We start from the raw sequence: 72,089 nt of genomic DNA, 5'->3' as shown, positions 1-72,089 counted from the left end.
TAAATTCAAAGTCTTTTCGTTTATGGACAGATTTTCCGGTTATAATCAGATCAAGATGACACCCAAAGATATGGAGAAGACTGCATTCATTACACCCTGGGGAACATTCTGTTATAGAGTGATGCCTTTCAGTTTAAATAATGTTGGTGCAACATACCAGAGAGCTATTACCACTCTTTTTCATGATATGATGCATAAAGAGATTGAAGTCTATGTTGATGATATGATTGCTAAATCCAGTGATGAGGAAGAGCATGTTAAGCATTTGTTGAAGTTATTCCAGCGTTTGAGGAAGTACAAACTCCGTTTGAATCCTAATATGTGTACATTTGGTGTTCGTTCCGGTAAGTTGTTGGGATTTATTATCAGCGAGAAGGGTATTGAAGTTGATCCTACCAATGTCAAAGCAATAGAAGAAATGGTTGCGCCCAAAACTAAGAAGCAAGTTAGAGGTTTTCACGGTCGTTTGAATTATATCTCAAGATTCATTTCGTATATGATTGCCACATGTGCGTCTATATTCAAGCTTCTCCGGAAAGATCAGTCTTGTGATTGGACCGAAGATTGCCAGAAAGCTTTTGACAATATCAAAGAGTATCTGCTTGAGCCTCCTATTCCATCTCCGCATGTTGAAGGAAGACCTTTGATTATGTATTTGACTGTGCTCGATGAAAGTATGGGTTGTGTTCTTGGTCAGCAAGATGAGTCTGGAAAGAAAGAATATACTATTTACTACCTTAGTAAGAAGTTCACTGACTGTGAGACTCGATATTCTATGCTAGAAAAGACTTGTTGCACATTGGCTTGGACTGCTAAGCGTCTACGTTAGTATATGTTGAATCATACTACTTGGTTGATATCCAAAATGGATCCAATCAAGTACAATTTTGAGAAACCTGCTTTAACTGGGAGGATTTCCCGTTGGCAGATGTTATTATCCGAGTATGATTTTGAATACTGATCTCAAAAAGCAATTAAAGGTAGTGTCTTGGCTGACAATTTGGCCCACCAACCGATTAAAGATTATCAATCAGTACAATATGATTTTCCCGATGAAGAGATCTTGTACCTGAAAATGAAAGATTATGATGAACTATTGCTTGAAGAAGGGCCAGAACCTGGTTCTCATTGGGTCATGGTATTTGATGGAGTTGTTAATCAGTATGGTAATGGCATTGGGGCAGTGATTATTACTCCTCAAGGCAGTCATTTTCCTTTTACGGATAGATTGACTTTCAAGTGTACAAATAATATGGCTGAGTGTGAAGCTTGCATTATGGGGCTTGAAGAGGCCATTGATCTCAGAATCAAGTATTTGGACGTCTATGGAGATTCAACTTTGGTTGTGAATCAGATCAAAGGTGAATGGGAGATGAATCAACCCGGTTTGGTACCATATAGAGATTATGCGAGGAGGATTTCAACTTTCTTTACAAAGGTTGAATTTCATCATATCCCTAAAGATGAAAACCGGATGGCAGATGCTCTTGCAACTTTGGCTTCAATGATTTTGGTGAAGTTCTGGAATGAAGTTCCTAATTTGACTGTGATGTGTCTTGATAGGCCTGAAGGAGAATTGCGACCCAAAGCGCAGCGGAAATTAAAAATTTCTCCTTTAGAGATCCTTACGAATGGTCATGATCAGTGATAGAATATTTACCTCTTGTGACGGTTGAAACCTTTGGTGCAGATCTCTTGTGACAATCAAAACCTTTGATGCAAATCCACGAAGCGATCACGAACGTTGAACGATGACAACGTCTCTACTCAGTCCACACGAACGGCTTCCTTCAGTCTCAGTGCTAGCTGGTACGAATGAAGGCTTTGAGTGAGAGAGAGAGAGAAAGAAAACGAAAAATGCAACCGCAAATTTTTGCTTCTGCACAAGGGTTCTATTTATAGAACCACTTGTGTGGGCTTCAAGCTAAAAGCCCACTTAAGTGTATTTTGGCCCATATCTTATAATATGCCCAAAATCACTTAAGCCCATGGTACCTTACCATATTTCGTATTCTACTCAAGTACACCGTACCTTACGATGTTCTATAATTCACTTAAGGGCACCGTACCTTACGGTATTCCTTAGTTACTCTATCTCTTATCAATCCGTCCTTTGTGTGTGACCCTATAGGTTTTCGCGACGTTGGCAATTACATTAAATCACACATTTAATATAATAAACAGTGAGCGGTATCTAGCAACACATCACTGCTACCCAAGACACGAAAATGTCATGTGATCTGACAATTCCTTCTGTGATAATACTTATGTGTATAATTACTCTTTTGCCCTTATGTCTATATTGAACACAAGGTATAGACCGTGTCATCCTTGTCTAGTTCAATATTGGGCCCATAGACATTTATCCTGTTACGCAGGATGGGCAAATTCCATCTAGGACACTCATGTCCCTCAGCATGCTTTGTGGAGTACCCATTAACTGTCTTTATGGTTATCCAGTTACGGACAACGTTGGATCAGCAATAAAGCACTCGACTCTACATCTAGGATCCATAGTGGTTTCAGGTCGAAGAGTGGAATACACTATTATCACCATGAGAATAACTTATGACACTTTGCATAACTTTCTATATAGTATCCTCATAGTGGGTCAATCCGGTATAAATATTACTCCTAATATTCATACCTATGTTTAAGACTTGATAACTCTTTATCCATGATCCATGAGATGTGATCATCAGTCTACAAACATAATAGTCTTAATCCTTTAATGTTATCCCACTTCACACTAAAGCTCGACTACGGATACTTTAAGAATAATGTCCTTATGTTTAATGTGACCTCATGATTAAGTCATACTTGATACATTAAACAGACTAACTATTCTAGGGACTTTATTAAACAAACGTAATAAAGAAAAAGCCTTTTATTATTAATAAATAATTCGATACAAGTACCAAAAGTATTGGCCTCTAGGGCTTACACCAACAATCTCCCACTAGCACTAGAGCCAATCAGGCATACCCTTAATACCCATAGATCTAGTATGGCCATCATGCTTCTGCTGCGCAAGAGGCTTTGTCAGTGGGTCAGCAATATTGTCAAGTGTAGGTACTCTGCATATTTTCACATCTCCTCTATCTATTATCTCTCGAATGAGATGATAACGCCTAAGTATGTGTTTGGATCGTTGGTGAGATCTAGGCTCCTTGGCTTGTGCGATAGCACCATTGTTATCACAGTAGAGATCAATGGGATCCACAATGCTAGGGACTATGCCAAGTTCATTAATGAACTTTTTGATCCAAACAGCTTCCTTCGCTGCACTTGAGGCAGCAATATACTCGGCCTCGGTTGTAGAATCAGCAACTGTATCTTGCTTTGAACTTTTCCAGCTCACAGCGCCACCGTTTAAGCAAAACACATAACCAGATTGCGATCTAAAGTCATCCTTATCTGTCTGGAAGCTAGCATCGGTGTATCCAATTACAGCCAACTCTCCCTGACCTCCATATATCAAGAATGAGTCCTTAGTCCTTCTTAAATACTTAAGGATATTCTTGACAGCTACCCAGTGAGCATCACCGGGATCAGATTGGTACCTACTCGTTGCACTTAAAGCATACGAGACATCTGGTCGAGTACATAACATGGCATACATGATAGATCCTATTGCAGATGCATATGGAATCTTATTCATGCGATCCCTTTCTTCCTCAGTTAAAGGGGATTGTGTTTTTGATAGACACAGGCCATGTTGCATAGGTATGAATCCTTTCTTGGAATCATGCATATTAAAGCGTCTCAACACTTTGTCTATGTATGTACTCTGACTTAGGCCAAGCAGTTTTTGTGATCTATCTCTATAGATTCTGATTCCTAATATATAGGCTGCTTCACCTAGGTCCTTCATAGAAAAGCATTTCCCTAACCAAGACTTTACTTGTTGTAGGGTAGGGATATCGTTTCCAACGAGTAATATGTCATCTACATATAATACTAGGAAAACGATCATGCTCCCACTAACCTTCTTGTAGACACAAGGCTCATCTTCGTTCTTGATGAATCCATATTGTTTTACTGTTTCATCAAAACGAAGATTCCAGCTTCTGGAAGCTTGCTTCAATCCATAGATTGATCTTTGTAACTTACATATCTTTTGGGCTTCCTCTGGTATGTCAAATCCTTCAGGCTGTGTCATGTACACATCCTCAAGAAGATTTCCATTAAGGAAAGCAGTTTTGACATCCATCTGCCATATTTCATAATCATGATATGCAGCGATAGCAAGTAAAATCCGAACAGATTTAAGCATTGCAACTGGTGAAAAGGTTTCATCATAGTCAATCCCATGAATTTGTTTATATCCTTTTGCAACCAGTCTTGCCTTATAGGTATGTACCTTACCATCCATGTCAGTCTTCTTTTTGAAGACCCATTTGCATCCTATAGGGTTAATTCCTACAGGAGGCTCTACCAAGGTCCAAACTTGGTTTGTGTACATGGAATCCATTTCAGATTTCATGGCTTCTAGCCACTTCTCAGACTCGGGACCAGTTATGGCCTCTTGGTAGGTCACAGGATCATCTTGATCCATGAGTAATACATCACCTTGTTCAGTTATGAGATATCCATATCTCTCAGGTAGTTGACGTATCCTGCTTGACCTACGCTGGTTTTGTTCTACTTGAGCAGGTTGCTCTTCCACAACTTCTTGTGTTTCCTGCTCTAATTCCTCCATAGGTGTATCTATGCTTTGTGATTCTTGAATTTCTTCAAGCTCTACTTTCCTCCCACTGGTTCCTTTGGAAATAAAATCCTTTTCTAGGAAAACTCCAGTTCGAGCGACAAACACTTTGCCCTCAGAAGGATTGTAGAAGTAATACCCCTTTGTTTCTTTAGGATACCCCACAAATAAGCATTTGTCAGATTTGGGCTCAAGCTTAGTTGAAATTTGTCGTTTCACATAAACTTCGCAACCCCAAATCTTCATGTAAGACATATGTGGTTTCTTACCACTCCATATTTCATATGGTGTCTTGTCAACCTTCTTGGATGGAACACGGTTAAGTGTGTAAGCTACTGTCAATAGTGCATGTCCCCAAAAGGAGTTTGGAAGATCGGCGTGACTCATCATGGATCGGACCATGTCTAACAGGGTTCGATTTCTTCTCTCAGATACACCATTCCATTGGGGTGTTCCAGGAGGAGTAAGTTGGGATAGGATCCCACACTCTTTCAGATGGTCATCAAACTCTAGGCTTAAATACTCACCACCTCGATCTGATCGAAGAGTTTTAATATTCTTACCTAGTTGGTTTTGTACTTCATTCTTGAATTCCTTGAACTTTTCAAAGGACTCTGATTTGTGTTTCATTAAATACACATAACCATATCTACTGAAATCATCAGTGAATGTGATGAAGTACTGAAAACCTCCTCTGGCTGGTATGTTCAGTGGTCCACATACATCAGTATGTATGAGGGCCAAAAGATCATTAGCTCTTTCACCTTTTCCTGTGAATGGAGATTTTGTCATCTTTCCAATTAAACAAGATCTGCATGTCTCATATGATTCATAATCAAAAGAGTCCAAGAGTCCATCTTTATGGAGTTTGGAAATGCGTTTCTCATTTATGTGGCCTAATCGACAATGCCAAAGGTAAGTTGGATTTAACTCGTTAGGTTTCATCCTTTTAGTATTAATGTTATATATAGGCAGTTCGAGATCAAGGACATACAGTCCATTGCTCATTTGTGCAGTAGCATAGAATATATCATTCAAATAAATTGAGCAACAATTGTTCTTTATTATAAATGAAAAACCAAACTTGTCCAAACAAGAAATGGAAATAATATTCCTGCTAATTGCAGGTACATAATAGCAGTTCTCTAACTGAATTATTAAACCACTAGGTAAAGTTAATACATAAGTTCCTACGGCTAAAGCAGCAACCTTTGCTCCATTGCCAACTCGTAGGTCAACTTCACCTTTTGCCAAATCTCTACTTCTTTTTAGCCCCTGCACATTTGTACAAATGTGAGAACCGCATCCAGTATCTAATATCCATGATGCAGAAGTAGATAAATTTATTTCAATAACAAAAATACCTGAAGTTGAAGTCTCTACTCCATTCTTCGTATCTTCCAGGTACTTTGGGCAGTTTCTCTTCCAGTGTCCGGTCTTACCGCAATGGAAGCAGGTGCCTGCCTTTGCTATGCCTCCAGTAGGCTTCAAAGCAGCAACAGTGGGTCTGGGTTTGGCAACTTCCTTGCCTTTCCCTTTATCACCCTGCTTGGTGGGCCTTTTGTTCTGTCTCTTTCCATTTCTGATCATCAGAATGGACTTCCCTTTTGTCTTCAGATTCTGTTCAGCTGTTCTTAACATGCCTAGCAGTCCAGGAAGAGATTTATCCATATCATTCATATTGAAATTTAGGACAAATTGACTGAATCTGTCTGGCAACGATTGCAAGATCAAATCAGTCGCAAGTTCCTTTCCGAGGGGAAAACCCAACCTTTCAAGGTTTTCCACATACCCAATCATCTTGAGCACATGGGGACTTACAGGGGCTCCCTCAGCTAACTTGCTTTGGAAAAGGGCTTTTGAAACTTCAAACCTCTCATGCCTTGCTTGCTCTTGATAGAGCAACTTCAGGTGTTCGATCATATCGAACGCTGACATGTTCTCATGTTGCTTTTGCAATTCTGAGTTCATGGTAGCTAGCATGAGACAAGCAGTTTCATTGGCATCATCGACATGCTTCTTATAAGCATCTCTTTCTGCCTTAGGTGCAGAACTAGGAGGTTCCTCTTCAGGAACAGGAGTCTCCAAGACATACAGCTTTTTATCATGTTTGAGGACAATCCTCAGGTTTCGGTGCCAATCCAGAAAATTTGTCCCAGACAATTTTTCCTTGTCAAGGATTGATCGCAAGATGTTGTTAGAGGTGTTTGTTGTCATGGTTATCTACATAAGGATTAAGAAAATATTAGTATCATTGACATATTTAATTAGGCCTTTAATCAAATATGCTCCCACTATTTTACTCAAAACAAATGACCCTCATCATTTGATTCGGAAAATCCCGTTGGAAGATTTTCTAGTGGGTCGAGATCCATATTTCACTTCGTTCTAAGTCCGCGTAGGCGGATTACACAAAACTAGGTTATTTAGGTAGGAACTCCTTCCAGTTGTATCTCATACAACTCTCGAAAATTTCAGTTGGGTGAATAACTCCTTATTCCAATCCATCATATGGATTATTCCCAACTCTTGCTTCTAAAACATATATGATATTATTATAATTAAGTTTAACCCATTGTCTTAGCAGTTGGATATTACAATTATCCCATCGCACCTTACTAATATAGAACATGCACCTCGCTTTGGCGAAACCTACATTATCCGATACTAGTCTTGATGAGTGCTAAAACTTGGAAAGCAAACACATATAATATCATCATAATTTGTTTAGTTAAGTTTGACCCATTGTTTTAGCAGTTGGATATTACAATTATCCCATCGCACCTTACCAATATAGAACATGCACCTCGCTTTGGCGAAACCTACATTATTCGATACTAGTCTTGATGAGTGCTAAAACTTGGAAAGCATAAACTTAATATTTTAGTTTGAGGGAATTGCAATTGTTATGATCTCACCGGCTTGTTTATCATATAAATCGTCTCTCACATGCATCAACATACATTCACATGCATCAACATACATACACAATGAAACAGTTATGGCCCCTAGCGCAATTTTTCTCCCAAGCCAATGAGAGAACCTAAGCTAACCTAATAACGATCTAAGCTTCTCCAAGCAAGATCTTCAAGGTTGTCCTCCTTTAATCTTGAATTCTTCTCTTTCTTCATATCATTATTCTCCTTTGATATTGAATTCTTCTCTTTCTTCATATCATTATTCTCCTTTGATATTGAATTCTTCTCTTTCTTCATATCATTACATTACAGAAGAAACTCGTTTTACATACGAGGGATTGAGATGAGAAAAGAATTTACATTAAGAGATCAAAAGGAGAGGCACGACACGCAGGTCGTATTTAAAACCCAAAACAAAATAAAGGAAGACTAAGGCCATAACTGATCATAACAAGGCAACAATAATAAACACATTATTATTATTATTAATCTTAATTCCTTTAATTAATTAAAACCAAATTAAATTTCGGCGACCGATCATACTACGCAGAGTTAGCCGGGGGTTCCGCTGCCCGGTCAGCGGACGGGGTCAAGGGGCAGCGCCCTTGCGGGGTTGGAGGGGCAGCGCCCCTGTCCAATATTTTAATGAACAATTCATTTGAAATGGACATTGTTTTGCATGAACACAACCCTTGCGTAGTCACAAAACAGGAACCCCAAAATTATTGACTCTGGGAGTGTGACGACCGTCACAGGAGTGTGACGACCGTCACAGGAAATGTGAGTGTAACGACCGTCATGGGTGTGTTACGACCGTCACACACCTAGTTTGTTACGCTCGTCATACGAGCTTCACGCAGCCAAAGTAACAAACTTTGAAACAGTCAACACGCTCGTCACACGAGCTTCACGCAGCCAAAGTAACAAACTTTGAAACAGTCAACACGCTTTCCAAAAGCCCTAATTCACAACTCTTTGACGGCACAACCCTTGCGCCGTCACCAACCCTAATGCGCCAATTTCAGACCGTCAAACACACCTCGATTGTTGATTCAGTATGATTGATCAACAGGTCATTGCTTCACCATACTAATGTCGGATTCCGAAGCAAATGACCATTGATCGCTCAAAGGAAAACAATCATTTAGTGTTCGAATGAATGAAACAGAAACAGTATATCACATATACCGTACTTTGCATTAGGATTACTTATATCATATATAAGTTGATCGGTCTCAATTGTGTAACCTATGGACGATCGACGTATCGCTGCTTCACCATACTAATGTCGGATTCCGAAGCATAGTCAACATCAACCATCCAACTCGTACACTCATGATGCCAAATTTAATTGCCCGTTTAATTAATTGATCCATTCTGTCTTTTAATCATATTAATACAGAAATTAAACACCTATCCGATTCATGGTTTCGTAAGTGGCTCTGATACCACTGAAGGAGAATTGCGACCCAAAGCGCAGCGGAAATTAAAAATTTCTCCTTTAGAGATCCTTACGAATGGTCATGATCAGTGATAGAATATTTACCTCTTGTGACGGTTGAAACCTTTGGTGCAGATCTCTTGTGACAATCAAAACCTTTGATGCAAATCCACGAAGCGATCACGAACGTTGAACGATGACAACGTCTCTACTCAGTCCACACGAACGGCTTCCTTCAGTCTCAGTGCTAGCTGGTACGAATGAAGGCTTTGAGTGAGAGAGAGAGAGAAAGAAAACGAAAAATGCAACCGCAAATTTTTGCTTCTGCACAAGGGTTCTATTTATAGAACCACTTGTGTGGGCTTCAAGCTAAAAGCCCACTTAAGTGTATTTTGGCCCATATCTTATAATATGCCCAAAATCACTTAAGCCCATGGTACCTTACCATATTTCGTATTCTACTCAAGTACACCGTACCTTACGATGTTCTATAATTCACTTAAGGGCACCGTACCTTACGGTATTCCTTAGTTACTCTATCTCTTATCAATCCGTCCTTTGTGTGTGACCCTATAGGTTTTCGCGACGTTGGCAATTACATTAAATCACACATTTAATATAATAAACAGTGAGCGGTATCTAGCAACACATCACTGCTACCCAAGACACGAAAATGTCATGTGATCTGACAATTCCTTCTGTGATAATACTTATGTGTATAATTACTCTTTTGCCCTTATGTCTATATTGAACACAAGGTATAGACCGTGTCATCCTTGTCTAGTTCAATATTGGGCCCATAGACATTTATCCTGTTACGCAGGATGGGCAAATTCCATCTAGGACACTCATGTCCCTCAGCATGCTTTGTGGAGTACCCATTAACTGTCTTTATGGTTATCCAGTTACGGACAACGTTGGATCAGCAATAAAGCACTCGACTCTACATCTAGGATCCATAGTGGTTTCAGGTCGAAGAGTGGAATACACTATTATCACCATGAGAATAACTTATGACACTTTGCATAACTTTCTATATAGTATCCTCATAGTGGGTCAATCCGGTATAAATATTACTCCTAATATTCATACCTATGTTTAAGACTTGATAACTCTTTATCCATGATCCATGAGATGTGATCATCAGTCTACAAACATAATAGTCTTAATCCTTTAATGTTATCCCACTTCACACTAAAGCTCGACTACGGATACTTTAAGAATAATGTCCTTATGTTTAATGTGACCTCATGATTAAGTCATACTTGATACATTAAACAGACTAACTATTCTAGGGACTTTATTAAACAAACGTAATAAAGAAAAAGCCTTTTATTATTAATAAATAATTCGATACAAGTACCAAAAGTATTGGCCTCTAGGGCTTACACCAACAAGGCCAACTCATGTGTTTGTTGTTGAAGAGATCAAGGATGAAAAACCATGGTATTTTGATATCAAGTGTTTTTTCCAAAGTCAGATTTACCCGTCTCGGGCGTCTTTGAAAGTTTAGAAGACTTCGAGGAGATTATCCGGTAACTTCTACCTGAACGGTGATGTGCTGTATAAGAGAAACTTCGATATGGTTCTGCTCAGATACGTGGATTGACACGAAGTAGACCTGTTAATGACTGAAGTCCATGAAGGTTCCTTTGGTACTCATTGCAATGGGCATGCTATGGCTAAGAAGATGTTGAGAGCAGGATACTATTGACTGACAATGGAATCTGACTGTTGTAAGTTTATGAAGAAATGCCACAAGTGTCAAATTTATGCAGATAAGATTCATGTTCCTCCAACACTGTTGAATGTCATTTACTCTCCATGGCCCTTCTCCATGTGGGGAATTGATATGATTGGTATGATTAAGCCCAAAGCTTCGAACGGACATCGTTTCATTCTGGTGGCTATTGACTACTTCATAAAGTGGGTTGAAGCGGCATCGTATGCAAATGTAACTAAGCAAGTTGTTGTGAGGTTTATCAAGAATCGTATTATATGCTGGTATGGTGTGTCAAGTAAGATCATTACTGATAATGGATCTAACTTGAATAATAATATGGTGGAAGCTCTTTGCAAAGACTTCAAGATTACATATCATAATTCTTCTCCCTACAGACCCAAGATGAATGGGGTTGTTGAAGCTTCAAATAAGAACATCAAGAAGATCATTCAGAAGATGGTTGTGACGTACAAGGATTGGCATGAGATGCTCCTTTTTGCTTTGCATGGGTACCGTACATCCGTCTGCACTTCAACAAAGGCAACCCCTTTATCACTTGTTTATGGCATGGAAGTTGTGCTCCTAGTAGAGGTTGAGATCCCATCATTGCGTGTCTTGATGGAAGCCAAGTTAACAGAAGTTGAATGGTGCCAGACTAGATATGACCAGCAGAATTTAATTAAAGAGAATAGGTTGATTTCCATGTGCCATGGTCAGTTGTACCAGCAGAGAATGAAGAAATATTTTGATAAGAAGGCCAGGCCTCATGTGTTTAGAGAAGGTGACCTTGTTCTCAAGAAGATTTTATCTTTCAAACCAGATTCTATGGGCAAATGGGCTCCTAATTATGAAGGCCCATATGTTGTCAAGAAAGCCTTTTCATGTGGTGCTATGATTCTTACAACTATTGATGGTGAAGAGTTCACTCGTCCTATGAATGTCGATGCAGTCAAGAAATATTTCTCCTAAAAAGAAAAGAACAGCTCGTTAAGTTGAAAACCTGAAAGGGCGGCTTAGGCAAAAATGAGCGTCTCGGTGGATTGAAAACCCGAAAGGGAGTTCCAGGCAAAAATTAGACACATAAAAATAGAAAATTTATCCCGATAAATTAAGTACCCCACATTGGGGAAATTTATGCAAAAATTTGGGATTATGGCAAGTAACTGCATCCAGCTGATCTTCATTCTTGAAGACATTCTTGAGCATGTCATTTGGTTTTGATTCGTCACTCTCAACCGAAGCCAAGAGCACAGTGGAGATTGAAGTTGGTAGAAGGATTAGTGATCATTGTGTTCGATGTAGCCCTTTTCCATGTAAATTACCATTTTTCAACTTTTGTAAAGATCTATAGAGTCTTGTCCTTTACAGACTACCATTCTATTAAATAAAGTTGAGCTTTTTTATCCAATTGTTTCTACTCTTCCTTATCTTTCAGCCAAATAGAATTAAATTTTATGATGATCATTTTTGAAATTGAATTTAAAATTAAAATCATTTTTCTTAAAATAAAAGCAATTAATTTTAATCAATCGATTTCAGTAAGGAATATCAACAGCAGTCTGAGAATAGGTGGGTCCCAAGCAGTAGGTTCAGCGAGTTTGTTTCCCCAACTGAGTTTGAGATCGTTTCCCTAGCTGATTTGTAAGCACTTATTCTCAACAGTTTTCATAGTTCCAGCGTAAGATTTCATCTCCCCTCAGTTCTCCAGCGGATTTCACTCCTGATCCCCCGTCAGCACTGATTCTTGAGCAGTTTTGGTAGTATCCCCTACGAGGTTGTCTCCCATTTGACATGGTGTTAACCTAAAATTCCCCGCAGAGTTGATGGTTCAAATCTGTAAGACCCTAATTTTGACCCTAAGATCCCTCATGGCATCATATCATTGCTCAGTGCATCGCCTCAAGGATCATAGCATGTGTGGCTCCTTAACCCTAGGGTTGGGACTTCTGTGAGTGGTTGGAGACCAGCAAGCATGCTTGTATTATATATTATTTCTTTTCTTACTTGTTTACTAACCAAAAGAACAAAAATATGTCACTAACTCTTTTTGTTTTGAAGCTCAAGTGATCATGTGCTCCCATGCTCCTAGGAGGCTCCTAAGCTCAATGAAGTGGCTAGATGAAGATGAAAGCAAGCATGACAATGATCCACAAAGCTCTTAATCATCATATATGTCTCCCAAGTGTCTCAATTTACCAATTTGATCAATATAATCCAAAGGGGCTTGAGGATTGTTTCCCAAGGAAACCCTAATTCAACTGTGCATTGATTGTGCCTTGCTCATGAAGCAACCTCAACCTATGATCAAATTTAATCAAGGGAAGTTCTTTCATTCACTATTTTATGCATATATGAGCCTATGTGAGGATCCTCAATCATTCATTCATCAAGATTTGAAGTTTGGCCTTGAGAAGTTGACCAGTCAAGTCATCTGACTAAACTGAGGATCACTGAGATATAACTTTAGATGTGTTTGTCAAATGAAGATGACCCCAAGATAAAACTTATTCTTCAGAACCATATAAACAACTTTCATGTTCATCCAAAATTCATTTGAAACTTGTAAGGTCATCATTAATTTCAAAACATTATAGGTCATTTTGACTGAAACCCTAATTTTGGGTCAACTTCCCAAGGACCTAACTTCCTTAATGTTTATTATTTTGATGTGAGACCAATTGCATTGGAAAGCTTAAGATGTCTACTTAAAATGTTATGTTGGACAAAATTTCATAATCCTAAAATAAATACATGTGATAATACAAAACATTATAGGTCACTTTGGACCTAAGTCATTGAATTTGAAAAATGCCCAATTTCAAGTGCACATAACTTTATCATGAAAAATCCAAATGATGCAAAATTTAAGTCTAAATTGATCATCTTGAAAAGATTTACAACTTTAGTGTTGAAGCGTTTTCCATTTGAGGCTTGAAACATTGAAACAGAAGGGCTTGAAGAGGCTTGGTTTTGGTAAATGTTTTTCAAAGGGGAACCTAGACATGTTTTGTACCCAAACCTTCACAGCCAGTTTTCATAAATTTCCAATTGCCAAATGAATTTTTTCCTAACATGACTTTTGTTCCTTATTCCAAGGGCTTTCCAACCATTACTCACATTAATTTTTTGGACTTTCCATGAGTGAGTTTCAAAGAGCTTTATGTTTATGTTCATTTTTGCATTTCACTTTGTAACTTCATGTGCAAGCAAATGCCAAGCCAATTGCACGTCCAACTCACTTCTATTTGATCTCAGCCTGGATTTCCATTCATTCTTAGGCCTCACATGCGCCTGTACAGGTCCATGCAAGGAGATTTCAAACTTCATGCACACGAGCCAAGCATTGCCTTGCATCACATTTCAGCTATAAATAGAAGTGCATTCTCATTCAAATGGTAACCAAGTGGAGATCTGAAGTGCTGCTGAATTGAAAACCAAACCCTCACTAAAGGAATTTCCAGTTTTCTCTTTCACTTTCAAGCTTGAATTTCAACATCATTAGTTGATCTTCAAAGCTCAATTCCTTAACCTTGCATCACCATCACACTTCTAGATCAAAAGTAGATCAAGAGCTTGGACAATTCGTGTTGTTTGAAGCTCCATTTCAGAGGTAGAATCTCAATTTTCTTTGATTCAGATCTTGCAATATGATGTGAATTTCTTTGGTTTATGCTGTTTTCTGAAGTCCCCATGCATGAGGCAGGCCAGTGGTGGTCTTAATTTTGCAAATCGTGCCATTTCAGTTCATGCACCATGATCTTCAAGCTCATGTTTCTCTTTAAATAGGAACTATGAGGATGATCCATGGTTACAGGGGTGATGTACATCACCTTAGCTTCATTTTGATACCTTCATTTTTCATTTTTATTAACATTTGATTTCCTACGCGTGGTGGCCGGATCTGGTTAGATCGCCGGAGAAGATGGTGGTTTCCACCACCATCCCCACGTGGTAGCCTCCCATCCATTGGATCTTGCTGAAACGTTTTAATCATGGCCTTTCATTATGTTGACTTGTTTTAATGCAAAGTGTAGCGCGTTTGACTCAAGTGTTTCGTGTATTCGCATCTCTGAGCCACATGATCATTGCCACGTCAATTAATGAAACCATCTGAGGGCGCTGGATTTTCCCGATTTTCTTATTTTTGTTTTAATTTCATTTAATTCCTTTTATTTTCAAAAATTCATAAATATTTTATTTGAAGTCACAAAAATATGAGACCTATGCCAAAAAAATTCTTGAAAAATCTAGTTTCATGTTTTGATTTTTAATTATTTTTGTGACTTCATTTAATATTTTTTGTGAATTATTTGGTTTTTAATAGTTTTAATTCATTTTAAAATACTTTTTGATATCTGAAAAATCCAAAAATATTTTCTTAACACATATGGATCATGATAAGTCAATGAAAAATAGTCTCATCAATTTCTTAATTGATTTGAGATTTATTTGAGATTTTAATTCATATTGTGTTATTTTTCATTGTTTTTAATTGTTTTAAAACAGTTTTTGATTTCAAAATTATTGAGAAAATTTTGTCAAAATTTGTTTGACCATGTTAGACCTATGAGAATTTAATTGGACTTGTTGAAGTTGATTTGAATTGAATTTGAGGTTTGACCATATTTTGTTTATTTTATTTTGCATTTATTTTTAATTCAAAAGTTACCAAAAAAATATGTTTGACTTGTTGACTTGTAATCTTCATTTCTCTTCTGTTTAGCATTAGTTGATGATGACTTGATTCACATTTGATCAATTGAGTTTGATGCTTTATTTCTTTGTCCATCCATTTCATATCCATCTCATTTCTTTTTATTTTTGGCCAATGAGTTAATGTCTTATGGTTAGTCTTGACAAATGAGAGGTTTAACCTTCTTTGATCCAAATCAAACTCAACTTGATCCAAGATCAAGTGAGTTGCTTTGTGTCCAAGATAGGGTGCTTCTTGGTCAAGCAAAAAACCTAAAGTCCATACAAGGCCTTTCTCTTTTCTTTTGGCATGGCAAGTTTTTGGAGCTTGGCTTACTAGTCATGATCTCTAACTTGTGTTATTTGCCTATAGTTTTATTGATCGACCTTAGATAGGTGTGACTACTACATTAGTCAACTTATGATTGTTTAACATAGCGTTACATTGTCTTATGACAAACTAACATAACTTCACTAATTACTAACTTTAATTTGAGCATTTAATTTCTTGCAATTTAGTTTAATGCACTTTATTTCTTGCTCATTTATTCATATTGCTTTTCATTTTGCTCACTTGAGCACATATTTTATGTTCATGTCATTTTCCTTTTGCTCATTTGAGCTCATTATTGTATATAAATATATTGTTGTCTTGTGGTTGTTTTGTCTTTGTTTTGTGTGAACCCAATGCAAAAAGGAGAAAGGACTTAGAATTAGGACATACCTATTCTTAAAGGAGTTCAAGAGCAACTAGGCCTCATGCCTTTAGAATTCTAAATGTGTTGAAGAGCAACTAGGCCTCATGCCTTTAGAATGCTAAATCTCAAAGATGACTTCAAAGGAATTCATTTCCAAAACCTATTCTTTGTCCATACCTCTTATTATGTTATGAACCTTTTTATGTTTGCTCTTGTGTGATATGGATTCCATCTTGAGATAGTAAAGATGACCATTGTCATGAGTAGCCAAGTTAAGAGAGACAAGCCAAAAGGAGATCCTAGGAGCTTGAATTCAATTGTGTGATTGCTTGTTTTTTTGCTAAGTCCAAAGGAAATGAGCATCTTGAATCATCTATATGATTTCAAGAAAAGGAACTCCAAGGGTTTTATCTTCTCTCTTATCTTTGTATGCTTTAGGACTAGCCCTTCTCTTCTTCTCCTCACTCTAACCCAAGCCAAAAATCTTTTATTTCACACTTTGACATTGTTTTTCACACTAGAAACCTAGGCATTATGCCTTTGACTTTTCAAAACTTTTCATTAATACTCATTGTGAATGAATCTTAATCCTACTTTGACTTCATTTTGTAAATAAACCTAATTTGTAAATATAACTCACTTCAAGTTGTTTTTGTGGTTCCAATGACCACCTTTGTTAAAACCTTTTCATAAACATTAGTCATAGGTTTGAGTTATCATAGTGGTTGATATAAATCTCACCTCATCCTTAGTGATTGGACTATAAGTCTTCCATACTTATTATAGGGTTAACCCCTCATTAGTATGTTGAAGTTCTCCTCACATGGTGGATTGTTGGTTTAGGTTGAGTTTTCTCCCTTTGATAACAAAAGACCTTAAGGCTTTTGATCAAATCAATTCACCAATTTTTTTTTGAGATTTTTACCCCGAACTACGAGGTTTTGATCCTACCTTTGTGACGGTACGTAGGCAATGGGTTCATTCATTCAAACAACAAAATTTGTAAATATAATTTATTCTTTTCTCATCCCCCCCAATCTTGTGCACATATTTTCACAAATACCAACCTACAACACATATTTTCAAAAAGAGGTTCCCTTAGAGTACTAAGGATGTTTTGGGTGCGTAAAACCTTTCCATTTCATAACCAACCCCCTTACCTAGATCTCTGACATTTTTATTAGTTTTCGATTCGATAAAACTTCTTACTTGGCTTTTGTTCGCTTTTTAGCCTTTCCTTTAGACAAATAAAAGTGCGGTGGCGACTCGAATTGTATGTTTACTTTTGGTTTAGTCAATAAACCTAAAGGTGACGAAAACCCCGCTACAAAATCCTCAGCGGATCTATTCCCTTTCCCCAACCAGGGTCGAACCTTTGAGATGGATGGTTTATATCCATCCCCAACTCTTTTCTCTAGCTAATGCCTTCATCCTGTCGAGATTAGTCGAGTGTTGTAGCGATGATTTAGATCAGTGACATTTGTATCCTTTGTAATTGCTTTGTCAACATAATCATCATATACATATACATATATATATATATATATATATATATATATATATATATATATATATATATATATATATATATACATTCATAGATTTCATTATTTCATTATTATTTCACTTTGTGATTCATTATTTTTTCTAATCCTCTGCTATGGTGGTATCCTTTCCCCCACGCAAATTTGGTGTGTCTGTCCTCCCTCAATTGTAGACTGTCAACCCCTAAAGCAGAAAGAATTTAACCTTTCTCATTCCCCACTGAGTTATTTCCTCATGGATGATTATTATTTTAGCTTCCTCCCTAATCGATTATCTGGATAGAACCATTCCCCTTGAGTTATATCCTCACCAGGTCGAGTCTTTGATTGACCATTTCTTTCTAGCTCTTACCTAGATAGATGCTTTTGGTCCACTGAGAGTCTATTACCCGGTAACTGGTAATGCTCTTCTCGGTTTGTGAGTACATTACTCTTACCCAATACCCGGTAATAGTAATCTATTTCCTCTTGTTTTACCCAGCGGTTTTGTTTTACGTTTCCCCAGGTAGTCTATCCTTGATATGTTCATCTTAACCGATGACAAATATTCTTTTCTTTTGAGTTTATCCTTGATATGTTCATCCTAACCGATGAAGGATATTCTCTTTGTTGTTTTCTACCCACTAAAAAGGTAGTTTTAATCCCTATTTTCCATTCCCTAGAGGGTCAATCCTTGATATGTTCATCTTAATTGATGACGGGTTTCCTCCTGTGATAGATGATATACTTCCCATTCCCCAGAGGGTCAATCCTTGATATGTTCATCTTAACTGATGACGGGTCTCCCAGTAACCGGTAATAGATGATATATTTCTGTCACTCCTGTGTTGAAGTTCATTTCTTCCCCGGTTGAGTTTGAGTGTGTATTTCCTTGGTGAAATCATTGTCCCCTGTTTGGATCAAGTATTTTAGTTTTGTCCTGATTCACTCGTTTCCCCTGCAAATTTTCCCCTTTATCCCTGGCTGAGTCTTTCCATTGATTTATTTTCATGGAATTTCTCTCGTGTCTCCAGTAGTTTTAAGTCGTAGTCTGGCCTACGCATAACTTTTTATCCCCCAGAGTCTATGTCTCCCCAGTGAGTTTTCCTTATGGAATGCATTATGCTCCTGCAGACTTTCAGTCTCTCCGGATTCTTTTCCTTTGTGGCAACATTTTCCCCACAGAGATTATTTTTAACGTTTCATATCATATGCATCATGAGGTCTCTTAGGGACCAAAATTTGTTTCTATTGTTGTTATGTAAATTCCATTCTACTGAGTCGATACAAGATTTTAACCTTCATCTCCTCAGCTAGAACATCCTTAAATAGGGGCAGCTGTAAGACCCCAATTTTGACCCTAAGATCCCTCATGCTATCTCATCATATACATTGGCATTGGGATCACACCTTGGCATCATCCTCACCCCTCATACATTGGGTTTGCATTGTAGAGATCACCAAGCACATTTGATTGTATCATACTTCATTTTTCTTTGTCTACTAACCAAAATACCAAAAATATGTCAATGTATAGTTTGTTGCTTTTGTAGGTAGTGTGTATGCTCACCCATGCTTTATCAAGCTCATATCTAGGGTTTAAGAACCTCAATGCAAGGAGTGCAACCAAGAAATGGTTCACATTGACTCTAATTATCATGCATGTATCCCCATGATCTTCATATGTTATTTTAATCAAGAAGTCATCAAGAGTTTGGAGTTTGTTTGCCTTGGAAACCCTAATTTATCTGGGTATCTGGTGTGACTTCTTCAACAAGTTTCTTCAACAATTTATAAAATATTTCAAGGGATACTTCATATTTCATCATCTTATACATATTTTATCCTCCATGAGTCCCAAAATTCAAGAGAATGTCAAGCTAGCAAGATGGTTCATGGTGGTTGACCAGAGAAAGTCAGCTGGTCAAAATTGGGGTTCCCTAGACCCTATATCCTACAATTTTTGTCATATGAAAATGATTCCAAGAGAAACGTTACTCAAAATGACATTTCAAACAACTTTCACGTTGAAGTCAAGATCTAGTTTGGCTTGGAAAGTCATTTTTTATGGTGAAAGATTATAGGTTATTTTCTCTGAACCCTAGTTTGGAGGTCAACATCCCAAGACCATAACTTTTTCAATTTTTATAAGATTAAAGCCATTAAAATTCTATGATCACATTTAAGATGTCTACTTTAACTTTTATATTTGGAGGAAGTTCAAATTCAACTTGCAAATGCATGTGCCAAGAGGAAACATTATAGGTCATTTTGGGCCAATACCATTGAACAAGTGATTTTCCTCAACTTCTAAAATGCATAACTCCTTCATGCAAAATCCAAATGAGGTCAAATTTATGACCAAATTGAAGATATTTTAGAGATATACAACTTTTATTAAGAAATTTTCTCATTTGAACTCCGTAGAAAAAGTTATTCAAGGTGGAAGAAGTGAAGATTTGACTTGGGACTTAGAAAATTTTCAAATATGTTTGATTTCCCTAACTTCCACCTCAAAATTCATCATGATCCAAGCTTCAAATGAAAATATATTCAACATTAAAGTTGTTCCCCTTGATCTCACCTTCCTAAAAAGTCCAATATCATCTCATTTGGCCAAATAATGAAGGACTTGCGCATGGGTGTAAGTTAAAGGACCATTTGGATGTTTTCCAATTCCATTTTTTATACACATTTGCATGGACTTCTAACATGAATTCAGCATGATGCACACTCATTTTTGGATCAAAACACATCATTTCATGGGCCTAGCACACGCTCATGCAACCATGCAAAGGGAATTTTGAAATTTTGCCAAAATTGGAACTGTGTGGAAATCAATATCCTTGGCTATAAATAAGACCCTTATTGCTCAGAATTAAGGAGCTCATGCCCAAGCTTTGAACCTGGAACCCCAAACCCTCACCATTGAAGGATAAACTTAAGGATTTTGTTTGAAAATCGAGTTTCAATTCTCCATCTGTTTTGAGATTGAAACTCCAAGAGTACATATTTCTCCTTGATCCATTTCACCTCCATTAAGCATCTGAAGCAAGGACAAGCATAATTGAAAGCAAGATCGTGCCAATCTGAAGCTCCATTGAAGGTGAATTTTCAGAATTTTCATCTCTTTGATTCTCCCTCAATTCTTCATCATTCTTGTTGATTTTTGGTTGTCTGAAGTCCTATCAATGTAAGCAAGAAGATTGAGTTGCTTTGAGGTCAAATCGAAGCAACTCAGTTCATGATCCTCAAAATTCAAATCCCTGTATCGTTTTATATACTTGGAATTTGACAAAATTGAGGCCAGATTCGTGCTCCTGAGCATTTTCCCTTCAAATTAGTGTATTCACTTTTCATTTTTCATAAGGTTTTGGTTGGACCGGTCCGGTGGCTCTCACCGGAGAAGATGACCGAAACTAGAGCTCCGGTGGTGCGCTGGATCAATCCAGGCCATCTGATCCATTTGAATTGTTTTAATCTCATGCGTCCAAACTGATTACCATGCCTGCAGGGTGTTTGACTCGTGTGCATATGGAACGCGTGTTTCTAGCCATCTGATCTGCCACCTCAGTTAATGAGGGAGATTAGATGGCTCTCATTTTTTTTATTTTCTGTTTATTTCATTTAATCCCTTATTTTTTATTAATACATATTAATTTCATTTTTAATCCAAAAAATATGGGTCTTTCCCCAAAAAAAATTGAATATTTTCCTCTTTCATTTTCTGACTTAAAATTATTTTTTGGATTAATTTTGATATTTTTCATGATTTAATTGTTTTTGTGCATATTTTTAATTGTTTAAAAATACTTCTGACTTTTCAAAAATTATGAAATTTTTTGTCTAAGGTCCTTTGACTTTGTTTGACCTAGGATAAATCTCTTGGATATTTATTTGGTGTTTTGAAGAGGTTTTATGTTTTTGATCAAACATTATTTAATTTAAATGCATTTTAATTTGATTTTTAATTGATTAATTATGTAGAAATTATGTTGAGCCATTTTTATTGACTTGTGAAGTTTGACTATGTGTTTGGGCCTTGGTTAAGATTGATTTGACTTTTGCTGGATTAAAATCATTGGATTTAGGGGATTGATGAAATATACATTTCATCTCCCAAAATGAATGAATGATTTTAATTTGATAAAATTCCTCCCATGACCAATTTGTGTTGATCTCATCTCCCATCCCTCTTCATCTTCAATCCATTTCTATCCCATCCCTTTCATTGACCAATGAAGTCTCAATATCCTAAGGCTAATTGGTTCATCAATAACTTTAAGTTAGATGAACCAATACAGGTATGGATGAGATTAGGTCCATCCTTTGTTCATTTTCTTTTTGTGTGTGGTATGTTTTAGGAGTATGGTTCATTATACCATATCATTAACATGCATTAACACCAAAATTTCTATTGCCCGACCTCAGATAGTTGTGACTTCTACATAAGTCCAATTATGATTGCTTAACATGACGCTAAACTTTGACCCAAAGGCATAGCATTCTAGTAAGTGAGATTGTAAGTCTCCCCCTTTCATGGTATTGCGTGGAAATGTGGCCTTTTTTCCTTCCTTTGGAAGATGTCTTGGTTCAATGATTCACGCTTTTGAATAGAGGGTTGAGTGTTATCCAAAGAATGACTTAATCAATTGAGAAGCAAAACATCACTAACATCTAATCAACTAACATTTGACTAACTTTTATTATTCTTGCTTTTAATTTCAAGTCATTTAATTTATGCAATTTGAATTCAAGCCATTTACCATTTCATTTGTCATTTACATATCATTTAACTTGTTTATGTTTATGTCATTTTTTCACTTTGCTCACTTGAGCCATATATATTGTGATTGTATATATTTGTCTGTGTATCTTGTTTGTGTTTATGGTCTTAGGACCTTAAAATACTTAATAAACAACAAAAACCCTAAAAAATGTTTATGTGGACTGTTGGATTTGATCCGAGCTTTGGACTTAGAATTAGGCAACATTCCCTATGCAAAAGGACTTGGGCAATGCCAACTTTTCTGAGACCAAGTTATTGTGAGTTGAGCTTCCATCTGATGCAAGTATTGGGATCCACATGAATTCATCTGCTACATGGTCTTGATGCAAATGTTACTTTGAACATGTGTCTAATGCCTTATTCTGAGCCAATCAATGAGTATTTCATCTGATACATGGGAAGATTAAGAAGAAGACTGTGAAGTTGCTTGCTTGGATGTGGCTATCTTTATTTGATGCCTTGCTCTTCATATTGCTACTTTCTTATTGATATTACTTGATTTAAAGTCCAAAGGAAAAATGGGTTTCTATATGACATTCTTGTCTATTGGATTGCATCCCATTGGTCAGATCTTTTCAACTCTTAACTTTTAAATTTTTGCTTAGGATTAGTCTCTCCATCTCCTCCCATTCTCTTAAATTTCAAAATCTCTCCCCCTTTTCAAAATCTTCTTTGCTTGTGATTTCTAAACTTAGACTTTATTGCAAATTAGAAACTTTGGCCTTATGTCATTGCATTTTTAAACTCTTTTCCTAAATCAAGCTTGTAAATGAATCTAATCATATTGACTTAAAATTTCAAAATACAAAAAGAACTAACGCTCATTCAAATTCTTTTAGGACCTTTGTGCCTATTTTAAACTTAAACTTTTACTAAAAGCAATCAACTCATTTTGAAATTGTTACCACGAACTACAAGGTTTTGATCCCTCATTTTCATGTTGGTACGTAGGCACAAGTCCGAAGGTCTTGTCAGACATAAAAATATAATTAATGAATTCTTTTCTCATCCCCACACTCTATTTATTGCAAACATTTTTTATACCAAAACACATACACACATAAAAAGGGCTTCATAGGAGTACCTAGGACACTTTGGGTGCTAACACCACCAACCCCCTTACCTGTAATCTCTGGCATTTTATTAGTTTTGATTTGAAAACTTCTTATTTTTGGGTTTTGTTCGTACTTTTCCCTTTTTCTTTGGAAACAATAAAACCGCGGTGGCGACTCTGGTTTTATTGACGTTAAGTTTATCCATAGCTTAATGGTCATGAATTTACCTCTACAAATTATACATATTGTGTGCTTGTGGTTTTATTTTGTTTGTGGTCTTTGGACCTTAAAATACCTAATAACAACAAAAACCCTAAAAAAAATCTTGGTGGATTGTTGGACTTGATATGAACTTTTGGACTTAGAATAGGAAACTTCTCTATGCTCAGAGGACTTGGCCAATGCTACTATTGGAGACTGAGTTATCCTTGACTATGCTTATCATCTGATGTAAACCTTGAGTGCCCTAGTTCATCTGTTATGTTGTCTTTTTGTTTAATCAGTTATTTTGACTTTGTAATTGATGTCTGATGATTGTTTTTCTCAGAATTTGCCAAGGAATATTTTCATCTGATACATTGGAGGAAATTGAAGATTGATAGCTATTGGAGTGCTTGATTGTATGTTATGGCTATATTTATTTGATTCCTTGATCTTCGTATGATGTGCTTGGATGTTTGCTTATGCTTGTTGCTTGCTCAAAATTCCAAAGGAAACATGTTTCTATCTGACATTCTTGTCTTGTGGGTTGCATCCCATTGGTCAGATCTTTTCAACTCTTAACTTTTAATTTTTGTCTAGGGTGGTCTTTTTATCTCCTCCCATTACTTTAATTTCAAACCTCCCCCTCTTTTCAAAACCTTTTTTTCTTGTGTTTTCAAACTTAGACATGTTTTAATTATTAGAAACTTTGGCCTTATGCCAATGAATTTTCAAACATTTTCTTAAATCAAACTTGTAAATAAACTTAACCATATTGACTTTAATTTCAAAAGACAAAATGAACTAACAACCTCTTTCAAGTCTTTGGCCATTTTGTGCCTTTTCCAATTAAACCTTTGATAAAATCAATTCACCAACTCCTTTGAAATTTTTACCACGAACTATGGGGTTTTGATCCCTCATTTTTATGTTGGTACGTAGCCATAAGACCAAAGGTCTTGTCAAACACAAAGATATAATTAATGAATTCCTTTCTCATCCCCTCACTCTATATTTTTTATCAAACATCATTTTTACCAAAACACTTGCACACAAAAAGGTCTCCCTAGGAGTACCTAGGACACTTTGGGTGTTAATACCTTCCCTCTGTGTAACCAACCCCCTTACCTGTAATCTCTGACATTTTATTAGTTTTTATTTGAAAACTTCTTATCTTTGGGTTTTGTTCATACTTTTCCCTTTTCCTTTGGAAACAATAAAAGTATGGTGGCGACTATGGTTTTATTGATGTCAAGTTTATCCATAACTTAATGGTCATGAATCTACCTCTACACAATGTGACTTTGTGTAAATAAATATAAGAAATATATTATGTTTTGGAAACTGCAAAGAAAAGTTACATAGAAATCACTATTTATAGCCGAGATTAGTTGGCATCACGACGCGATCTATTCCTTATCATGCCATGATGATCAACAGATTTTTGTACCTCACTTGTCAATGGTTGAGAACAAGTGGCATTGTGCCATGATCCATCCTCATACCACCACGATGTGGCTTCTATCACACCGCGATGCATTAGTATCGTGGCACAATTTTTCTAGAGGTTAAAGTCCCTTTTTCATCTTTCAAAATACTTATAAGTCCATAAATCCACAATCTAACACTTCCTAGTATTACCAAAACAAGAAAAACTTAAAATAAATCAATTAAACTAACTTCCAAACGGCTAAAATTGAAACTTCCACTTTTTTAATTCTCAAACTTGATGGGTTGCCTCCCATTAAGTGTTTTTTTTATCATCACTAGCTTGACTGATGCATTCGAAGGTTCTGAGAGCACAAGTGAAACCTTTTCAATATGTATGTCACCTCTAAAGTATTGTTCCAACCGTTGTCCATTCACTTTAAATTAAAATGCATCATTTGGTTTTTCAGATTTCTACAACACCGTTAGGAGTACCTCTGTAATAATGAACGACTTTGACCACTTTGATTTCAACTTCCTAGGAAAACATTTCATTTTATAATTAAAAAGGAGAACATGTTGTCCTGATTGGAAGTATCACTTTACCAAGTTCTTATCATGATATATTTTTGTTCTTTATTTTTAGATCAAGGTATTTAATAAGCGTGCATGTGCGTCTCTTCTAATTCATCCAACTTAAGCAATCTTTTTTTTTTCCGGAAAGTTTCTCATCAAAATTAAAAAAAAAAATCACATCCCAATATGCCCCATGCTCTAATTCCACTTGTTGGTGATAATCTTTACCATAGACTAATTGATACATATAGAATCCCAAATGTGTTTTGAAAGTCGTTTTATACGCCCAAAGAACACCATCTAATTTCTTTGACCATTCCTTCTGTGATGATGCAACTGTCTTTTCTAGAATTTATTTAAGTTGTCTGTTTGAAGCTTCAACTTGCCTGCAAGGTTGTGGGGGGTAAGGTGTGGATACTTTATATTTCATATTATACTTTTCCGGCACACTTTCTAAATACTTCTTGCATAAATGGGTCCCTCAATCACTGAACAATACTCTAGGTACTCCGAACCTAGCAAAAACATTCTTTTTCAAAAAATCACTAACAGTGCAAGCATCATTTATACTACACGTCATAGCTTCAATCAATTTGGTAACATAATCAACACATACTAGAATATAAAGATTAGAGCTAGATTGGGGAAAAGGACCCATAAAGTCAATGACCCAACAATCAAATAACTCTACCTCCAAAGTGATATTAGGGAATCTCATCCCTCTTTGTAAGATTACATATCCTTCTACATTTTAGGAAAGTTAATACATAAGACATGCAATCTTGAAACAAGGTTGGACACCAAAAACCACTTTGTAACACCTTAGTTGCAGCTCCTTTCTCACTATGGTAGCCACCATAAGCTGAGTTATAGCAGTCTCACATAATATTATTTGTTTCAATACCTGCAACACACCTAGGAATTAACCCATCAAGACTTATTTTAAACAGATAGGGGTCATCCTAAAGATAAAAGTTAGCTTCTTTGTAGAAGTGTTTTCTTTTCTTTCAAGTGTAGTCCTCAGGTACAATATTTGTAGGTTTATAATTTTTCATATCAGCAAGCCAAGGTCGTTCGCTGATTTTTATTAGGTGCTCATCAGGAAACTCTTCAGTTATGTTCTTTTCCTTCTTAGTCGCGTCGTTATTTTCCATTCTCGAGAGGTGGTCAACTACAACATTCTTAACTCATTTATTATATTGATTTCCAAATCAAATTTTAGCAACAAAAGTATCCATCTTAACAACCTGGACTTGGAATCACCTTTCGTAAATAAGTACTTCCAATCTGCATGATATGTATAAATAACAACTTTAGAACCAATTAGATACGAACATAATTTTTCCAATGCAAATACTACGACTATTAATTATTTTTCAATGGTAGTGTAATTCACTTTATTTTCATTTAAAACTTTGCTAGCATAGTAAATTGCATGGAAAAAATTGACATGTTATTGGCCAAGAATTGCTCCAACAGCGTAATCACTCGCATCACACATGATTTCAAAGGGTAATTCTCAATTTGGGGTGACGATTACTTGTACAGTGACCAACTTTTCTTTAATAATAGAAAAAGAATGTAAATAATAATTTATCAAAATTAAACTCATTCTCTTTCACAAGGAGGTTGCATAGAGATTTTTCAATCTTAGAAAAGTCCTTAATGAAACGTCGGTAGAAACTGGCGTGACCATAAAAACTTCTCACTTCATTAAGATTTATAGGACGAGGTAGTTTCTCAATTACTTCAATTTTGGAATTATTGGCTTCTATACATTTTGAAGAGATTTTGTGTTTTTGAACAATACCTTTAGTTACCATAAAATAAAATTTCTCCCAATTTAAAATAAGGTTTTTCTCCACACATATCTTTAAAACAACATCTAGTCGATCAAGACAACAATCAAAAGAGTTGTCTAATACAAAGAAGTCATCCATAAATACCTTTATGGAATTTTTGTTCATGTCATAGAAGATAGAAAACACGCACCTTTGTAAAGTAGTTGGCGCATTGCATAAACCGAATGGCATCCACCGATAAGAAAAAACTCTAAATGGGCAAGTAAAAGCTCTTTTCTCTTGATCACCAAGATCTATAACAATTTAATTGTAATCCGAATACCCATAAAAGAAACAGTAATACACTTAACATGCTTACCTTTCTAACATCATATCCATGAAGGGTAAAGGAAAGTGATGCAAATTATCCATCCCATCAAAGTATGAGTGGGATTAATTAATTCTTCTCATTTATTATAACAGTCATACGATCCTTCTTGAGAACTACATGCACTAGACTCACCCATTAATTATCATAAATAGGATAAATCATACCTGCGTTGACTAATTTCTCATTACTTCTTTCATCGTTGGGTTCAATCTTCTTTAAGGTTGAACAATAGGTTTAAAATCTTCTTCAAGCTTTATCTTGTCCATGCAATAAGCGAGACTAATTCCCTTCAAATAGGATACACTCTAACCCAACACTTCTTTATTCTTTCTTAATACTTACAATAGCTTCTCTTCCTCTACCTTAGACAAGGTGCTAATAATGATAGATGGGTGTAATTTGCCTTCACTTAAAAATATGTATTTCAAATGTGATGGAAGTTCTTTTAATTCATGAAACTTAGGTCTTTTAACTTCAATAATACCTCCTAGTTCTTCAAACTTTTTGTTAGATTTCTCAATTTGTCTTGCTTGCAATTGGATTATAAACTCAGTGGTCTCTCTGTTTTCTTCTTCACCAATTGTTTTAATAGATTGTACAATGACTTTTTAAATTGGTGATGATGATACTTCTTTTCTAGACACAAATTCAATCACTTTCATAATTAAATCAACTTGGTAGCATTGAGTATTTTCATTATGATGTTTCATGGCTTCAAACATATTAAATACAAGATGCTCTTTGTTGAATCTAAGGATCAATTCTCCCCCTTTAAACATCAATCAAAGCTCTACCTTCTTCTAAGAAGGGTCTTCCCAATAATAAAGGTGTTTCTGCATCTTCAGGCATATCCAAAATCACGAAAGCATGGAATAGTAAATCACCAACTCTTACCAACACATATTCGAACACCCCATAAGGATAAGTGATGGATTTGTCCTCCAAAGTCAAAGTCCTCTTTGTTGGTTTTTGTTCTCCATATTTTAGCTTCTTCATTATAGATATGGGTAATTAAGTTGACACTTAGCGCCAAATCACATAAAGCTTGACCAATCTTCATAAAACCAATAGTGCATGGAATAATGAATCTACTTGGATCTGTCAACTTTGGTGGAAGCTTGCGTTGAATGATAATGTTATATTTTTCAGCTAACTCAATACTTTCATCATCCTTTGAATCGTGATTTCCGTTCAAACTTTCTTTCATGAATTTTGCATAGACCGACATTTTCTCGAGAGCGTCACAAAAGGGAATATTAACTTATAAGGTGGTAAGCATCTCCAGGAATTTTTTAAACTACCCCACTTCCATTTCTCTCTTGGATTTCTTTTTCAGGATGGGATAAGGTGGTTTAACATAGGAAGGTAGTTTGGGTGTTGGGTATTTAGGACTTGTTTCTTTGTTCTTCTCAGGGGTGAGTCTTAGTCAATAAGCTTATCTAGTGTATCCCCCCCCCCCCCCACATAGAATCTTCAGTCTCTTTTTAACTCTCATCACCCTCATTTTCAAATTATCTCTCTTTTTCAACTACTTCCTCTTCCTCATGAGTTTTATCACTTTTTTCTCCCTCCTTATTCATATCACTCAACTTGTGCATTAAATGGAATATTATATTTTTCAACTCAATAGCCTCACCATTTCCACTCATTGACTTTTCTTTGGTGTTACCTACAAGTTCCATATTAGCACCTGGTATAGTTGTAATTAGCTGAGATAATTGTTTCATTAAAGCCTCTAACTTTTTTATCGAATCCTCATGGATTTTGCTCATGATTTCTTGTTTCTTGGAAACTTGTTAAAAATTGATCTAAGTCATCTGTATAAATTTGATCATGGTTTCTTCAAGTGAAGATATTTTACTTTGGAATTCATCTTGCTGTGCATGTTGAGTTCCTTGATTCACATTCAATGTTGGGTTGTTGTTCCACATAAAGTTAGGTTGTTTTGTCTGAAAATTTTACAGCTTGAACTTCTTCACTAACCCATTTGTATCAAACATTCCAATCGAATGACCTCCCTCGCAGTAATCGCAACTCAATAGTTGTATGTGACTTACATTAGCTTGAGAAAGATTATTTCTAGCTAACTGTTTGTTAAGTAGTTTAATTTAAGCTAGTAATGCAACATGAGTTTCTAATGTGAGTAAGCCTTGTGGCACGCCTGCAGTTTCAATAACTTTTTCTCCTCTGGCACTGGGTAAATGATAATCATTTTAACTTATATTCTCAATCATCTTTACATGTACTTCAGTTAGAACTCAAATTGTGCCTCCTGCTGACGCATCCAAAAGTATCTTGGTTTGACTTACGAGACCTCTTATGAAATTTTGCATTTATTCCATGATGCTCATGTTGTGATTAGTACACATTCAAAATAACAACTTAAACCTTTCTCATTAATCATACAAAGACTCTCTTTCCTATTTCTCAAATTTAGAAATCTCTGCCTTTCTCTAATTAAAATGAGTAGTAGTGAAGAACCTTTCCAGAAATCTATCTTCTAACTCTTTTCAGGTTGCAATTGTTCTACTAGGTAGACATAACAACCATTCCTTCGCCTTTCCCATTAGATAAAAGTTGAACAACCTCAATTTAACTTGATCTTCAGTTACACCTTCTAGCGTGCATATTCATGAAGTTTCATAAAACTGAGCCAAATGTTCCCAAGGATCCTTCTTCACATTACCGTCAAACTGGTTTTCCCTCAAACCTAAAAGCACATAACTTTTTATAATAAACTTAGCAGGTTAGCATGTTGGAAACCCATAGATACTTGCCCTACATCATGCAGTAGTCTCGTATAGTTAGTAGTTGTTGTCTTTCCATGGTTGTTTTTTCTAGTCTTGATCCTAAAACTTGCATAAACAACTAAAAATACACTTAATAGTATTTATGTTAAACCAAAAACTAAATAAGAACAAAAAATAATAATCAAAATAAAATAATAAACTAATATAAAAAAATAAAATAAAAAAAATAAAAAAAAAACTAAAACTAAAAAGTCTCACAAAATTGTCTTGTTGAAATTTTAACAATCTTCGACAATGACGCCAAAAACTTGATGATAGATCGATCAGTGTATCAATAGTGTCAAAGTAATAATTAAAAAATTTGTCTACACGGGGATTGTAATTTAATAAGGTATACTATTGTGCAAATTAAGAGTAATAGAGTTTTGAGTTTGAATGCGAAAAGTAAATAGAAAGGTTATCATAATGTGAAAGGCGATTAGGTTTCGTCTTGAATCCCCAGTATGTTATTATTGATGTTAGCGTCTATCTACCATTTTGATGATTAATTCAATTACCATGACAGTTTAACTAAGTCGTTATATTCAATCTCTTGGTTTATAACTCACTATTCTAAGTTATAATTCCCTAATCTCTTAGGTCAATTCGATAGTTAAAATAGGCAATGTTTGTTCGTTAAACCATAAGTCACAACCTTACAATTTCCTAACTCCAGCTCAATTATTAGTTTGAGTAGTTAATTTAGATGTGATTCATACAATTAGGGTTAGTAATCAACATGAATCTGAATCGATATATGGACATTCGTAAATGCATATAAAGCATTAAACGCAAATATTAACTGAATAAAAAATTGAATTAATCAAAAGAGTAAATAGTACAAAAACCTAAGATATGGTCATAACTGATCCATACAGATTCATCTCAATAAAACCCAACCTAAGAAAATTGACTACTCATAACTAGATAATTCATAACAACAGAGGTAAGATAAATATACATGGATTTCTAGTTAGAATTCGGCTTCCAATGGTGAAAACTTTCACTCTATAACTCCACAATATATCTCTATTGTCAGAAATTAGATTGACAGAAGAAGATCATCAAAAAATATGCAAAAATCTCTTTATAAAGATGCAAATCGTGTCCGGCCTCACGTGGCATCGCGCCACAATGCTAATGCATCACACCACAATAAAATATGCATCGTGCCATGATGGGGCGTGATAATTGGATTGCTGAATTGCCTCAAATTTGCTCTTTTCACACGACTTTTACCTATTTTCTTCTTTCTTCCATTTATTAAAAAACATAATAAATCCTAATCACTTTTACATAGACTAAATAAATATTTTCTCTATATAAACACTATCTCATTTGCATTGTATTTTGCCTTAAAATAATTATCAATTATAACATTAATGTAACATATATTCTTTTCATTACTATAAGTATAGTTATTAATTTTTATTATATTTAACTATTTTATTATAAGTGCGATTAATAAAGATATTTTAGTAAATATATTACTTAATAGCTTTTATGTCAAAATGACTTTAATATTAAAAAAAAATCTTTTGAAGTGGTGACATCTAATCTAATGAATATAATGATTCTTGTTTTGTTTTGTTACATTTAAAACAAAAATGAGTATAAAGGAACTACTACCGGTATTATTGGGGCTAATTAATTAATTGTAGAAAAGTAGATTGATGTTAGTTGGCGGATGGTTGGCTGGATAGCTGAGCTGCATGACGGCTGTGTCTTGTGAAATTAATTCAAACATTTCAACAATTAGACAGAACAGACAGTTGGCTTACTTTCTTGTAGCTCAACTTCATCCAATTAAGTTGCGCACGGTACTACCTATATTCATAATGCTACTACTAACTTTATTTAACTATTACTCTAATCATTATAAATAATAATCGTCTACATCATGTGGAAGAAGAAAAACAAGAAAGAAGAAGATGTTGCTTTTAAATCTGATTTGGAGAAAGTTTTAACAATATTAAGTGAGATTTCCTTGCAAACATGTCTTTGGAAATTCTCGTCCATCACTATCGGACTAATCATGCATTATCTAATTTCTTCATCTTTGTCTATAATGTGAATGGATGGATGACTGGTTAGTTTAAAAATTTATAAAAATAAATAAAAATATCATAAATTATTTTAAGTATGTTTCTCAAACAATATTACAATATTTATGACACATAAGTTTAAAATCAAATAGGTTCATTCAATCATACCCTTAATAGAAGATTGAAAGTTATTTTAGCTAGTAAGCTAATAGTTCATATATTTTAAATTAGCGAATGGCTAATGCAAATAAATTAATTTATTAAACTTATAGTGCTTAATAAAATTAACAGTTAATTAATTTATATTTGTAAAATAACATTAAAAAAATAGGTTTGATTATATTTAATATTTTATTTGTTACATCTTTAAATGAAGTTGACCATCATGAAATAGATTGAGGCATTGTTCATTAACTTTAAAAAATTTATCAATGTCTTTAATTTTTATTTGTATTGCACCACGAAGAAATATATTAGTAACAACAAAATGGTCAATTCATTTCGACTGAAGATTTTCAGTCAGAATTTTTAGACGGGAATTAAGCAAATAAACCTTTTGACCATAGTGGATTCCTTTCTAAATATCATCTTATCATGAAAATGCTTAGTTTTATTCTTATAGATTTTTGAGCTCTCATAGACTTCTAGACTAAGCTCTTCAGTAGTCGGAGCTTTCTCTCCACACATGTCTTCTACTTTTCAAGATTACAACTCTTAGCAGTAAAATAAGTATGGTGCTTGTAACACTCTGAATTGAATTAACTTATTTAATTGAATTTTGTTGATTTATTTTATTATTTAAATGATTTAATATACTTTTAATAATTTAATTGGTGATAATATGTGTTATGTGATGTTTGGAGGTTATTAGAATTTGATTAGATATTTAATTAAATTAGTAGAATATTAATTATATAAATAGAAAAATAAGAGAAAAATAGTGATTTGTGATAGAAAATAGAATTACTAGAAAAATAAGGGAAACATGAGAAAGTGGAGGGGTAAAAGTGTAAAGAGGAAAATTAATTATATTTTTAGATTAAAATAAATAGTAAAGGGAGAGGAGTCAAATTTGACAGTACATAGAATTAAGAAAAAGAGGCAAGTGTGAGAGATGAGAATGACAAAGGGTTTGAGAGAGAGAAGGAGAAACCATAACCAAACTTGGAGCTTTTGCCAAAAATTCAAGTAACAGGGAACTACTCTAATATATGTCTATTACATGAAAGATAGAAAGGGATCCTCACCCTCCTCTAAGTTTTAATTCACCATTGTTGTGTCTTATGAATCATTGTATGTGATTACATGTAATCCATAATAATTATAATGTTTGTGTAGGAGTTCGTTTTGTGTTATATCTTGGATATTATGTATAATGTGTTGGTATGAATTATGAATTTGGTTGTTGTCATTGGTGTGTTTTGATGTTATGAACATAACCTTGAATTTGGGATTAATTGAAGAAATTGAATAATAATCGATGACTATATGAGGATTTGATCCCTGTATAATATGTAAATATTTTTTTCTGTGTGAATCAGGGCACTAGGGGTCGAAATCAGAGCTTCGAATGAGCTCACATGACCAAAAATGCATAAATTGCATTCTGCAACGGTGAGACAGGATGCACGTTATACTTCTGGGATAGCTAACAATTGTCAACAGGGTGACAGGGAGACCCTCATGGTCTCCAGGCAGGAATTCTTCTGTCATTCATCACATAGGTGACGTATTGTGAAGGGGGTGGTGAAAGGTTGGGTGGCGCTCTTCACCCAGATGACGACTAGGTCGACATGGCTTCCAGGACTCATTTTTGAGTGATTAGTCTAGTTTTTTATGTTGATTTCTCGTGTAGTCGATGTTTGACTATTGTTTCGGGTAATTGGTGTTACTGATTATTTAAGGTAAAATATTATTATGATGAAGTAATAATTGAATTAATTTGCATGATTGTATATCTTGAATTATAATCATGTGTATGAGTTGTTGTGTTGTGAATACAATTATGTGATGCGAATACAATTATATGTGTTATGTTGAGGTGTGCAGTTCAGAAGTGGGGACTACTGTTGAATGTTGTATTGCATCGTTGGTTATATTTAGAAGTGGAACCATGATTATTGATGTTGCATTATTTTATGTTATGCATCACATTGTGTCAATGTGTTGAAAGAGACAAGTCATGGGTTCAGAAGGGGGACCTGCAATTATTCGGGGTTTATAAGTGGGGACTCGGGGTTCAGAAGTGGGGATCCGGTTCGAATGAGGAACCATTGTTGAATGGATGAGATCAGTAACAAACCGCTGATATCCAAATCGATACCACATGTATTGAGTCGAGTTATGAATCACATTACTTTCCAAATAAAGACTATGTGAATTGAATTATTGTGTTGTTATGTAATTGAATGTGTTTGTCGGTTGTGTAAGTTTATCTACCATTGCATTCTTTTACGCAGTTAATATATTTGAGTGTATTCTCACCTCTTTCTTGTTTGTTTTGTGTTGCTTTATATATTGTTGTACAGATACCCAGGAGGAGTAAATGTTGTTGTGAGTTGGAAGATGGCCTTTGAGCTTTTCTTCATTTACTTTACCGTTATCGCTATTTAGATGGTTTTAAATGCTCTGAACGGGACTTTTTTTTAATCGTTGGATTACGTTACTTTGATTAAGTATTTTCATTTTGATGAGATGATTGAAGGTATGTTATTTATTTGAGTTCTGCTGCGAGTTTGTATTTAGAAAGTATGCATGTTGAATTTGAGTAGCATCCTAAAATGCTGATTTTTGTCCTTTGAATTATGAATTATGGTTTTAGGGTGTTACATTAGTGGTACCATAGCAGGTCGGTCCATCCGGCCAGGTTTTATGATGTTATATATTACCTAGTATGCGACAGTGTATAAACAATGTCGATATAATGTTTCTTCTAATGGTTGTTTACTTGTTTGCAGAGAAATGGCTGGAAGAAATAATTGTGCAATCGCTTATGCTTTGGAGGTTATGGCTCATGTGATGGGTCAGGCGAGTCAGACAATGTAGAATTAGAATGGGATGGAAGGCGAGTTTGGAGGGCTGAGAAAGTTCGAGAGGAACAATCCTCTGACTTTTAAGGGGAGATATGACCCGGAAGGTGCTCAAGTTTGGTTGCAAGAGTATGAGAAGATCTTCAGGGTAATGGAATATTCAGACGAGCAGAAGGTCATGTTTCTTACTCATATGTTGGCTGAGGAAGCGGAGTATTGGTGGGACAATGCTCGTCAGGGGCTTGAAGTTGCGGGTAGTGAGATCACATGGGAAAATTTCATGATTGAGTTCCTTGATAAGTACTTTCATGTTGATGTTTGTAGCAAGATGGAGATCGAGTTCCTTGAGCTAAAGCAAGGTAACATGTTTGTTGATGATTACGTTATGAAGTTTGAAGAGGTGTCTAGGTTCTGACCGCATTACAATGGGGTAGGAGCTAAAGGTTTTAAGTGTATAAAGTTTGAGAGTGGCTTATGTCTAGAGATCAAGCAATTCATCAGGTATCAAGAGATTCGTTAGTTCTTTGTGTTGGTTAATAAGTGTAGAATCTACGATGAGGATAGTCATGCTAAATCTGCTCACTGTAAGAGTGTTAGTGAGAAGAAAAGTGGAAATCAAAACCATGATAAACCTTATGGAGCTCCAGCTAATAAAGGGAACTGCAAGGCTTCCGGTGGGAAAGAGACAAGTGGGGGAGCTGCTCATGCTTCTGTCAGATGTTTTAGTTATGGAGGGATGGGCCATCTTGCTAGTGAATGCAAGAGTTCTGGCCAGAAATATTTCAAGTGTGGAAAGTCAGGACACCGTATTGCTGATTGTAAGAGTAATATGTTGACTTGCTTTAATTGTGGAGAACCATATCACATTAGTACTCAGTGTCAAAACCCAAATAAAGTTCAGTATGGAGGGAAAGTTTTTTCCTTGAGTGGAGCAGAGACTACTAGATCTGATAACTTGATTCGAGTTACGTCCTTTATTAATGGTGTGTCTTTGATTTCTCTTATTGACACGGGTGCAATGCATTTATTCATATCTCTCTATTATGCTAAAAAGTTGAATCTTGAAGTACCTTTTATGGTTATGAGTATGGTCATTGATACCCCAGCTAATGGTTTGGTGACTACTTCATGGGTTTGTTGAAATTACCCTTTGAATATTTATGGTAAGGACTTTGGTATTGACTTAGTCTTCTTACCGTTAAGTCAACTTGATAGTATCCTAGGAATGTGTAAGACTCCAATTTTGTCCCTAAGATCCCTCATGATATTTCATCATATGCATTGGCATTGGGATAACACCTTGACATCCTCCTTACCCCTCTTTCATTAGGTTTGCATTGGGAGAGATGACCAAGCACTTTTGATTGTATCATACTTTGCTTTTCATTATTTACTAACCAAAATACCAAAAATATGTCAATGTATAGTTTGTTGCTTTTGTAGGTAGTGTGTATGCTCACCTATGCTCTATCAAGCTCATATCTAGGGTTTGAGACCCTCAATACAAGAAGCACAATCAAGAATTGGTTCAAATTGTATCTAGACATCATATATGGATCCCCATGATCTTCACAGGTTATTTTGATCAAGAAATCATCAAGAGTTTGGAGTTTGCTTGCCTTGGAAACCCTAATTCATCTGGGTATCTTATGTGACTTCTTCAACAAGTTTCTTCAACATTTGATCAAATATTTCAAGGGATGATTCTTATTACATGATCTCACACATATATGATCCTCCATGAGTTCCAAAAATCAAGAGAATGTCAAGCTAGCAAGTTGGTTCATGGTGGTTGACCAGAGAAAGTCAACTGGTCAAAACTGGGGTTCTCTAGACTCTATGTCCTACAATGTTTGTCATATGAATATTATTCCAAGATCAAGGTTACTTAAAATGACATTAAAAACAATTTTCATGTTGAAGTCAAGAGATAGTTTTTCTTGGAAAGTTATATTTTATGGTGAAAGATTATATGTCATTTTGTCTGAACCCTAGTTTGGAGGTCAACTTCCCAAGACCATAACTTTCTCAATTTATATGATATGAAGGTCATTAAAATGCCATGATCAAATTCAATATGTCTACTTCAACTTTTATGTTTGGAGTAAGTTCAAATTCAACTTGCAAATACATGTGCCAAGAGGAAACATTATAGGTCATTTTGGGCCAATACCATTGAACAAGTGATTTTCCTCAACTTCTAAAATGCATAACTCCTTCATGCCAAATCCATATGAGGTCCAATTTGTGACCCAATTGGATAGGTTTTAAATATCTACAACTTTGATGAAGGAACTTTTCTCATTTGAAGTACATAGAAAAAGTTATTCAAGGTGGAAGAGGTGAACATTTGACTTAGGACTTAGAAACTTTTCAAATATGTTTGATTTCCCAAACTTCCACCTCAAAATCCATCATGATCCAAGCTTTAAATTAAAAATTGTTCAACATGAAAGTTGTTCCCCTTTGTCTCACCTTTCCTAAAAGTCTAAGATCATCTCATTTGGCCAAAGGATAAAGGACTTGCGCATGGGTGCAAAATGAAGAACCATTTGGATGATTTCCACTTCCACTTTTCATACACGATTGCATGGCTTTCCAACATGAATTCAGCATGACTCTCACTCATTTTTGGATCAGATTACATCACTTGATGGGCCTAGCACACGCCCATGCAAGCATGTAAAGAGAATTTCACAAAATTGTCAAATTTGGAAGTGTGTAGAAATCAATCTCATGGCCTATAAATAAGACCCTCATTGCTCAGAATTGAGAACCTCATGCCCAAGCTTTGAACCTACAATCTCAAACCCTCACCATTGAAGGATAAGTTTGAAGATTTTCTTTGAAAATCAAGTTTCAAATCTCCATCTGGTTTAAGATTGAAACCCCAAGAGTCCATACCTTTCGTTGATCCTAATCACTTCCAACAAGCATCTGAAGCAAGGCCAAGCATAATTGAAAGCAAGATCGTGCCAATCTGAAGCTCCATTGAAGGTGAGTTTTCAGAATTTTTATCTCTTCGATTCTCCCTTAATTCTTCACTATTCTTGTTGATTTTTGGTTGTCTGAAGTCCTATCAATGTAGGCAAGAAGATTGAGTTGCTTTGAGGTCAAATCGAAGCAACTCAGTTCATGATCCTCAAAATCCAAATCCCTGTATCTTTTTATATACTTGGAATTGGAGAAATTTGAGGCCAGATTCATGCTCCTGAGCATTTTTCCTTCAAATTAGTGTATTCACTTTTCATTTTACATTGAGTTGAGCTTGGACCAGACCGGTAGTGCTCATCGGAGAAGATGACCGGAGCTAGGGCTCTAGTGGTGTGCTGGATCAATCCAGGCCATCTGATCTGTTTGAAATGTTTTAATCTAACGCGTCCAATCTGATTACCATGCCTGCAACGCATTTGACTAAGGACCTTGTGGAATGCGCGCTCTTGGCCATCTGATATGCCACCTCAATTAGTGAGGGAGATCAGATGGCCCTTGTTTTTTTGATTTTTTGATTTTTTCCATTTAATCCTTTTATTTTAATTAATTCATATCAATTTCATTTTTAATCCAAAAAATATGGGAATTTCACCAAAAAAATTCAAATATTTTTCTCTTTCATTTTCTAAATTAAAATTATTTTTTGGATTAATTTTGATATTTTTCATGATTTTATTGTTTTTGTGCATATTTTTAATTGATTAAAAATACTTCTGACTTTTCAAAAACTATGAAATTTTTTGTCTAAGGTCCTTTGACCTTGTTTGACCTAGGATAAATCTCTTGGCCATTTATTTGGTGTTTTGAAGAGGTTTTAGGTTTTTGACCAAACATAATTCAATTTAAATGCATTTTAATTTGATTTTTAATTGATTAATTGTGTAGAAATTATGTTGAGCCATTTTTATTGACTTGTGAGGTTTGACTATGTGTTTGGGCCTTGGTCAAGGTTGATTTGACTTTTGTTGGATTAAAATCATTGAATTTAGGGGATTGATGAAATGTACATTTCATCTCCCAAAATGAATGAATGTTTTTAATTTGATAAAAGTCCTCCCATGACCAATTTGTGTTTGTCTCATTTACCTTTCCTCTTCATCTTCAATCTCGTTCTTTCCTGTCCCTTCCATTGACCAATGAAGTCTCAATATCCTAAGGCTAATTGGTTCATCAATAACTTAGTGTTAGATGAACCAATACAAGTATGGATGAGATAAGTCAATCCTTTGATCCTTTTCTTTTTTGAGTGTGGTATATTTTAGGAGTATGGTTCATTATACCATATCTCTAACATGCATTAACACCAAAATTTCTATTGCCCGGTCTCAGATAGTTGTCACTTCTACATAAGTCCAATTATGATTGCTTAACATAGCGCTAAATTTTGACCCTAAAGGCATAGCATTCTAGTAAGTGAGATTGTAAGTCTCCCCCCTTTCATGGTATTGTGTGGAAACTTGGCCTTTTTTCCTTCCTTTGGAAGATGTCTTGGTTCAAGGATTCATGCTTGTGAATAGAGGGTTGAGCGTTCTCCAAAGAATGACTTAATCAAGTAACATTTAACTAACTTTTATTATTCTTGCTTTTAATTTCAAGTCATTTACTTTATGCAACTTAAATTCAAGCCATTTACCATTTCATTTGTCATTTACATATCATTTAACTTGTTTATGTTTATGTCATTTTCACTTTGCGCACTTGAGCCATATATTGTGATTGTATATATTTGTTTGTTCATCTTGTTTGTGTTTTTGGTCTTAGGACCTTAAAATACTTAATAAACAACAAAAACCCTAAAAAAATGTTTGTGTGGACTGTTGGATTTGATCTGAACTCTTGGACTTAGAACTAGGCAACATTCCCTATGCATAAGGACTTGGCCAATGCCAACATTTCTGAAATCAAATTACTATGATTTGAGCTTTCATATGATACAAGTATTGGGATCCACATGAATTCATATTTTACATGGTCTTGATACAACTGTTACTTTGAACCTGTGTCTAATGCCTTGTTCTGAGCCAATCAAGGAGTATGTCATCTGATACATGAGAAGATAAAGAAGATTGTTAGCTGTGAAGTTGTTTGCTTGGAAGTCACCATCTTTATTTGATGCCTTGCTCTTCATATTTCTATTTGCTTACTGATTATTGTTTGGTTCAAAGTCCAAAGGGAAATTGGGTTTTCTATATGACATTCTTGTCTGTTGGATTGCATCCCATTGGTCAGATCTTTTCAACTCTCAACTTTTAATTTTATGCTTAGGATTAGTCTCTTCATCTCGTCCAATTTCTTAAATTTCAAAATCTCTCCCCCTTTTCAAAAACTTTCTTTGCTTATGATTTCAAACTTAGACTTTTTTGCAAATTAGAAACTTTGGCCTTATGCCATTGCAATTTTAAACTCTTTTCTTAATTCAATTTGTAAATAAACTTAACAATATTGACATAAAATTTCAAAAGACAAAAAGATAACACCCATTCAAACTTTTGGGCCCTTTGTGCCTCTTTTAAACTTAATTTTTGATTAAAAGTAATCCACTCATTTTGAAATTGATACCACGAACTACAAGGTTTTGATCCCTCATTTTATGTTGGTACGTAGGCACAAGTCCGAAGGTCTTGTCAAACACAAAAATATAATTAATAAATTATTTTCTCATCCCCACACTCTATTTATTTCAAACATCTTTTATACCAAAAACACATACACACATAAAAAAGGGCTCCCTAGGAGTACCTAGGACACTTTGGATGCTAACACCTTTCCTCTGTGTAACCAACCCCCTTACCTGTGATCTCTGGCATTTTATTAGTTTTGATTTGAAAACTTCTTATCTTTGGGTTTTATTCGTACTTTTCCCTTTTCCTTTGGAAACAATAAAAGCGTGGTGGCGACTCTGGTTTTATTGACGTTGAGATTATCCATAGCTTGATGGTCATGAATTTACCGCTACAGAATGAACTGGTTAGAGTTTAACCACGTTCATATTAACTGTTTCGACAGGTCTGTGATGTTTCCAGAGTTTGAACTAGATGAAGATCATATTTTTATGTCGGCTAAGCAAGTGGATGAGTCTTTGAAAGATGACGCTCGCATGTTTATGATGTCCGCTTCTTTGAAGGTCGAAAGCAAAGTGGTAGTCAATGATCTACCAATTTTGCATGATTTTCCAAAGGTGTTCCTCGTTGATATTAGTGATTTTCCACCAGAGCGCGAGGTTGAGTTCACCATAGACTTAGTACTTCGTACTAGTCTTGTGTCGATGGAACCTTATAAAATGTCAGCTTCAGAGATAAGTGAGTTAAAGAAGCAGTTAGAGGGTATGCTTGAAAAGAAGTCAGTTCGACCTAGTGTTTTGTCATGGGGAGTGTCAGTGTTGTTGGTCAAGAAGAAAGATGGTAGCATGAGGTTGTGTGTTGATTATCATCAGCTGAATAAGGTTACTATTAATAATAAGTATCCATTTTCGAGAATTGATTATCTGATGGATCAATTAGTTGGTGCTTGTGTTTTAGTAAGATTGATTTGCGATCGAGCTATCACCATATTCATATGAAGTCAGAAGATATTCTGAAGACAGCATTTAAAACTCTGGATGGTCACTACGAGTATTCAATGATGTCATACAATGTGTCTAATACACCAGGTGTGTTCATAGAGTATATGAATAGGATCTTACATCCTTATTTGGATCAGTTTGTTATGGTATTCATCGATGATATTTTGGTGTATTCTAAGATAGATGAAGAGTATGTAGAACATCTGAGGGTTATGCTACAGACCTTGCAAGAGAAGAGGTTATATGTAGAGTTGTCCAAGTGTGAGTTTTGGTTGTGTGAAATGAGTTTCCTCGGTCATGTGATTTCTAGTGGTGGTATATCAGTTGATCCGTCGAAGGTTGACGTTGTGTAACAGTGGGAGACTCTGAAGTTTGTTACTGAGATCATAAGTTTTTTGGGTTTGGTTAGTTACTACAGAAGTTTTACTGAAGGATTTTCAAAGTTATCTTTTCCTTTGACTCAGTTGACTCAGAAAGGGCAAGCTTATGTGTGGGATGTTCAGTGCAAAGAGAGTTTTTAAGATCTCAAGAGGAAACTAACGTCAATGCCAGTTTTGATTTTTCCAAGTTCGAGTGAAGCTTTTGTTGTGTATTGTGATGCTTCAAAGATGGGTTTGGGCAGTGTGCTTATGAAGAATCGTCAAGTGGTAGCTTATGCTTCGAGACAGCTGAAGGTTCATGAGAGGAATTACCCTACCCATGATTTAGAGTTGACAGTTGTGGTGTTTGTGCTTAAAGTTAGGAGACATTATCTATATGGCTCTAGATATGAAGTGTTCAGTGATCATAAGAGCTTGAATTATTTGTTCGATCAGAAGGAACTAAATATGAGACGAAGGAGATGGCTTAAATTTATGAAGGATTATGATTTTGGTTTGAGTTACCAGTCTAGTAAAGCCAAGTGGTAGCAGATGCGCTAAGCAGAAACTCCTTGCATATATCGTTATTGATGGTTCAAGAGTTTGATTTTATCAAGAAATTACGAGATCTTAGTCTGGTATGCGAGGTAACTCTTAACAGTGTGAAGTTGGGTATGTTAAAGTTGACTAGTGGTATTCTTGAAGAGATCAGAGAAGGTCAGAAACTTGACTTGGAATTGATTGACCGCTTGGTGTTGATCAATCAAGGTAAAGAGGTAGATTTCAGAATTGATGAGGATGGTGAGGTTCCACAATAGAGTTTGTGTTCTAGATGTGCCAGAGCTTAAGAAGAGTATCCTTGAGGAAGGTCATAGGAGTGGTTTGAGTATTCATCCTTGTGCTACTAAGATATATTAAGGTCTGGAGTAGATTTTTTGATGGCCAGGTATGAAGCATGATGTTGTTGAGTTTTTCTATTCTTGTTTGATTTGTTAGAAGTCAAAGATTGAGCATCAGAAGTTGCCAGGATTGATGCAACCATTGTGTATTCCTAAGTGGAAGTGGGATGCCATTTATATGGATTTTGTCACGAGTTTTCATAAGACTTCTAAGGGAAGTGATATAATTTGGGTTCATTTTATTCCAATAAAGATTAGTTATTCGCTGCAGAAGCTAGGTGAGGTTTATATCGAGAAGATTGTCATAATGCATGGTATTCCTTCGAGTATTGTTTCGGATAGAGATTTGAGGTTCACATAGAGGTTCTGAGAGAGTTTGCAAGAAGACTTGGGAACTAAGTTATGGTTGAATTCTGCTTATCATCCGCAAATGGACGGTCAAACATAGAGGACCATCCAATTGTTAGAGGATTTATTGAGAGCTTCTGTGTAGGAGCAAGGAGGTAATTAGGATACTTACTTGCATTTGATTGATGTCACCTATATTGGAATGGCACCATTTGAGGCTTTGTATGGTAGGAAGTCTAGGATACCTTTGTGTTGGGATAAGTTTGGCGAAAGTGTTATACTTTGGCTAGAGATTATTCAGCAGACGACTGAAAAGATCAAGATGATTCAGGAGAAGATGAGAGCTTTGCAGAGTCTCCAGAAGAGTTACCATGATAAGTGGAGGAAAATAGTTTAATTCCAATAGGAAGGTCATGTATTCTTGAGATTCACTCTAGTGACAGGTGTTGGTCGTGCTTTGAAAATCGAAAGCTCACGTCACGTTTTATTGGCCCTTACCAGATTTTGAAGAGAGTATGAGAAGTGGCCTACAAAGTTAATTTACCACCATCTCTTTTGAACCTTCACGGTGTATTTCATGTGTCTCAAATTCGGAAGTATGTTCTAGATTTGTCTCATGTGATTCAAATGGATGATGTGCAAGTGAGAGATGACTTTATTGTGAGGCATCACCATTGTGAATCGATGATAGAGAGGTGAAACACATGAGAGGTAAAGAGATCTTCTTTGTGAAGGTTGTGTGGGTAAGACCTGTTGGACGAAGCCTGATGTGGGAGTTGGAGATTCAGATAAGAGAGTCTTATCCGATGCTATTTCGTTCAGGTAATTTTCGAGGGCAGAAATTTTATAAGTGGAAGAGAGTGGTAACACCCCGAATTCAATTAACTTATTTAATTGAAATTTGATTATTTATTTAATCATTTAAATGATTTAATATGATTTTAATCATTTAATTGGTTATAATATGTGTTATGTGGTGTTTGGGAGTTATTAGATATTTGATTAGCTATTTAATTAAAATAGTAGAATGTTATTTAAATAAATAGAAAAATAAGAGAAAATAGTGATTTGGGGCAGAAAATAGAATTACTAGAAATATAAGGGAAATAAGAGAAAGTAGATATTAATGGAGGAGTAAAAGTGTGAAGAGAAAAATAAATTATATTTTTAAGTTAAAATAAATAGTAAAGGGAGGGGAGTCAAACTTGACAGCACGTATAATTGAGAAAAAGAGGCAAGTGTGAGAAGAGAAGGACAAGGGTTTGAGAGAGAAGGAGAAACCATAGTCAAGCTTGGAGATTTTGTTGGAAATTTAGGTAAGGGAGCTACTATAATATATGTGAATTGCATAAAGGGTATAGAGGGATCCTCACCCTTCTCTAGGTTTTTATTCACCATTGTTGTGCCTTATGAGTCATTAAATGTGATTATGTGTAATCCATGATAATTGTAATGTTTGTGTGAGATCGTGGCCTGTTATATGCTGGATATTATGTATAATGTGTTGGTATGAATTCTGAATTTGGTTGTTGCCATTAATGTATTTTGGTGTTATGAACATAACCTTGAATTTGGGATTAATTGATGAAATTGAATGATAATCGATGAATATGTGATGATTTGATCCATGTATAATATGTATATATTGTTTTTTGTGCAAATCGGGGTACTGGGGGTCGAAATCGGAGCTTCGGATGAGCTCTCATGGCCAAAAATGCAGAAACTGCATTTTGCAACAGCGTGACAGGCGTCACGAGCGTGATTGGCATCACGAGCGTGACGGGTTGCACACCATGATTCTGGGATAGCTGACGGTCATCAATTGGGTAACAGGGAGATTGTCATGGTCTCCGTGTAGGAATTCTTTTGTCAGTCGTCACATAGGTGAAGGGTTATGAAAGGGGTAGTGACAGGCTAGATGACGGTCGTCACCCAGATGACAACCTGGTCGTCATGGCTGTCAGGACTCATTTTTGAGTGATTAGTCCAGTTTTTGATGTTGAATTCTCGTGTAGTCAATGTTTGACTATTGTTTCAGGTAATTGGTTATTGATTATTAAAGAAAATTATTATTATGATGAAGTAATAATTGAATTAATTTGCATGATTGTATGTGTTAAACTATGATCATGTATATGAGTTGTTATGTTATGAATACAATTATGTGTTGTGAGTATAATTTTATGTGTTATGTTGATGTGTGTAGTTCAAAAGTGGGGACTACTATTGAATTTTGTATTGCATTGTTGGTTATCGTTAGAAGTGGAATCATGATTATTGTTGTTGCATTATTTTATGCCATGCATCATATTGTTTCAGTGTGTTGAAAAAGGCGAGTCATGGGTTCAGAAGTGGGGACCTGGTGTTCAGAAGTGGGGACCCGTTCGAATGAAGAATCATTGGTGAGTGGACGAGATCATTAACAAATCTATGATGTCCAAATTGGTACCATGTGCATTGAGTCGAGTTATGAGTCACATTGCATACATAAAGGCTATGTGAATTGAATTATTTTGTTTTTGTGTAATTGAATGTGTGTTGTTGGTTGTGTAAGTTTATCTACCCTTGCATTATTTTACACTATTAATATATTTGAGCGGATTCCCACCCCTTTCTTGTTTGTTTTGTGTTGCTCTATACATTGTTATACAAATACTCAGAAGGAGTAAGTGTTGTTGTGAGGGAAGATGGCCTTGGAGTTTTCTTCGTTTACCTTACCATTATTGCTATTTAGATGGTTTCAAATGCTCTAATCAGTAACATCGGGAATGGGGCGTTTTATTTGTTAATCGTTGGATTACGTTATTTTGATTAAGTATTTTTATTTTGATGATATCTTTGAAGTTTTGTTATTTATTTGTGTTTTGTTACGAGTTTTTAATTAGAAAGTATGCATGTTGTGTTTGAGTAGCATCCTAAAACGTGGATTTTATCCTTTTAATTATGAGTCGGATTTTAGGGTGTTAATGTGCTCAATTTTAATTGGAATGTGGCATTGCCTTACCAAACATAAGTCAATAGGGAAAAAATTCTTTAGGTGTTTTGTAGGATTCTCTTTAATCCCAATGTGATTCTTCTAGCTCGCGGCTTAATTACTTCCTATTTGGCTCAACCATCTTCTCTAAATTCCGCTTAATTTCCCACTTTGACACATAATCGACAACAAGTGAAATGTAAACATAACCAAAACTTATAGGGAAAGAAACCATAAATTCAATTCCACACACAACAAAAACTTCCCACAAAATCATAGGTTGTTAAGGCATCTCACAAGTGATTCATATACTTACAAGTGCTTGAGTTTCATAAGCATCCTTAAAAATTATGGACCAAAAGAAACATGAATCTATGAATTTTCTTGTTGTAGGTTGTGGACCAAAGTGTCCCCCGACTTGGAGGCATGACAAAAATTCAAAATAGACTGAACCCCATGGTAGGGAACATATCTCCTAATGACCTAATCACTACAAAATTTTTAGAGATATGGATCACCCTGCACAAAATATTTTTCATCACATTTAAGTATATGAATTTGTGCTCTAGGTGCATTTGCAGGAACTACTCCAGCAACAAGATAATAAACTAAATCAGCAAACCAAGGAGTTATCTCATGCAACTATGGAAGTTTCTCATTAGGGAAATCATTTTGAATGGGGAGGGAGTCTTTACCTTTGTCTATTATAAACAAGTGATGAGCCACTAGATTCTCAACTCCACTTTTATATTTAATCTGAAAACAAAATTCTTAGAGCAACAACAATCTTTGAATCAGTTTATGTTTTGCTTTTGGTTTTTCCAATATGAACTTTAAAGTTGCAGGGTCAGTAAACAAACTACCTTGCAACCTAGAAAATATGATCTAAACTTATCAAGAGTGAGTATAATAGTCAAAATTTCCTTTCTAGTGGTAGTATAATTAAATTATGCAGAATCTAAAGTTCTAGAAGCATAATAAATATCATGGGCAGCCCTACCAATTCTTTGTGCAAGAACTGCTCTTACTGTATAGTTAGATTCATCACACATGATTTCCAATGGGTTGATCCAATTGGGTGGTTGGATGATTGGAATAGAAATCAACACATTCTTCAAGAAATTAAATGCCTTTTTGCATTGACCATCAAAGGTGAAAGTTACATCATTTTGTAGCGAATTCAACAGTGGAAGAGTTATCGTGCTGAAATCTTTGGTAAAGTGTGTGTAGAAACTAACCAATAATTATAGCACCTAGTCGATAAAGGGTACAGAAAAATGATCCTTCCTAATTGACTGGTTTAGTATCTTGTAATTACTACATAATCGAATTGTTCTTCATTCTAGTGGGAATCATAACAGTATTCTTGTTTTAACCATTGTTAGTCTAGTTTTCTTAAGGACAATATTAGGCTTATTGAATTACTGTCAAAGGTGGGGGTATATGACACCAGTTTGCAAGAGTTTGATCATATTCATTTTAACAACATCCATAATCAAAAGGTTAAGACACCATTGGGTCTTCCTAAATGATATGTTACCATCCTCAAGTAGAACTCTATGCATACACATTGACGAGCTGATTCCAGGAATGTCAGTCAGTGTCCATCCAATTTATTTCTTGTGATTCCTTAGTACTTGTATCAACTTCTATTTTTTTTCAAATTCAAGTTTAGATGAAATTATTACAAGAATTTTTTCATCCAATTCAAAAGATGCATATTTTAAACTTCCAGGGAGTGGCTTAAGCTCAAAAGTATAAAAAAAATTGGCAGCAATATGAGCTACATCTACAACATCAATGTCTTGTGTAAAAATATCAAAAGAAACATCCACTTGCAAAACAACTTCAATCTTAGCACAAGTTGAACATAATTGAGTATCAATACAAACATCACAAGTATAAGTATCATCAAAATCAAACAAAGAAGGAAAATTAACTAAAATGAATTGGTATATGTTTCATCAACCAAATCAGCAAGTAATTCAATTTAGAAAATAAAATACTCTTTCATGGAGTATTTCATGGCATCAAACATGTTAAATTTTACAATGATATCACCAAATTCCATGGAAAGAGTTCCAACATTGACATTAATTTTTACTTTATAAGTTTTCAAGAACAATCTGCCTAAAATGGTAGGCACCCTGCTGGACTTTCTCTCACCCTCCATGTATAAAGTGCAAAAATTTGCAGGATATATCAATTCATTAACTCAAACAAGTATGTTTTCCATTAATCCAGTTGATTGAGCACTAATTTTATTTTCCAGGTGAATCATAAGACTTGTATTCTATAAAGGACCAAGAGCAAGAGCGTTAACAACAAATATAGGTCTAACATTAATTAATGAAAGCACTTAGATCTAGAATGGAATTTTCAAATTTACCCTCGCTTGTGTACATGGAATGTAAAACGTTTATGGATCTTTTCATTTTTGGGGAATGACATGAATTAGGGTAGAAACATTGTATCTTATTTTTACTCTTTCATTCCTTTTCATCCTTCTCCTGCGTGTGCACACAAGTGTTTGGAATCAGGCATATTTTGGAATCTTCTTACTTGCTTCTAGGATTGGAATATTCACTTCCATCTTTGTAAATGTTTCTAAGATTTCTTTGCCTCTATCTACCTCATACATTTTCTTAGTCTTCATTAGTCTCTGATGGAAAGGAAGTTCTATAAGTTGTTGGAGTTGAGACTTCACACATAAGAGGGTGGTTGAATTGTGTGGTTTGGAAAAAACTTGATTTTGAAAAAAAATTAGAAATAAAATCAGAGTTTGAAAACATTTTAAAAACTTAGCAGTGGAAAGTAAAATGCAGAAAATAAATTGCAGAAATAAAATAAATAAAGGGAAGAGGAAGGAACACCAAGAGTTATACAGTTTCAGTCAAAAATGACTTAATCATGTCCCCAAGAATTGATCTTGAGAGTTTCCATCAAACATTGAGAACTTTTAGTAGGAAAGGCTCGTGAAACCCACTTATACAAGGAATGGTGGTTAATCTTCAACCAAGATATACAAGACAATAGATATGGGCGTTTAACTCTTTTCTTAAGAATAAGTTTAAGAGTGAAGTGGCCAATATTCCTTTCCAACGGTGGTTTGAAGCGGTTAGTCTTCTCTCCACAAACATGGACCATGGAGCGGTTAGTTTTCAAGTTCTAAATCCTTTGAGATCAATACCTTGGTTTTACACGAGATAACCAAAAACCTGAGATATTTTAACATCGAGCTAATCTCCAACCTATGAAGCTTTTAATACTAGGCTGAGCTTCAACCTATCTTGATTTTAACATTAGGCTGACCAAGAACCTAGACTAGGACTAGATCACACAATCCCAAACAAAAACCTTTTCACGGGTTTATCTTTTAACCCAAACAAATCCCTAATTGGACATTATTCAACCAAGGTGTATAAAAAATATTCCCTTGGTGAGTTTTACAATTCCACAATTTCCAAAACTACAAAAATAATTTCACTCACAAAAATACTTTTCTCACAAAAGCACTTAAGCTAAAAACATGGTAAGATAAAATTAAAGAAATGTTTAGAGAGAGAGAGAGAGAGAGAGAGAGAGAGAGAGAGAGAGATGAAAGTGTAAAAACACAATTTTGGATTATTTGAAATGAGAAATGGAACCTCTATTTATAGGCCTGAGGTTGGGTCAAAAAGTAAATTTCAATATAAGCATTTTGTAACTATCTAATCGATTAAAAGATAAAAATAATCATTTATAAGTTCTCAAAAATGAATTTTAAGATATCTAGTTGTTGCACAAAATCAAGGCGCCTTCAAGATAGCTTGGGCCTTAAGTTTTCACATTTCTAATCGATTAGACAAATGTTCTAATTGATTATGAATGTAAAAAATTCGTCTGTAGCTATTTTGACTGCTTCCAATTTATCTGACACAATTTCCAAATGTTTTTAAAAATATTTCCTTTTGGTAGAGTATTTTTTTAAAATGGTTTTGTGTGTGTGAGTGTGTGTGTGTGTGTGTGTGTGTGTATGTGTGCGTGTGTGTGCGTGTGTGTGTGTGTGTGTGTGTGTGTGCCCGTGTATGCTTTAGCCTTGTACTTTTACTATGAATTCCTTTTGCCTTACAATCATTCACTCATTACTAAAATAAGAGATCGCCATTACAAAGTTAGAAGATCACCATATTTCTTCAAGACTTTTTCGAATGCTTCTCTTTATGCTGACACATGCTTGAGTGGCTTTTAGAGGAGGCTTTAGTTGCATTCTTTGTTTGCCATCATCGGATAGTCAAGTCCATCAAATCCTAATGATAGGGTTTTGTATCTTTATATGTTTAATTGTTCATGCTTGACTTATCATAATATTTTAGTTGTCATCATCAAAAGTTGATATCCTTGTTAAAATCATATCACCTGCAAAACCAGGTTCCACGTTCTCCCCATTTTTTATGATGACAACACATCTCTCAAGGGAGGTGGTAAAAGAAATAATATAGATATATTTAGAGTGATAACTCCCAATGAGTTAGATAGAAAATATACCCTTCTCCCTTTTGTCAAAATCAAAAAGGTGTGTAAAAATGCATTGCGAAAATAAATATGCATACAAGGGCAATTTGGACATTTAGAAAAGGAAAACATGTAAGAACAAAAATTGTTCTACAACAGATTCCATGATTTTGATGATAACAAAGGATGAAACCAAAAATGGCACCCTAACGAAAAGTTTCTAAGTATGCAGGGTTCTAAGGAAAGAAGGAAGATATTTGATGACGTCACCAGATACAGAATCATATCAGATACAAATTATCAGAAGATCAGAAGCATCTGAAGTAGAAACATGCTCAGGAAGTTCTAACTCTGAGCAAAACAACAGAACGTCAGAAGCATCTGAAGAAGACTTGCACTCTAGAAGTTCTGACTCTGAACAACGGTATACCATTCCGGAAGCTCTCAGCGTTATCTGAAGACTTCATCAGAACTCCTTTAGATAAACATCAGAAGCTCCGAATCAACACAGGAAGATTCCAAGATTCCCAGAGTCACGCAGACTTTGATAATGAATTTCCTAATACAGAAAGAGTAACGTTAACTTCAAATTTAAATGGAAAGGAACTATATTTGGAAAGAAGTTATTCAGGGAGACAAAGTTGTTTTGGCAAGAAACAACAGAAGTTATGGCATTAATTCCTATTCAAGACAAATTATCTGCCATCAATTTCAACGGTCCTTTCACTCCTATATAAAGGACAGCAATCAACATTGAGAGGCGCGCAAGCATACACTGAAACATTCTCTCTCTCTCTCAATATTTTCACAAAGCTTTTTGCTTAGAAAGTGAAACACTTGTGTTCTTACTATTGTAATATTTGCTTATCTTAGAAGCACTCTAGATTACATTGTCTTCTATCTATTGCTTTATTTCCTCAAGTGACTCTGCGCAGTCTGTATACTTGAGAGGACTAAGAGATCCTTCTCTTAGACGTTGGTTGTAAACAATCTTTCAAGATTAGTGGATTAAGTCCTTGTTGAAGGCGAAATCACCTTGGCCAGGTGGACTGGAGTAGCTTTGTGTTATAAGCGAACCAGTATAAATTCCTTGTGTGGTCTTTATTTTGAAAAGCGCTTATTTTCCAAACAATTCAAACCCCCCTTTCTTATTTTTCTCACCTTCAATTGGTTTCAGAGCTTCGGCTCTGTTATTGATTTTCTAATCAAACACTTAACAGTGTAGAGAGATCCAGAACGAGAAAAACTATGGCCCACACAAATGAAAGAGACAGTTACAATGCTAAGCCTCCTGTTTTTGATGGAGAGAAATTCGACTACTGGAAAGATAGAATTGAAAGTTTCTTTCTGGGTTATGATGCTGACCTCTGGGACATTGTCACAGATGGATACACACCTCCAGTCTCAGAAAATAGAGTTGAAGTTCCCAGAAGTAAGATGTCAGAAGATCAGAAGCGTGTCTTCAAAAATCACCACAAGGCCAGAACCATACTTCTCAATGCTATATCTTACAACGAGTATGAAAAGATCACCAACAGAGAAACAGCCAAAGACATACGTGATTCTCTGAAGATGACTCATGAAGGAAACTCCCAAGTCAAAGAGACAAAGGCTCTGGCGCTTATCCAGAAATATGAAGCTTTCAAAATGGAAGATGACGAAGCCATAGAGGTAATGTTCTCTAGATTCCAAACTCTTATTGCAGGTCTCAAGGTCCTAGACAAACGATACACAACTGCAGACCACATCAAAAAGATAGTCAGAAGTTTGCCAAAGAAGTGGAGACCCATGGTCACTGCCCTGAAGCTGTCAAAGGATCTGAACAATATAAGTCTTGAAGAGCTTGTCAGTTCCCTCAGAAGCCATGAGATAGAACTAGAGGAAGATGAGCCTCAGAAAAAAAACAAGTCTGTAGCTCTAAAGTCCAGATCTGAAAGACGCAAATCTGACAGAACCAAAGCCTTCCAGGCAGAAACTGAAGATGCTGATGACTCTGAACCAGAAGATTCTGATGATGAAGAAGAATTGTCCCTCCTGACCAGAAGAGTTAAACAACTCTAGAAGAAGAGGAACAACAACTTCAGAAGACCAAGACCCAGAGGGGATCGATCAGAATCAACCTCAAAAGGTAAAACTAACAAAGATATTACTTGTTATGAATGTAAAGAAACAGGTCACTACAGGAATGAATGCCCCAAGCTAAAGAAAGACAATCCCAGAAAAAAAAGTTTCAAGAAAAATACCTTCAGGACAAAGAAAGGACTAATGGCTACCTGGGATGATAGTGAATCTGGTTCATCAGAATCTGACTCTGATGAACAGGCCAATGTGGCATTTATGGCTACCACGTCCAGAAGCAGCATAGATGAAGAATCTGAAGAGGTATTTTCTGAACTTTCTTGATCTGGTCTAGAATCATCCTTGTCAGAAACTCTTAGCTCATATCAGAAATTAAAACAAAAGTTTAAAAATATAAAAGGCTGTCTTGAAGCAAAATTTGAAGAATGTGGCAAACTTGAGATGACAATTCTAGCACGTGAAGATAAAATCAGATCTTTAACATTAGAAAGAGATGGAGCAAAAAGAAAATGTTTAGAATTGGAAGAAGTGTTATCTCAAGCTCCACAGACTTCAAATACAATAATTTATAAATACGAAGAAGCCTTTCAAGAATTTCTGAAAAATGGGATAGGTAGGAGTGTCATGGCATCCATGATTTATGGAGTCAGTCAGAACAATAAAAAGGGAATTGGGTATGATCCTAAGGAAGATAAAACTTCTACTGGTGACCAACTTAAATCTCCATTTTCATATCACTATACGCACACACAAGAACAAAAATTTGAAAATGCTAGAAAATCCAAAGTTATAAGAAACTCTGGGAAAACTAATCAGAAAGGACCCAAGAAACTCTGGGTACCAAAAGATAAGATTGTTTATGTTGCAGATATCCTATGCAGCAAAGTTCAGACACCAGTCATGGTACCTGGACTCTGGATGCTCGCGACACATGACGGGAAGAAAGTCTATGTTCCAAATCCTGGAACTTAAAGACGCTGGATTCGTAGGCTTCGGAGGAGATCAGAAAGGAAGGATCAGAGGCTCCGGAACTATTGGTAATGGTACTCTTCCCTCTATATCTGATGTTCTTTACGTAGAAGGATTAATGCATAATTTGTTATCCATAAGTCAATTAAGTGATAACGGTTATGACGTAATCTTTAATCAAAAATCATGTAAAGCCATAAATCAAAACAATGGTTCAGTCCTATTCACAGGCAAGAGGAAAAACAACATTTATAAAATCAATCTTTTTGATTTAAAAGAACAAAATGTTAAATGTCTGATGTCTGTTCACGAAGAGCAATGGGTGTGGCATAGACGCTTGGGCCACATTAGCATGAGGAAACTTTCTCAGCTAAATAAACTCGAGTTAGTTAGAGGCCTACCTAAACTGAAGTTCTCTTCAGATGCTCTATGTGAGGCATGTCAGAAAGGAAAATTGTCAAAAACATCCTTCAAAAAGAAAAATGTTGTTTCTACCTCTAAGCCTCTGGAACTTCTCCACATTGACTTATTTGGTCCTGTGAAAACAGCATCAGTAAATGGAAAGAAGTATGGACTAGTCATTGTTGATGATTACAGTCGCTGGACATGGGTAAAATTCCTAAAGCACAAGAGTGAGTCTCACTCTGTATTCACTAGTTTCTGTTCCAAAGTGCAAAAAGAATTTGACTCTAAGATTATCAGAGTCAGAAGTGATCATGGTGGGGAATTTGAAAATAAATCCTTTGAGGAATTATTTGACTCTAATGGAATATCCCATGATTTCTCCTACCCTAGAACTCCACAACAAAATGGAGTTGTAGAGAGGAAGAATAGGACACTCCAAGAGATGGCCAGAACTATGATCAATGAAACTAATATGGCAAAGCACTTTTGGGCCGAAGCTGTAAATACAGCGTGCTACATTCAGAATAGAATCTCCATCAGACCTATTCTGGATAAGACTCCCTATGAACTGTGTAAAGGAAGGAAACCAAACATTTCATATTTTCATCCATTTGGATGTTCTTGCTTTATTTTAAACACTAAAGAACATCTGAACAAGTTTGATTCCAAAGCACAGAAAGGTATTATGTTAGGATACTCTGAACGCTCTAAAGGCTACAGAGTATACAACACAGAAACCAAAATTGTGGAAGAATCAATTCATGTCAGATTTGATGATAAGCTTGACCCTGAAAAGTCAAAGCTAGTTGAAAATTTTGCAGATCTAGAAATCACCCTTGCAGGATCTGATAAAGCTCCAGAAGCAACTATCACTCAGAACACTGAGGAAATTAAATCCCCAGAAATCCCAAAGAAAGTTAAAAGTCATATCAACGTATCTGAAGATTTGATTCTGGGCAACAAGGACGAACCTGTCAGAACCAGATCTACCTTCAGGACCTCTGAAGATACTCCTTTGGGACTCGTGTCTCTGATCGAGCCTACATCCTGTGATGAAGCACTTCAAGATAACGACTGGGTTTCAGCCATGCAAGAAGAATTAGATCAATTCACAAAGAATGATGTCTGGGATCTTGTTCCAAATCCCAGAGGCACTCACGTGATTGGAACCAGATGGGTATTCAGAAACAAGCTGAATGAGAAAGGAGAAGTCGTCAGAAACAAAGCTCGACTGGTAGCTCAAGGTTACAGTCAACAAGAAGGTATTGACTACAATAAAACCTTTGCTCCAGTCGCAAGGTTAGAATCTATTCGTCTTCTTGTCTCTTTTGCTATAAACCACTCTATCAAATTATATCAAATGGATGTCAAGAGCGCATTCCTTAATGGTTATATATCAGAAGAAGTGTATGTCAATCAACCTCCAGGTTTTGAAAATCCAAACTTTCCAGAACATGTTTTTAAACTTAAAAAATCTTTATATGGACTTAAACAAGCTCCCAGAGCTTGGTATGAACATTTAAGCAACTTTCTTCTGGAACACAATTTTATCAGAGGAAAAGTTGACTCCACACTCTTCTGTAAGAACCTTAACAATGATCTCATGATATGCCAGATATACGTTGATGATATTATTTTTGGTTCAGCTAACGCCTCTGTTTGTCAAGAATTCTCTGAGTTAATGCAGGCAGAATTTGAAATGAGCTTAATGCAAGAACTAAAGTTCTTTCTGGGAATTCAAATTAATCAAACTTCAGAAGTCACGTACGTTCATCAAAGCAAATACATTAAAGATGTTCTGAAGAAATTCGACATGGCTGACTGCAACTCTGCAAAAACTCCCATGCATCCAACATGCATTCTTGAAAAGGAAGAAGTAAGCAAAAAGGTTTGTCAGAAGCTCTATCGAGGTATGATAGGCTCTCTTCTCTATCTAACTGCTACTCGACCTGATATTCTCTTTAGTGTCTGTCTCTGTGCCAGATTCCAATCAGATCCTAGAGAAACTCACTTAACAGCAGTTAAGAGAATTCTCAAATATCTGAAAGGAACTCCTAACCTGGGCCTGATGTATGAGAAAACATCAGAGTATAGACTTTCGGGTTACTGTGATGCAGATTATGCAGGAGATAGATTAGAACGAAAAAGCACATCTGGAAATTGCCAGCTCCTGGGAAACAATCTGATATCCTGGGCCAGCAAGAGACAGTCAACTATCGCTCTATCTACTGCAGAAGCAGAATACATCTCAGCATCACTTTGCATAACTCAGATGCTCTGGATGAAGAATCAGTTAGAAGATCTGCAAATCTTCGAGAGTAACATTCCTATCTTCTGTGATAACACTGCTGCCATTTGTCTAAGTAAGAATCCCATTCTACACTCCAGAGCTAAGCACATTGAAATAAAATATCATTTTATCAGAGACTATGTTCAGAAAGGAATAGTAACATTGAAGTTCATTGATACAGATCATCAATGGGCAGATATATTTACTAAGCCTTTAGCTGAAGATAGATTTCTTTTTATCTTAGAAAATCTGAACATTCAAAATTGCCCTGAATAAAATGTGCCTCTGAAGATGTAAAATGAGACTCTGACATAAACAAATGAGCTTCTGTCTCTGACTCTGATACTTCTACCAAGTTAAGAAGATATCTGAGTCAGAAATCTCCAGGAACCAATCCTTTGGTATTCCTGAAGATCAGATACATCAAACCACGTGGAGCACTTAGCGTCTAACCTTGGAACTTCTAGACAGCTGTCCAGAAGAAATTCAAAGGCCAGACGTTTGAGATCTCCTCGAGCAGTGTGCATACTGTTGGGATTAGACATTCATTAATGAGCCATAATCATTTTTCCCCCAAGCGTGCTAACTTGCTTTTTGTGCTAACGCTAAATTGTGTGTCGTTTTGCATGTGTTTTTGTTTAGGGTATTTAAACACTCCTCTCACACTTCACACACTTTTCACTCTCACTCACTATCAAACCTATTCTCTGAAGAATTTCTGCAAGCATTTCATCTTCAACTCATCTTCATCAACAATGGATGCTCAACAACAACAAGTTTTCAACTTTTCTCAGCAAATGGAATCAAGCACCACAGCCCAAAGCACAAACACTTCCACTCCAACAGTTACAGGCGTATCCATTACTCCAGTGTACAAGGAACCCCATGTTCTTGATCGTGAACCTCATATCAACCTGGCAACTCCCTTTGAGGGACTGGAAGTTTTATGTGAATCACTGGTAGACTTCAACAACATGAAAAGGAATGGAGTGGATCTTACTGAAGAACTTCGTCAACAAGGTTGGGAAAACTACTTTCAACGGCTTTATGGCCCTGTTTACCCATACCTCATCAAAGAATTCTGGAGATTTGCTGACGCTGATGATCATTTCATCGTCTCCTACGTGTTGGGGGTCAAGATAGTGATTACTGAAAAATCAATTGCTTCTCTACTGAACATGGAGAAAACTAGAGGAAGAAGGATCTACGACATCAACCCTAGATCAAGGTACATTGCTCAAGTAATCAATCCCACCATCTTCAAACCTAACACTGAAGGCAATCCATCAAAGAACAAAGAACTTCATCAGAACCTCAGAGTATGGCTCAAGATCATTCTGGGAACCATTCATCACCGCCCAGCATCAAACTCCTCTGACTACATCAATACAGATCAGAAGTGTATTTTGTATTGCATTCACAAGGGTTTGAAGCTCTGCCTCCCAGCACTACTCTTCAAGTATCTCAGAGATTCTGTATGGGAGACCAGAAACAACATGAAACCCAGAACCTACATCCCTCTGGGAAGACTTCTGTCCGATGTTCTGATCGAAAATGGGCTTGTAGATCATCTGGAGAAGAACAAACTTATGGAGGATCTGGCGATAGATACTGGAAAGCCTCTTAACTCCAGAAATCTGAAGAGCATGGGAATTCTGAAGAAGATTCAAGTCAAACCCACGCTAGACAACTCCTGGGACGCCTTGAAAGATCAGAGGAAGCTGCCACATGGCCTTGCAAGGTTCTTCAAGAATGAACCCAGAGATGCAATCCTTCACTACTTGCAGCGTCTGAAGGATGAAGGAGTTGACATCTCTGACTTCAGACTGGACGATTGTCTAGATTCAGAAGAAGACTTTGTCAAGTACAAAATAGGTCCCTCTGAAAAGAAGTCTTCGAAGGCAAAGAAAGCAAGGCTAGGAGAAACTTCTGAAACAAGATCTCCAGCGCCTCTGCAAGTAACTACTGGTAAGTCTGCTCCCTCTATTCCCTTTGAACCTCCTTTGGCTTCCTCTAATCCTCTCCCAGCACCTATATACACCACCTCTGAAACCCCACCTTCTACAACCAGAACCTCACAACCTTTACCAAAATTCAATCTTGCCCATACCTCTTTACCACGTTCTGAAGCTGAAGAACTCAATCACACCACCTCTTCATCTTCAGCCCCAGAATCACCTCCCTATCTTATCCTCTCCTCTGACCCAGAACCTTCTGACCCCGCTTCTCCCACTTTAGCTCACCTTTATTCTCTAAACCAAAACTCACAACAACCACAACAACCTCCACCTGAACCTGAAGTCACTTCACCACCCCAGAACAAACAACCAACAACCCTTCTGAAGCTCAACCCTCTGACATCACCCCCAAAAACACTTCCGCTGAACCTGAACCTCTAACTTTAAACTTAAACCCTCCAAACTCTCCACCCCAAACATCTGAACCCGAACCTGAACACTCCATGCCTACCCTTGAGGAAGCCATAATGTTGTTCGCAGGGGCTTCACTACAGAAGGTCAAGTCTCTGACCATTAACTCTGGCATCAGTGATGATCCTGACTCTGTAAGGACACACTGGAATAAAGTCATTGGCTAGATGACTTCTGAAGCTTTCAAGCTGAAGCACATCTCTGAGCAAGTCAGAAACGACTTCATCAGAGATGTTGAGGCAAGACTACAGGAAAAACTTGCCAGAGAAGCTGAAGAAGAAGCAAGAAGACAAGAAGAAGAAAGAGCTCGACAAGCAGAAATCCAAAGGGAAAAGGAAGCTGAAGCCAAGGCTCTGGCCGATGCTGCTGCTGCCGCTGAAGCTGAAGCACAAGTTGCTGCTGCCGCTGAAGCTGAAGCACAAGCTGCTGCTGAAGCACAGAGTGCTCTAACTCAGGGGGAGTCCTCCTCTGTTGTCCCTATGGTTCTCCAGACACTTGAAGAACTTAAGAAAGACCAGAAGGAACTGCGTGCCAGAATGGATAAACAGGATACAGTCAACGACAATATTCAGAACATGCTGGCTCAACTGCTTCAGAGAATGCCTCCGCCTCCCAACCCTTAGGCACTTAGGATTCCTTTTTGTTGCCTTGTTTTCCTTGCTCTGATGTTTGCTTATTTTGTTTTCTTGCCGTTGTCTCTATTGCTCTATTAATATAATATCTTTTTTGTTTATTTCGTTCATGTCTTTTTGATTCTGACAAAAAGGGGGAGAAATCGAATATAGCTCTGATGAAATATATTGCCTAATACCTTAAGCCTCTGCAACATATTTTTTCTTAAAAATAAATTCATCTAACACCGGACTTAAGAAACTGCAGAAGGTATAAGAGAAACCTCATTGCTTGGAAGCTCTGGTAAGAACTTCTGAACTCCCTAACCTATCTCAGGGGGAGCCCTCTTCTATCTGATCTGATATTTGTTATGTTTCATCTGCTATTTAAGTTTGTTTTGTCATCATCAAAAAGGGGGAGATTGTAAGAACAAAAATTGTTCTACAACAGATTCCATGATTTTGATGATAACAAAGGATGAAACCAAAAATGGCACCCTAACGAAAAGTTTCTAAGTATGCAGGGTTCTAAGGAAAGAAGGAAGATATCTGATGACGTCACCAGATACAGAATCATATCAGATACAAATTATCAGAAGATCAGAAGCATCTGAAGTAGAAACATGCTCAGGAAGTTCTAACTCTGATCAAAACAACAGAACGTCAGAAGCATCTGAAGAAGACTTGCACTCTAGAAATTCTGACTCTGAACAACGGTATACCATTCCGGAAGCTCTCAGCGTTATCTGAAGACTTCATCAGAACTCCTTTAGATAAACATCAGAAGCTCTGAATCAACACAGGAAGATTCCAAGATTCCCAGAGTCACGCAGACTTTGATAATGAATTTCCTAATACAGAAAGAGTAACGTTAACTTCAAATTTAAATGGAAAGGAACTATATTTGGAAAGAAGTTATTCAGGGAGACAAAGTTGTTTTGGCAAGAAACAACAGAAGTTATGGCATTAATTCCTATTCAAGACAAATTATCTGCCATCAATTTCAACGGTCCTTTCACTCCTATATAAAGGACAGCAATCAACATTGAGAGGCGCGCAAGCATACACTGAAACATTCTCTCTCTCTCTCAATATTTTCACAAAGCTTTTTGCTTAGAAAGTGAAACACTTGTGTTCTTACTATTGTAATATTTGCTTATCTTAGAAGCACTCTAGATTACATTGTCTTCTATCTATTGCTTTATTTCCTCAAGTGACTCTGCGCAGTCTGTATACTTGAGAGGACTAAGAGATCCTTCTCTTAGACGTTGGTTGTAAACAATCTTTCAAGATTAGTGGATTAAGTCCTTGTTGAAGGCGAAATCACCTTGGCCAGGTGGACTGGAGTAGCTTTGTGTTATAAGCGAACCAGTATAAATTCCTTGTGTGGTCTTTATTTTGAAAAGCGCTTATTTTCCAAACAATTCAAACCCCCCTTTCTTATTTTTCTCACCTTCAATTGGTTTCAGAGCTTCGGCTCTGTTATTGATTTTCTAATCAAACACTTAACAGTGTAGAGAGATCCAGAACGAGAAAAACTATGGCCCACACAAATGAAAGAGACAGTTACAATGCTAAGCCTCCTGTTTTTGATGGAGAGAAATTCGACTACTGGAAAGATAGAATTGAAAGTTTCTTTCTGGGTTATGATGCTGACCTCTGGGACATTGTCACAGATGGATACACACCTCCAGTCTCAGAAAATAGAGTTGAAGTTCCCAGAAGTAAGATGTCAGAAGATCAGAAGCGTGTCTTCAAAAATCACCACAAGGCCAGAACCATACTTCTCAATGCTATATCTTACAACGAGTATGAAAAGATCACCAACAGAGAAACAGCCAAAGACATACGTGATTCTCTGAAGATGACTCATGAAGGAAACTCCCAAGTCAAAGAGACAAAGGCTCTGGCGCTTATCCAGAAATATGAAGCTTTCAAAATGGAAGATGACGAAGCCATAGAGGTAATGTTCTCTAGATTCCAAACTCTTATTGCAGGTCTCAAGGTCCTAGACAAACGATACACAACTGCAGACCACATCAAAAAGATAGTCAGAAGTTTGCCAAAGAAGTGGAGACCCATGGTCACTGCCCTGAAGCTGTCAAAGGATCTGAACAATATAAGTCTTGAAGAGCTTGTCAGTTCCCTCAGAAGCCATGAGATAGAACTAGAGGAAGATGAGCCTCAGAAAAAAAACAAGTCTGTAGCTCTAAAGTCCAGATCTGAAAGACGCAAATCTGACAGAACCAAAGCCTTCCAGGCAGAAACTGAAGATGCTGATGACTCTGAACCAGAAGATTCTGATGATGAAGAAGAATTGTCCCTCCTGACCAGAAGAGTTAAACAACTCTAGAAGAAGAGGAACAACAACTTCAGAAGACCAAGACCCAGAGGGGATCGATCAGAATCAACCTCAAAAGGTAAAACTAACAAAGATATTACTTGTTATGAATGTAAAGAAACAGGTCACTACAGGAATGAATGCCCCAAGCTAAAGAAAGACAATCCCAGAAAAAAAAGTTTCAAGAAAAATACCTTCAGGACAAAGAAAGGACTAATGGCTACCTGGGATGATAGTGAATCTGGTTCATCAGAATCTGACTCTGATGAACAGGCCAATGTGGCATTTATGGCTACCACGTCCAGAAGCAGCATAGATGAAGAATCTGAAGAGGTATTTTCTGAACTTTCTTGATCTGGTCTAGAATCATCCTTGTCAGAAACTCTTAGCTCATATCAGAAATTAAAACAAAAGTTTAAAAATATAAAAGGCTGTCTTGAAGCAAAATTTGAAGAATGTGGCAAACTTGAGATGACAATTCTAGCACGTGAAGATAAAATCAGATCTTTAACATTAGAAAGAGATGGAGCAGAAAGAGATTCCAAGATTCCCAGAGTCACGCAGACTTTGATAATGAATTTCCTAATACAGAAAGAGTAACGTTAACTTCAAATTTAAATGGAAAGGAACTATATTTGGAAAGAAGTTATTCAGGGAGACAAAGTTGTTTTGGCAAGAAACAACAGAAGTTATGGCATTAATTCCTATTCAAGACAAATTATCTGCCATCAATTTCAACGGTCCTTTCACTCCTATATAAAGGACAGCAATCAACATTGAGAGGCGCGCAAGCATACACTGAAACATTCTCTCTCTCTCAATATTTTCACAAAGCTTTTTGCTTAGAAAGTGAAACACTTGTGTTCTTACTATTGTAATATTTGCTTATCTTAGAAGCACTCTAGATTACATTGTCTTCTATCTATTGCTTTATTTCCTCAAGTGACTCTGCGCAGTCTGTATACTTGAGAGGACTAAGAGATCCTTCTCTTAGACGTTGGTTGTAAACAATCTTTCAAGATTAGTGGATTAAGTCCTTGTTGAAGGCGAAATCACCTTGGCCGGGTGGACTGGAGTAGCTTTGTGTTATAAGCGAACCAGTATAAATTCCTTGTGTGGTCTTTATTTTGAAAAGCGCTTATTTTCCAAACAATTCAAACCCCCCTTTCTTGTTTTTCTCACCTTCAAAACACTCATATTATTACTACGAAATTCAAATTAGAAGAAAGGAAATTACGGAAAATTTAGAGTGCAATAATGAAAATACTGATTTTAAAACTTGTAATGCATAAAAACAAATAAGTAGGTTCATATATTGTCATAAGTATCATCATCTTTTTGAGATTATTTTCTTCATCTCTTTCACTTCTCTTTCTATGTTTTGGCAGATTTCCTAAACTTGTTTTATGTTTATGTCCTCTATTTTTTTCTGGTTCTTCTTCATCTTCCCAATCGTCCCATAATTCTTTATATTTTATGTTGATCTTTATGTCTCTGAGGCTGGTATAATCAATTTTATTGTGGGATGAGATTGATATTCCTGTTATAGTATCGATGTTGAAAGCTCTTAGTATCTTTGTGATCATCTCCCCATATGGAAGATCTGCTGAAGGTTTCTCTCTTGAGTGGGACATGTGATGGAATAACCTGTCCACCCAGTTTGTTGGAATGTTTTAGGTAAGCAGCCAAAGAGGGACAATGTCCTCCTTAATAACATAGTTGATATTGATGTTCCTTGGGAGTAAAATTCTTGTCAGGAGATAGTGAAGTATTCGAGATTTTAGTTTTAACAAGGTTGTTTTGAAGGGAAGTTTTCTTTTCTCCATGGGATTGGTTATAATACATTCCTCTTGAAGTTTTTTAGTTCTAAGGGTTTTTCAGGTTTGTAGGGTATTCCTTACAATGGCATCTCAAACATTCTTCAAAATTGTTCTCTATGAATTGGTATCTTCACATTCTATACGGGTGATATTAAGGTTTTTCCAAGAATGTTCAGGTTGAAGTAAAATTCTTATACTAGGTCTGGAAAGACTCTATCGGGTTCTTTTATGAAGAATGCTCTAAGTGAGGCTTGACAGATGTATGAATATGGTTTATATCCTTTCATGAAGGTTTCATCCATAAACCATGACTTTATGATCTAATTCTCCAAGATCATTTTATTTTCTTCTTCATGTTTATTCATCATTGCATCTATGATGGTATCTCTTTTTTGTGGTGGTATTTTGGGTCTTTGATTGGAGGTCGTCATGATGATACTTATGACAAGAGAAAGAACTCAAAAATGAAAATATGCGGGAAAGTATGAGGTACAAGAAAAGGTGAGGAGATGTATACTTATTTATAGTGTGCTTCTTGAGGATTTGAGCGTGTAGACTAAGAAAGCATTTAGTGCAGATTATGCTGATCAAATATCAAATCCAAATTCTCCTTTTTTGAGTCTTCTAATCAATTAACCTATGGCTATAATCGATTAAATTTTCCAATATATCTAGATTCTGTGGGATCTTCATAAATGATGAGATTTAGTTTGCTTAGGCACACGTTAAGCTTGGATCTGATATGAAATTAGTTGTTTTGCACTTTTCTAATTGATTACCATTTGTGTTAATCGATTAGGCATACGTACTTTTGCCTCCTTGGTGCAAATTGGGCCTTATGTTGATTTTTATTGTTTTAGTACCACCCATTGGTGTTGTTTGCACCCCTAATCTATAAAACACTTAAAATATTCATCTTTATGGGTTAGAAACATTTAAATTTTGATGAGTAAAAAATTTATAAATATTATTTTAAGGGTTTAATCAATTTTTCCTGATTATTTCAACCTTAAAATGATTTTACCTCTATTATTAAGAGATCTTAATAAGTATTTCCAAAAGGGAATACACCAAATGATGTATCATTCTCTACACATCATTGGATGCAAGACTCTGTAAAACTACAAAACCAATAAGTCCATTACATACATATTCATTCAATTGATCACTACAGATCATATGCTTTGAGATAGTCTCAAAGAAATGCTTTGATCACAACTGTTGGCATTTTCCATCATCGTTCATCTTCGGGATCAAAGACTTTATCAAGTGTATACTTTTAAAAGTATACTATTGCTTCGCACTACTTTAAATAATAATCATCAATAATTCCAAGCAACAAATCCTAGCTGCAAAACACTAAGATTTCACCTTTGGTCCTCATATCTTCTTAGGTTCTGGTGCATTAGTCATAGAAGATCTAAGGTGGTTACCTTTAGATACTTTCAACTTATCAAAGTAGAAAGGTTCTAAATTACATATTTTCTTACAGTGATTGCATTTATATATATGGTGCTTCTTTATTTTATGATCTAGTCTCTCTTTCTTAAAACCTATACCATTTTTATTTTAAGAGGATCTTTTACTAGATAAAATTAGGTCAAGCTTCTTCTTACTTTGGGTAAACTTTCCTACAATTTCTCGTATTTCAACTACTTCTTTTATAAAGGAGTCACATCACTTATATTCTCTTTTTGAGTTTCTAAGATTATTTATCTATATTTTGAAGGAGTTGTTAACTTTCTTAAAATATCTTAGGGATTCCTTAAGACCTAGGGTACACTCTCCAAGTTTTTCATATTCTTTCACTAGGTGTCCACTCATTTTAAACAACTGTTCAGAGGAAGGTTTAATACCTGGAACAGTGTCTCCCTCATAGGATGCCTATAAGCATATTTCATTGTCTTCGTTGGAAGACGATACTTTTAGATTTCTCTCTGAGGTTGATGTTTCTCCTCCTCTTCTTTGTTTGAGTATTGAAGAAACTTCTTCATCTTCTTTGTCGTTCTTTGAACAAGAGGATCATTTATTTAATGTTGAATCTACTGAAGATTGTTCAAATACTGAGTTTGTTTTTTCGAAGGATTGTACGGGAGTTGTATGATAGAAGTAAGATGAGGATGATCATTCTTCATTTTAGATTCCTTCAACTTCGAGTAGTTGAACTGGTTCGTTCATCTTCTCTACAATTTCCTTATTTCTTGATTTTTCCTGAAATTCATGAAGGCTCGCATCTATTGGTTTAAGAGTTGGATTAAACTTCCAATTATTAATTCTAATATATTTGTTAGTAACATTGTTTCCAGCAATCTTTCCAATACTTGTAAATTTATAAAAACATCAATGATTATCTTCTTTACCTCGTGTGCTCATCTTCTCTTATTTGATACTTGGAGAGACTCCATATAGAATTTCAAGAGTATCTCACATTTCATTGGCGGTATTGCAATGGTGAACATAGTAAAATATTATGTCATTTAAAAAAGACAATAATAAGTGGTGGTGTGTTTAAAAAATATCTCTTATTGGAACTCATCTTCCTCCTAAGATAATTAGTCCTTAAATAGGAGTTAGGCTTTGATGCCACTTGTTAGACTTGAGACTTCACACACAAGATAGGGGGTGAATTGTGTGGTTTGAAAAAAACTTGGTTTTGAAATATTTTTAGAAATAAAATCAGAGTTTGAAAACTTAGCAGTGGAAATTAAAATGAAAAACATAAATTGCAAAAATAAAAGAAATAAAGGAAAGAGGGAGGAACACCAAGAATTATACAGACTCAGTGAAAAACGACTTAGTTTTGTCCCCAAGAATTGATCTTGAGATTTTCAATTAAACATTGAGAGATTTTAGTAGGAAAGGTTCACGAATTCTCTAATACAATGAATGGTGGTTAATCTTAAACTAAGAGATACAAGATAATTGATATGGTTGTTTGCGTCTTTTTTCAGAATAATCTTTTAGAGTAAAGTGGCCAATCTTTCTTCCCAACAGTTGTTTGAAGCGCTTATTTTTCTCTCCATAAACACGGACTTTGGATCTAGTTAGTGTTCAAGTTACAAAACCTTTGAGCTCAATACCTTGGTTTTACACGAGATAACAAAAAATATGAGAGATTTTAACACCGGGATGATCTCCAACCTATGAAGCTTTTAATACCGGGATGAGCTTCAACCTATCTTGGTTTTAACATCGGATTGACCAAGAACCTAGACTAGGATTGAATCACGCAATCCCAAACAAAAAGATTTTTACATGTTTAGCTTTTAACTTAAACAAATCCCTAATTGGACAGTATTCAACCAGGGTGTATACAAAAGATTCCCTTGGTGAATTTTATAATTCTACTCTTTCAGAATTACAAAAATAATCTCACTCACAAAGGAACTTTTGTTACAAAAGCACTTAGGTTAAAAACATAGTGAAAGAAAGTTAAAGAAATGTTTAGAGAGAGAGAGAGAGAGATGAAGGTGTATGGAGTTTTTGAAATGATAAATGGAATCTCCATTTATAGACCTGAGGTTGGCTCAAAAAGGAAATTTTAATAAAAACATTTTATAACAATATAATTGATTAACACATATTCCTAATCGATTAGAAGATAGAAATAATATTTTATAAGTTCTCAAAAAGGAATTTTAACATATCTAGTTGTTGCATAGAATTAAGGCGCCTTCATGATAACTTGGGCCTTATGTTTGCACATTTCTAATCGATTGGGAAATTTAAAAAATCACCTATAACTATTTTGACGGCTCCCAATTCATCTGACACAACTTCCATATGTTTTTCAAAATATTTCCTTTTGATAGAGTATTTTTAAAAATGGTGTAATATATATATATATATATGTGTGTGTGTGTGTGTGTGTGTGTGTGTGTGTGTGTGTGTGTGTGTGTGTGTGTGTGTGTGTGTGTGTGTGTGCGTGCGTGTGTGTGCAATTTAGCCTTATACTTTTATGATGAAGTCCTTTTTCCTTTCAATCGTTCACTCATTACTAAGTTAGGAGATCACTATATTGATTTAATACTTTATTGAAAGTTTCTTTTTATGTTGACACATACTTCAATGGCTTTGACATAAGGCTTTAGTTGCATTCTTTGTTTGCCATCATCGGATAGTCAAGTCCATTAAATCCTAATGATAGGATTTTACATCTTTATTCGTTTAATCGTCCATGTTTGACTTATCATAATATTTTTGTTTTCATAATAGTTTTCATCATCAAAAGTTGATGTCCTTGTTATAAGCATATCACCTGCAAAGCAAGGTTCCACATAATTTGTTCTTGTTCAACATCAAGAGGTTCAGGTTTAACAACAACAACAAAATAAAGTGTTGGTTCAACAGTTTTTCCTGATCTCTGACTAAGGACACTAATTTTATGAACATTCAGATTCAAAGATAGTTGGTTCGATCCTTGAGTTTGCATGTGATTATTAATTGAAGTGGTCAGTTGTTCAATCTTTATCTCTAAATTCAGAATGATGGAATAAGTTCTTTGTTGAAATTCAAGATTTTGGACATTCATTTATTTGAGAAGGTCCTCTAATGAAGGTTTTGACCTAGAAAGTGTTAGGTTATTTTATTGATGCCTATGGTTGTTATTGTGCAGAGTTTGTAGAAGAAAAAATTTCATATCTCAGGTTAATTTATATGGTTTCTTCCGTTGGGGTGGTACCTTTTAGTTTACTGATTATGGTTATTGTACCTATCATAGTTGTTGGGTTAAGGATTATATTATTTGTTGCATATGCTTAAAGAAAATCAAAATTTGGAGGATCTTCTTGCAAGGCAGGACATGAATCTATTGGATGCTCGGAAGAAGTGCAAATACCACAAACTTTCGCTATTTGATTTTTTTTCATACTGCTAATTGCTTCACCAATGAAGTGAGTTCATCAAATTTGTTCTCTAAATTTTTGTTGGAAGTAGAAGAATCTTGAATCTCATTCTCTTCTCTTGTCAATACCACCAAATTGTTTCTGATTGTAAATTATTGAGATTTAAGTGACATATGCTCAATCTAGGATTTTGTTACTTATAGGGTGTTTTCGTAATTGATCATCCACTAATAACAACTAAGATATTTCTATCCATGGGTAGGCCTTCATAGAAATATTGGATAATTAGTTGTTCACTTATCTGGTGTTGAGGACTCCTTCAAAGATTCCCTTGTAATTCGTCTAATGCCATATATTTCTTTTCTTATTTAAGTTGCTTTTGAGGAAGAAGAAAATCTTTCTATGAACACTTTATTCAGATCATTCCAGCTTGTATCATAATTTATTAAAGATAGTACAACCAATCTTTCACACCACCTTAAAGAGGTAATGAAAAGGCTTTCATCATGATATGATCCAGTGTGACTCTCTCGGACTTCAGTGGTGTAGAGTACGCCACCTAAAATTCTTTCAAGTGCTTATAAGGATCCTCGTCTGCAAGACCATTAAACTTTGTTGACAAGTGTATCAAATCAAATTTAAATTCAAATGGTAAAGCAAAATCAGGATATTCAATACACAATGTACGATAAGTGATACTTGGCGTAACAAGTTCTCTTAATGTTCTTTAAGGTTCAACCATATTATGATCAGTAAATTCACTATCAAAATCAAATCAAATATGACTGAACAACAACACAAATTTCCAACGATGTCCTTATTTACTAAAATTAAACTAGAAAAAATAATTAAAATAAAATCTAAACATTATAAAAATAACACGAAAAAAGTTTTAAAAATCAAATAAAAATATAACCGTTTTTTGGATATTTTCAAAAATATGATAAATTCAAAAAATTCAAACATTAGCCTAAACGAACGAGTTTGAGATTTTGACAATCAAAGTTTTTTAGAAGTTTATTCTAAAGATGTCGTGTTCTTTGATTTATTTGTGATTTTATGAGAAAAATTATGGACAATTTAAGACAGTAGCTTGCAGGTGACACGAGTGACAAAAGATGACACTTATCATTATACTACAATAATGTAAATCAACAAAACACAAACAAATTTTAGGATTTTTAGTAGGAATAAAAAATTAGAATTTTAAAATTTATTAATATTATCTAAGGGCCTCCAACAACAATGTCAATTTAATCTGATGTTGCACATTGTCAAAAATGAATTATTAAAAATGTAGTTTAGAAAAACGAAACTCAAGTCGTATCACATAAATTCCTAATGCAATTACCTAAATTTAGAATCAATACAATTATAAGGGGTTTTCGAGTTTGGACTGTTTCAATGAATTTTGATAGAAAATGCATATGAGTAAAAATCGATCGATCCATTTAATCGACAATTCTAACCTATCAATTTAGAGATCAATCTCTAATTTCAATCCTATTCCTCTTTTACAATAGATATATTAAACAAGCAACAATCAAATCTATGCGAATTTGAATTTTTATTATTGGATAAAGCATCACGATTGATATAGAACTATAATTGAACAATCAAGCATTGTAAAACTACAACATAGGGATTATGCCAAAAAAAAATCCTATCAAACTAAATCCTATATATTCTACCATCATTTGAATTAAGCATTAGAAAATTCTAATAGAATCATATAGAATATGAATAATAGTGGTAAAATAAAAGAAATAACATAAAAACCTCGAATCTTATGCATTAAGCATTAAATTGAAGGAAAATTTTAACCGGTCATGAGAGAATGGTTTTGTTTTCTTACAAATTTTGTAAACTGATGTTTTATGTCCCAAAAGCAAAATTAAATAGATAAATATTTTGGATTTTAGGAGCACCGGATCCAAAAATATAAAATGCCATAAAATATGATTTTATAACTTTACTTCAACTCTGATACGAAAAATAAAATAAATAATTGGCAACACTCCAAATTAGACTCTAATATCAATAAAAAATAGTCTATTAACATTCTGTAAAATCCGTAAAATTTGTTCTTAATCTTACACATTAACGTTAAAAATCTCACTTTTAATAAGACTCTGAACTTCTTCTCATTTTTCTCTCTATTTCTCTCCTAATTTTTTATCTATCTCTTAATTTTATTTTACTCTCTCTTCAAAACAAAATAATTTATAATAATCAGAGAGATTGAGATTAAGAGAAAGACAGAGAATTAGGAAAGAAATAAAAAGAAAAAAAATTCAAATTATTTTAATAAGATAAGATGTGACATAAATATACTCCCTCGAATCATAATTATAAACAAAAATAATCACTTTCATATTGATTCAAAAATAATTAAATGTAATTAATTATTTTTAAATTCATGTACAATCAAAATAAAATTTATTAAAATATTCTTTATTATATTTAATGAGTCAACTATTATTAAATAATACTTTTAAATTAAATCAAAGATATACTAGTATTATAACTTATAAGCATTAATTACTTTGAAAAGTTAATAATTTTTGTGTGTATTAGTGACTAAGATTTAAGATATTTTTTTTGTTTACGATAATAACAGCATGGAGTATATTTTTTCATGGAGCAATCATTCCTTAAAAAAATATCAATCACACGTTACAAATCGTGTTACAAATCAACCAATTTAAATTCTAAGAATTAATATCACCATTTTGACAAAAAGTTTGAAATATCTTAGAAATAAGGAGGGACATGTTTATACTAAAATATTAAATGTTAGTTTAATTGAAGATTAAAGGTTACTTTGCCAAAATCAATGTGACATGTAATTTTATTAAAGTTTTAAAGTAGAATTTTTGAATAA

The 72,089-nt window shown here is 35.4% G+C and overlaps 1 protein-coding gene across 1 annotated transcript; it reads left to right on the top strand.

Moving 5' to 3' along the window:
• The first annotated feature begins 35,815 nt into the window (after window positions 1–35,815).
• LOC127136104 (uncharacterized) lies at window positions 35,816–36,928 on the top strand. Its single transcript, XM_051062700.1, has 2 exons — window positions 35,816–36,195; window positions 36,334–36,928. The coding sequence occupies exons 1-2, from the start codon at window positions 35,816–35,818 to the stop codon at window positions 36,926–36,928; spliced, it is 975 nt and encodes a 324-aa protein (XP_050918657.1).
• Window positions 36,929–72,089: the final 35,161 nt, after the last annotated feature.

This window comes from Lathyrus oleraceus, chromosome 4 (genome assembly GCF_024323335.1).
Source record: "Lathyrus oleraceus cultivar Zhongwan6 chromosome 4, CAAS_Psat_ZW6_1.0, whole genome shotgun sequence".
Lineage (NCBI taxonomy): Eukaryota > Viridiplantae > Streptophyta > Magnoliopsida > Fabales > Fabaceae > Lathyrus > Lathyrus oleraceus.
Note: the sequence above shows the minus strand (reverse complement) of the source record. Positions and strands in the feature narration are given on the sequence as shown.

Bases quoted from the DNA above. Each gene is read 5' to 3' on its own strand.
- LOC127136104 (XM_051062700.1), top strand. From the start codon at position 35,816: ATGGAAGGCGAGTTTGGAGGGCTGAGAAAGTTCGAGAGGAACAATCCT. The intron at 36,196-36,333 runs GTTCTGACCGCA...TAATAAGTGTAG, and splicing joins AAGTTTGAAGAGGTGTCTAG to AATCTACGATGAGGATAGTC.